The sequence below is a fragment of the Euphorbia lathyris genome, chromosome 10 (assembly GCF_963576675.1).
Source record: "Euphorbia lathyris chromosome 10, ddEupLath1.1, whole genome shotgun sequence".
Taxonomy (NCBI): Eukaryota; Viridiplantae; Streptophyta; class Magnoliopsida; order Malpighiales; family Euphorbiaceae; genus Euphorbia; species Euphorbia lathyris.
Genome location: NC_088919.1, coordinates 16,183,391 through 16,255,479, shown reverse-complemented (window position 1 = coordinate 16,255,479; position 72,089 = coordinate 16,183,391). Strand labels below are relative to the sequence as shown.

Sequence of the window (72,089 nt, the reverse complement as noted above, 5' to 3'; positions counted from 1 at the left end):
GCATCAATGGGAGTCAGTGTAGAAGACTTCTGCTTCTTTTGAGGTTGCTCATCAGCATTTGTTCTTTCCTCACTTTCAGGCTCTTCTTGCCGGCTCCTTTTCTCAGCTAACTTAGGTCTTTCCTGACCTGGTTCAGCAGCTGACTTTGGCTTCTTGGTCTGAGGCTCGGCCTTCTTTGAACAGGTCACAACAGCTTTCCTCTTGCGGGCAGCTGGAGCCTTTGTCCTTTTGCTTTGCTTTGGAGTTGTTTCCTCAGCTTGTTGTTCAGCAGCAGCTTTTCCTTTCTTTAGTGGCTGATTGAACTTCAAAGCCCTCAGCGAAGCAGCTGTTATTTCAGATCCTCTAGCTTTAACTTCATCAGTTAGGTCTATTTGATGATCAATGAGGATCCTGGTGATGAGCGATCCCAGCCTGAGAGTTCCAGTGCTCCTTATGAACCCAACAATCAAGAATACTGGTATGTTGATAGGCGTGTATGTCAGCATATGCCATATAAAGCATTGCTCGAAATTTGTCGCTGAGCTGGTGCAGTTTATCTTTGGGGAAATAAAGTAGGTCAGCAGGTAATGAGCCATCTTTTGGTGCTGACCCATGGATGAACTTGAGATTTCTCTAGAATGACCAGGGGGCTTGCAAAAGTTGACTTCGTAGTTAGTGTCATCCTGATCTCCAGTTCTTCTCAGTTTTGCTCCCTCATTTTTCAACTTTAGCAAATTTGCCAAATAGGTGGGATTGATGAAAATCGTTTTCCCCTTTACCACTGTTGTTAAGTAGTCCTGGTTATCGTTAGCGACTAGGAGATTGTGGTAGAACTCCCTTACAAGGTCAGGATAGGTGTGATCCCTAATGGAGAACAGCTCGGTCCAGCCATTTTGCGATATCCATTCGCAGAAGGGTTGCTCGGATGTCACGAAGGTCTTAGAAACCCATCGTGAGAAGTCTACTTTCCATTCGCTAATGTTATCAAATACCTTGGTATAGGTTCTGATTTTGGTCGGTTTTCCTTTGGAGGAGGTAGCTTGCCCAGTTTTGCCTTTGCTCGGCGTAGTGACCTTGGTGGTTTCAGGCACAGTAGTTTGCCTGGAGGGTTCATCGGAGCTGGTCTTAGGGTGACCGGCACCGGAGATGTTGATGGAAACTCTAGTCATTGTTTCAGAAAGAGGATTGGGAAGCTTTGAGAGTCTTAGAGAGAGAGAGAGAGAATGCTTTGCCAAAGAATTCGGTAAGTGTAAAGAAAATAAAGAATGGGGTTTTACCCATTATTTATAGCGATGAAGTGTGGATCTTATCGAATCCATGTGTCAGTTTTGCCTTGGGATTGTCAACCGACAAAGATCCTGGCTTTTATGACACATTCGGCACATACGTCATCCTAGGTGGCTATTCGCGTGCTTTTGCATTTAATGCAATGGATCTAACACTCAGCGTTTAGAATACTAAGCGTTTTATATTCTGAGTGGTCAGTAGTATATGAAAGAATGATTTCTCAGTTTGAGATTACTACTCGGTGTGCATATTTACTCAGTATTGATATGTTAAGTACTTAGCATAACAATCACTCAGCATGCATTTGCATGACTCATTCAGCATAGTAATTCACTCAGCATAAATTTACATTTTAGAATAGGAATTTACTGAAGAGGATTAAACATACCAATGGCTTCTCTCAGTATGCTGAACTGTTCATAAGCCAGTGGCTTTGTGAATATATCGGCAAGCTGCTCATCCGTTGGGACATAGGTCAACTTTATCTCACCCTTGAGTACATGGTCTCTAATGAAGTGATGTCTTATGCTGACATGCTTCATCCTGCTGTGTTGAATTGGGTTCTTTGATAGATCAATTGCACTTTTGTTGTCGCATTTGACCTCAATTGTCTTTGTTTGAACACCATAGTCTTCAAGCTGTTGCTTAATCCATAGGACTTGAGCAACACAGTGACCAGCAGCAATGTACTCAGCTTCAGTGGTAGACAAGGCTACTGACGCCTGCTTCTTGCTGAACCAGGATACAAGACAGCTTCCTAAGAAATGACATCCTCTAGAGGTGCTTTTCTGTTCTAGCTTGTCTCGACCATAGTCAGCGTCAGTGTATCCAACGAGTGTAAATCCATGAGTGTTGGGATACCATAAACCTGCGTTCACTGAGCTTTGCAAATATCTAAGGATTCTTTTTACAGCTATGTAATGAGATTCCTTAGGGTTAGATTGATATCTAGCACAGTAGCATAGTGAGAACTGAATGTCCTGTCTACTTGCTGTTAAGTAAAGTAGAGAGCCTATCATACCTCGATACAATTTGCTGTCTACCGACTTACCATTCTCGTCAGCGCAGAGGACAGTATCAGTGCCCATAGGAGTGGATATTGGCTTGCAATTTTCAAGATCATATTTCTTCAATATCTCCTTGGCATATTTAGCTTGACTGATGAAGATGCCATTTTTCCCTTGTTTGATTTGAAGTCCAAGGAAGAAGTTGAGTTCTCCCATCATCGACATTTCAAACTCACTCTGCATTTGCTTGCTAAATTCCTTGCACATTGACTCATTAGTAGCACCGAAAATAATATCATCAACATATATTTGAGCCAGCAGGGTATCTTTACCCTTTCTCTTAATGAATAAGGTTGTATCAGCTTTGCCCCTGACATAGTTTCTAGTCAGCAGGAAACTGGTCAACCTCTCATACCAAGCACGTGGTGCTTGCTTGAGGTCGTACAGAGCCTTTTTGAGTTTATAAACGTGGTTTGGGAATTTAGGATCCTCAAACCCTGGAGGTTGATTAACATAAACTACCTCGTTTATAACTCCATTAAGAAATGCACTCTTAACATCCATTTGAAACAGTTTAAAGTTCATGTAAGATGCATATGCACATAAAATCCTAATAGCCTCTAGCCTTGCCACTGGGGCAAAGGTCTCACTGTAGTCAATACCTTCTTGCTGACTGTAGCCTTGAGCTACAAGCATTGGTTTGTTCCTGACTACGTTTCCTTGCTCATCCAGCTTGTTGCGGAAGACCCATCTTGTTCCAATGGTCTTCTGACTCCTTGGATGTGGCACTAGCTCCCATACATCGTTTCTTCTGAATTGGTCAAGTTCCTCTTGCATTGCGCTCATCCAGAATTCATCTTCCTCAGCTTCAGAGAAGTTCTTAAGTTCCTGAACTGAGACGAAGGCTACATTGCTGAGGTACCTCCTGAGTTGGTTTCTTGTCATCAGGGTATTCTCAGCGGCATCAAGGATTGCACTCTCTGAGTGCCCTCTTGGAATTCTTATCTCTTTGGGTAGATTGATGTCTTGTGTTGTCTATGTTTCAACAATCTTTGCAGGTGAAGACTGGTCAGTGAAAACAATATTTGGTTCACTTTTACCTTTGGTCAGCCCTTGAGGGAATGACTCAGTGGCTGTATCTTGATCAGCGGGTGCTGAGTGTGGATCATCCTCGGTCAGCGACAGATATCTTCCTGCAGGGTTAGTTTCGTCGAACTCAACATGTACTGACTCTTCTAAAACTTGAGTTCGTTTATTGAAAACTCTATATGCTTTGCTGTTTATTGAGTAGCCTAAAAAGATAGCTTCATCAGCTTTTGAGTCAAATTTAGCTAGGCTATCTTTAGTGTTTAAAATAAAACATTTATAGCCAAAGGCACGAAAGCATCCAATGTTGGGCTTTCGTCCTTTCCAAAGCTCGTAGGGGGTTTTCTTTAGTATAGGTCTAACAAGAGCCCTATTAAGAATATAGCACGCTGTGTTAACAGCTTCTCCCCAAAAATACTTTGGAAGCCTATGCTCACTCAGCATTGTCCTGGCTATTTCAACCAGTGTTCTGTTCTTCCTTTCAATAACCCTATTTTGTTGAGGCGTTCTAGGAGCAGAAAAGTTATGGTCAATGCCGCTGGCTTCACAGAATTCAACAAACTGTTGGTTTTTGAATTCTCCACCATTATCACTTCGGATGTGAGCTAGTTTTAGGTCTTTATCATTTTCAAGTTTTCTAACCAAATTTGAAAATGTCTCAAAGGTCTCATCCTTGCTACTCAGCAAGATGACCCAAGTGTACCGAGAGAAGTCATCTACAATGACCAAGGAAAATCTTCTTCCACCCAAACTCAGCGGCTGGACTGGACCGAAGAGATCCAAGTATAGTAATTCTAACGGACGCTTAGTTGAGACAATGTTTTTGCTATGAAAAGATTGTTTGGTTTGTTTTCCAGCTTGGCAAGCGTGGCATAATTGATCTTTTTCAAATCTAAGTTCAGGCAGTCCCTCAACCAATTGCTTTCTTGCTAATTTGGCCAGGAGGTCCATGCTTACATGACCAAGTCTCCTGTGCCATAGCCAGGAATTTTCTTCCTTTGAGACTAAGCATACAGTTTTTGAAAACTTTTTCTCTAAGTCTAGCATAAAGACATTATCAATCCGAGGGGCAGTTAAAATTAACTCATTTGTTTTTCCCTCGTATATTTTACATCCAGTAGCATCAAATATAACTTTTCTCCCATTGTCATATAGCTGAGCTACGCTGAGTAAGTTATATTTGAGTCCGCTGACTAGGGAGACTGACTCAATAGTAGAATTACCTCCGATGGTTCCTGACCCTACTATCTTACCCTTTTTGTTGTCTCCAAAACTTACGCTTCCTCCTCGTTTACGCTCAAATGTGATGAACTGAGTTTCATCACCAGTCATGTGCCTCGAGCATGCGCTGTCAATATACCATATCTTTGACTTCTCAGCACACCTCAGGCTTACCTGCATTGTAACTAGTTACTTTTAGGTACCCAATTCTTTTTGGGTCCTTGCTTATTAGGTTCAACAGGTAAACCATCATATTTTATTTTATGACGGCATACTTGGACAGTATGGCCATTCTTTCCACAGAAGTCACAGCTGACCTTCTGTTTAGGATTTTTTACTGACTGGTCAGCACCCCAGTGCTGAGCATGCCAGCACACCTTTATGGTGTGTCCTTTCTTCCCACAGAAGTCACACTGGACATTCCGCTGGGGATTCCATCTCTGCTGACCAGTACTTCGGTACTGAGCATTCAGAGGAATATTTCTTTTGTTTTGAACCTTTAATTGGTTCTGGATATTTGTGACGTCCTTTCTCAGTTTCTTTGAATCTGATTGGACTTCAGAGACAGACTTATGTATGATCTCCATGTTATCATGCAAAGTTGAGTTGTCCTGAAGAAGAAATCTGAGGTCACTTAGCTTGACCTATTCAACCTCGTCACAGCGCCTGTTGAGTGCTCTAATTTTCTTATTACACTTTTTGACAAGTGTATAGAGGTCACTCAGGGCATTATCCATTTCGTTTCTGAGCTGGGAAAGTGATATTACCTCATTTGATTGCTCCTCATCATCAGATGCAATGGAGGGGTCAGCATGCTCAGAGACGCATGGCTCAGCAAGTTCGTCAGCCATGAAGCATATCTTCGCTGACTCGGTGGCCTCAGCTTCTGTTGATGAAGACTCATCACTGTCGCTCCATGTAGCCACCATTGCCTTTTTGCCGTTCTTCTTGTCTTTCCTCAGCGTGGAGCAGCTTGATTTGATATGGCCAGTTTGATGACATTCAAAGCATGTAATGGGCTTTGAGTTGTCTTTCATGTATTTGCTGTCGATGGACTCAGCTTTATACTTATCAAACTTTCTGTAAGGCTTCTTAGAATATTTTTCATTCTTCCTGAACAGCCTTTTCATCTTCCTTGTGAACATAGCCATCTCTTCATCATCTGTTGAGCTCCCATCAGTGGAGTCAGCTTTCATGACAAGAGACTTCTACTTCTTGTCTTCAGACTTTTCCTTCACCTCGAAATTCTTCATCGAGATTTCATGAGTCAGCAGCGAGCCGATGAGCTCATCATATTTGTAGGTGGTTAAGTCCTGAGCTTCCTCAACAGCGGTCTTCTTTGCTTGCCAGTCTTTAGGAAGACTCCTGAGTATCTTTTTGACTTGTTCTTCCTCAGTGAAGATCTTCCCAAGTCTCTTGAGCTCATTGATGATGTTGGTAAACCTTGCATTCATGTCAGATATACCCTCATCATTGTTCATTTCGAACAGCTCGTACAGTCTCATCCGCTGGTTCACCTTGGACTCCTTTACTTTATTGGTTCCTTCGTAGGTGACCTCCAGCTTCTTCCAGATCTCTTGCGCCGACTCACAACCTGAGATTTTATTATATTCTGCAGCATCGAGCGCACAGTGAAGCATATTTATAGCCGAAGCATGATTTTGTAGCTTCTTGAGATCATCCTCTGTCCATTTGGCCTCAGCTTTAACAACTGTTTGGCCAGCCACAACTTCGACAGGTACAAATGGACCTTGGACTATGGATAGCCAGGCACTCATATTTGTAGCCTGAATGAAATTTTTCATCCTATTCTTCCAGAAGGTGTAGTTAGACCCAAAGAATAGGGGAGGCCGAGTAATGGACAGCCCCTCAGGTAAGATCTGAGTTGTTTGGTTTCCTGGGAGAAACCGAGTGCTGTTTTCGCCCATAGTGGGGATCAGATCAAGGTGGTTAAACCTTTTACAGTGAGCTTTTAAGCTCTGATACCACTTGTTGGTCCCTTATAACGTTACAAGTATAATTCCAAGGGGGGGGGGTTAGGAACTATTTAAAAATTTTAAGTTAGGGCAGACTTCTTTTTCGTGAGAAAAAGGTTTGGACAGCGGCGCTGAGTAAATAGTAAGATACTGGCTTAGTCAACTAGTGACTAGGTCAGTTTTCTTTACTTGAGTCAGGAGATAGCACTTAGAGTCTATTCCTGAGCTCAGATATTCAATGCGCACAACTCAGCTTGACCTCTTTACTTGGTCAGTTTTAAGCAAGCAATAAATATATGAAGGAGTTAAAGGTTAGAAATATGTTACTCAGCAGATTTATCCAGGTTCGGCCTTCAAGCCTACGTCCTGTCCCCGGAACACGTTCCGAGATTTCAAATTCTCTACTGAGCTCTTTAACGGTAGAGCATCAAACCTTTTACATTCTTAGCAACTGAGTATAACAAGAGTACCTTCCTCTATACCTCTACTCAATCCTAATCTCTCGTTGAGTACTATAACCGAGTACTCAACCTCTCCTTTCTAATCTCTAGAAATGATAAGTGTTTGTCCTAAACAATGATTGCTAAGACACCTTAGATGATTGAATAATCACTCTAGACTTTTACACAAAAGATATGAAATTTAGTGTAAGATTGCTTTGCTTTTGCTTGGAGAACTTTGCGTAGAAATTTGGTCAGCGTAATGGCTTGATCAAGTTCTCTGTTGAATGAAGCAACTGAAAGGCTCTATTTATAGAGACGTTTGAGGTGTCCGTCATTTCGAATTTCGAAATAACCGTTGGAGGGAAACGGCTTCCTGTCGTTGTCATCCTGACTTGCTCAGAGCTCTCGGTCAATCAGATTTGAGTATCTTCTGTCCTCGGTCAGCTTTTGGTCAGCTCGGCAGAGTGTCTCTCCATTTATGGTAATGTCAACTAGACAGCATACTGTGTCTTCTGAACTTTACCCAAAGTGGAAATACTTTGTCTGGAAGTTGTTCTTAGCCAACTGCTGTCTTGTACTGTTTATCGAATCAACTCAGCAGCTTCGTCCCGAAGTTGTTCCTCGAAGGTCTTCTAGATCCTTCTTCCGTTGAGCTGCGTTTTGTACATAACGACAGCGTTTTGACATACGCGGGCCGAGTTGCTTTAAACTGTTTGACTTGGGCTTTGACTTCCAAATTAGGCTTTGGGCGTTTATCTTTTTGTCTTATAAACAATTTAACTCAACATTGAACAAACACATTAGTAGAATAAATCAAAGCATTTAAACTTAGTGTGTTTTAGAATACGTTTTTAATTATACTTAAACAATTTTGTCAAATCAAAATTATGTGGAAAGGTGTTTCAACAGCTTTTTCTACCCCTCATTCTTTTGCTTATATGGCTGAATTGAGAGCCACTATTTTCGCAATTGAACTTGTTTGGGAGAAAAATTGGCATGCTTTGGATTGAGTCAGACTCAATGTACGTAGTTAATCTTAGGGGTGGGCAAAAAAACCGGTCAAACCGATAACCGAATCGAAAACCGGTAATCCGAACCGGAAAAAGCGGTTAACCGAACCGGTGGTTTTCTTAATGGTTAAAAAATATATAGGTACCGGTTTCGGTTTCGGTTTCGGGTTAGAGTTTCAAAAACCGCGGTTAACGGTTAACCGAACCGTTTAATAAATATAATTTTTTTTAAAAATTAATATATAATTATATAACGTATATTATATAACATAGATTATAAGATTAAAAAAAAAGTCTTTAACATAGATTATAACTTATATTAATATAAATATATAACATAAATTATACTTGAATGTAAACTTGATGGATTAATGTTGTAATAAGTACTTTGACGATATATTATTTACATTTCTTTATGTTTAAAATGTAAATTTGATGAATTATTTTTTAGTTCGGTACTTATATATGAATTCTGAACTTTTATATGAATTCATTTCGTTTGAATTTTGAAATTATGTGCATTTTAATATTGTTTAAAAATTTAGGTTTGGGTAAAAATTATGGTTAACCGTTGATTTTTTTGTTAACCGGTGAGAATTGGTTAAAAATCGTTAACCGAAAAACCTAACCGAAATTAATGGTTAACCGGTTGTATGGTTAACCGATTGATATGGACCGGTTTCGGTTTGGATGGTTAAAAACCGTTGATAACGGTTCGGTTAATTTTTTTACCTAATGGACCGGTTAACCGAACCGTGCCCACCCCTAGTTAATCTGCTTAGACATCGTTCCATGGATGTTCCTTAGAGTATTCGACAAGAGTGGTTGCATTGTCTCAGCATTTGCTCTAGGATGAACATTATCTTTTCACACATCTTTAGAGAAGGAAATAGAGTTGCTGATGCATTGGCAAAGTTTGTAGTCTCTTCCTCCGTGATCAATTGGTAGCCTTCAGCTCATGCTTTTTGCCACAGGTTTATCAATGATGACATTTGTAGTATTTCACAATTGCGTTTTTCTTGACTTTTCCTATCTTTTCTCCTCCCCCTTCTTTTGTTTGTTCTCCTTCCTCTTTTCTTGTTCAAACACTCACTTTTTATTTATTTATATATTGCGGGTTTATCAGTTCTTGGGCCATGGGTGCTCACCCCATCCAAGTTCTGTCTCGTCCCAATTTCTATCAAAAGAATTAGTTTTTATTATAGATTATTGATGATAATAATCTATGTAAAAAAATAAAATATTAATAAAAGCGTTATATAGAATGGAATATAATAAAGAAAGTTCTTTTTCATGTAATAAATTGTATAGTGGGTTGGAGGAAAAATAAAATTTGATGTATAGAAAATAGAAAATAGAGATAAAAATAGCGTAATGAGTTGAAAATTGCTGACAATTTGATGTGTAGTTTTTAAATTGCAGATCACATCAATGAAAATAATATTATATTAAGAAATAAGAAATTGAGGAGAAAGGGTTCAACTTTGCTAACAATACAAAAGGAATGGGTCTTATTCATTCTCAATTTTCATTTGTTTAATTTTATCAATCTTATATCAGCATGCTAGAAATTAAGAAATATATAAAATTCAAGTTTATTATAAGCCATGTTAATATGATATTATTTGACTATAAAAGGAAAATAAATTATTAATAGAAATAGGCTTTCTGGCATGTTGCAATAATTGAATTTGATATTTGTCCATACATATTTTATACCTTTGCCTTATTATATGTTGGTGACTCGATCAATCTTAACTATTATGAGATATACATTGTTTCTAAAATATGTAATCACTAACACAATTATTTCACTAAAAAAATGTTGATTTACCTACCAAAATTGAAGGTGATATATACATATATACACTTCTAGTCATGGGTCCGTGTGAGCGACGTGGTTTAAAAAGATTCGGGTGATCCCTTAGAGATCAAAACTCAGATAATAATAAACACGAGCAGTGAACTCGTTTACCTTGGGTTGATTTTAAATGAAACAGAATATCTTTTTAATATTTGGGTATACAGAATGCTAACAGTAATATCCTTATCGGGTCCCCTCAAGTTAAAGGTGGGTGAATCCTTAACTTGTCATGAAGAAGTTGAAAGCGATACTTGGATAGTGGTTTAGTGAAAATATCGGCTATCTGATTCAATCTTGAAAGATAGAACACTCGTAGTTCTTTTTTGGCAACGTTATCACAAACAAATGGTAACTTTATCACGAACAAAGTGAAAGTCGAGCTCCAAGTGTTTCGAATGTTAATGAAAGATTAGTCGGTGGTGAGATAAGTAACACCAAGGTTGTCATACCAAATGATAGGTGGTAGTGAAATGGGGTATCCAAGGCACGATATTCCGCTTCAGTGAAAGATCTGGAGATAATGCGTTGCTTACAAGAATCCTAAGAAATCGAGTTAAGACCGACATAAGTCACATAACCTGAAGTTGATTTTTGACCATCAACGTCACTTCCCCAATCTGTTTTTTTCCACTAGCGCCACTGCAGTATAGGGGTGGCAACCGGGTGGTGTGGGGTTGCACCCCCCATTTCGCCCCAATATTTGTAGGGGAGGTTTCGGAGAATCTCAAAAAAAGTGTTCAGAGATTTTTTAAGCACCCACACACCCCCGCACCGTTGCCTTCAGATGATGGAAAATCACCCAAACCCCAAATAAAATTTAAAATTTAAAATTTTGAAAAGTTATTTGTAATTTAGTGCTGATTTATACTAACACTGGTATAAATCAGTAGTTTGATGAGTTTCTGCAGTATAAACTATCAAGAATTCAAGTTTCTCTATGTCAGCTTAAAACTCTAATTCATTCTGAAAATTGTTTTGGATATTTATGAGTTGATTTTGCATCAACGAAGTTCAAGTTTTTCATTTAAGTTTCAGACACATTTGATGCCATTAATTACCTCTTTTTACATCTATATATGTGATTTGTTGTTATTAATTTTTGGTATTTATATCTGATCTTTCTGCAGTGGTTTACATCTTAGTTCATCAGTGTTTAAAACATGGTTCAAATGCTACATTTGAACATTCACAATTCGTGGAATGTGCTTGGCAAATATACAATATATTATTTTATTTTTCCGTTATTTTTACGGACGGTTTTTTGGGACGAGGCGGGGATCCCCACGGTTTGGGGATAGTAACACCCACCTCGCCCAAATTTAATCTTCAAGGCTAAAATTTCTCCCGCTCCCAAAAATTTTGATTTTTTCCGGCCCCATCAATCCGGATCCCCACGATTTTCGGTTTTCTCCCACCCCTGCGACAGCGAGGCGGGGATCCCCACGGTTTGGAGATAGTTACACCCACCTCGTCCAAATTTAATCTTCGGGGCTAAAATTTCCTCCACTCCCAAAAATTTCAATTTTTCTCCGGCTCCGTCGGCTCGGATCCCCACGATTTTGGGTTTTTCTCCCACCCCTACTACAGTAGGAACAATATTACTACAATTTCAAATCTTTGGTGGAACTTTCAAATGCCACAACCTGTTCCAAGAACTTCTTGTCAATCCAATAATACTAAACAATGCATAGGAGATAACATGAATCAGTTAATTATTAGGAACAAATCTGACAGCAACCCATGTTGGGATTTTCTGACTCATGAGGAGCCCAAAATGTTAGGCCCATATGTTAAGCCTAATAGCATATAAGGGTAAGTTTTAGAGAGCTTTTTGTAACCTAAGTGCAACCATAAACATAAAACAGAAAAGAGAAAAATCTGCATCTTCTTTCCATCCGTCCAGCCTTAAAGAATTGCTACTATACACCTTGTTCCTTGTTCTGACCGGATGGATCTTCGTTTGGAGGAACAGAAGATCTGTTCGTGTAGGGGGGAGATTGTTGGCAGATTGTGTCTCTTAGGATATTTCTCATATTTTGTGTTTTCTCTTTGATTCCATACTTGTTGAATAAGATTTCAAAGAGTGTGATGTTAATTGTGTATGCCTCTAGTATTGTCTAGGGAAGAACTATTGTGTTGCCCATTTTATATATATAATTAAAATATAGAATTAATAATTAAAAACACTTTATCATCAAATAAAATATATCAAATCACAATAAAATATATAAAACAATTAAATTATACCGTTAAAAAAATCAAATACTAGTAAACTCGTCTAAAATTACTTTATCAGTATTGAAAACATGCTTCCAAAAACATAGATATAAGCAATTAACTATGTTTTAAGCATTTTTTTTAATAATAATTAATTTATCAAAAGTTAAAACTTCCAATACCTCTAACACATTACAAGAAATTAAGGGCATGTTTGGTTTACTTGCTTGCTATTAAAAAAACTGCTTATCCAAAAAGCAGAAAAAACTATTTTTTCATGTATAAAAAAACAAATAATAGTTTCTAACAAAACACTTCAAATTCTCATTTTTTTTAATATGAAAGGAAAACAGAATGAGAAAATGGAAAGGGAACAAAAAGTCAATCCATATGATTGTTTCGATTCCAAAAAAAAAAAGAAAATTATAGTCAACCCATATGATTATGTCTTTATCATGATTAAAACGATGTCATGTTAGCTTTAAAAATGGGGACAAAAAAATCGTAAACCCATATTACTTGTTTTTTTTTTTGTTACAACCAACCCATATTATTCAACAACTTGCAAATGAATATGGAGAGAGGTGGTAAGGGAGATTTGTGACAACGGAAGATGTAACGATACTGGTATTTATTTTTTATTTTTATCTCCGAGTCACGAACTATATAAAAACCTTATTTTATGACTAATCTTAGTTGAAATTAAAATTGCTTAATATATCATTTTTTAAGCCGGAAATTATTCCAAATTGAAAACGTTGAGAATAAAATTTTGTAATTACTTATAACAGAGTGAAAAAAAGTTAGAAATTAAAATTGCTTAATATATCATTTTATAAATATGGCATCCTCGAAATAATATGGCTTCACTTAGTTGGCTCTCCTAAAGTTGTTTAAAGTTAAACCCATCCAATTGTTTATCCATTAATTGCCTATTAATTCATTCATCATTATAAGCATAATATGAGTATATTTTACGGGGTAAGTAGGGCGCGCGGCAATTAAATTTTCCTAAAATACAATGATATATTAGGAAGTATTAGTGCCTTTGACTAAATTTTAGTTAGGGAGGTAAACGAGATAGGTGGGGCTGGTTGTAATTAAATTTTCCATTCCCACTCCTCGACTTATCATGAATTTTCTATCTCTGTTATCGAATTCTAAATGGATTTTTTATTATTTCCGTCCCAGTAGGGATTCTCATTTTCCATTTCATTTTTTTATTTATATATAATTTTTATTCTATGTTTTGTCAATTTTCTTAACATTTCTCATAGTATAACGACAAAGAGCAATATTAAGTTTGAGTTGAGTGACAGAAAGAAAAAATAAAATTGACATAATCTAATGACTTAAAAAGGATCACAAAAATAAATAAATAAAATATTTAACAGAAAATTAATTGGAGAATCTCCATGAGAGTATATCAGAGACCGGTACAGTGATATCACGAAGGGAGAATACCTATTTCCATCCCTATTTATTGATGACAAAACAATCTGCATCTCCGTCGCAAGGATTTCCATTCCCATGTGCAACCTAATTTTGGTATTTACAAAAATATTTAATTGGACTTAATTATATTTTTATCACCAGAAGAAAATCCATATGAATTGACATTTATAAACGATAAAATATTATTATTATTATAAGCTTATTTATTTTAATTATTGCTATTTTTAAAGTCTAATATTATCATTTCAGTTCAATTCAGTTGCATTCAATTCACTTTAGTTCAGTTTACTTAATTTCAGTCAAAAAGAACAGAGCTTAAGTATAGAGAGTTTATCATTATAAGTGACTAAAATTTGATGAAATCCAACCAAACCAATCAATATATATATATTAAAGTGACTGAAATGAGGTGAAAGTTATTGAAATCGGATGCAATTGACTGAAATTGGGCCAAATAGACTGAAATTGGCCGGGGAAAAAGGGCAATTTGATATAAAGTGATCGAAATGGATGAAATTTATTAAAATTGGAAAAAATAGATAAATAAATAAATAAATAAAAGAGAAATAGGTAACGTATGAGCAATTTGATATAAAGTGGTCGCAATGGGTGAAATTGACTAAAATTTGTAGAAATTGACTGAAATTAGTATAAATAAATAAAGAAAGAAAAGAAAAGAACAATAGGCAATCTATGAGTAATTTTATATAAAGTGACCGAAATTGAATGAAACCGAAAGAAATTAGCTAAAAAAACTAACTAAATAAAAGAAAATGGACAATGGATGAGCAATTTGATATAAAGTGATTGAAATTCGATGATATTGATTGAGATTGTGAGAAATTATTCTAAAATATTAACTCAAAGGTTTCATATATTTAAACATATTTCAATCCAATTTCATAACAATAGGGTGAAATTGGATAAATATTGTTTAGATAAAGTAATTTGACATATTCAATTGAGCTAACTTATCTTATCTACTTGGTTTCATTTCTTTTGATGTTTTGTTTTATCATTTTTACTTTTTAACATTCCACACACTTACTTTCTCTCTCTATTTTCTTTTTTCTCAACATCTCTACATAACGAGTTATTTGATACTTGAAGGAATAAAAATAAGGATAAAAGATTAGAACAAAGATAAAAAAAATAGTTGAGGATTATTATTTTATGTTTGGTATGTCAGATGACGTGAATAAAATAATATATTTTGCAACATTATGCCTACTTAAATTACAACATATTAATAACCACAGATAAGATAGATTTTTTCATCATATTAAAATTATAGAAATTTATCCTACCATCCCCTTGGATATAAAATTTAACTCCTTACCTAACTCTAAAACAAACATAAAACAAAGAAACCGTACATTGCTAAAAAAAGAAAAAAAAAACGTACATCATTTATCTCTATTTCACCCTATTGATCACTTCTAACAAGCGCCTTTTCTCCTAAACTCAGTTCATTCCAATTAAAATGTCTATTGTCTAGTCAACAAGTATTCGATAACTTATTCTAGTATGTCGAGTCATTTAAAAATCAGTTTCAACCGAATATAAAAAATCAATTAAAAAAATATAGCCCAAAAATTAATTGCCCAAAAATTTAAAGCTAGAGTTAAATTGAAATTTTTGTTGTTGTCTACTTTTATTTAACTTCTAAAAATGGAAAACTAATTTAGAAATTGAATCGATGAGCTCAGCCTGAGGCGACTTGACTTCCAACTGAATCATTAAACGGACCTTCAACCTTAACCGATTTCCTTTTGCCATTCACATCACAAGACAACCTGTATTTATAAAATAAAAATAAATGTAATTATTAAATTTAATTAAAAATATTAAAAAGGAAAACAATTAATATTGTATTAATTAAAATTAACTTACCCTAAATGCAAAGAAGTTTCTGAAAAATCACTAGCATTAATATAATGATCATCTTCTGCCACTCTTTTACGTTCATTATTGAAAAATCCCCTTTCCACAACATTAAATTCTATAGATTTTGATTTTGACCTCGAATTTTTCTGCAGCTCCTCAATCTAATTTTCATTAATAATAATATTAATAAATTAATAAATAATCAAAGTTTACATATATGGATGAAATTTCACACTAACGGAAAAAAACCAAAGTTCTTCAAAAAAAAAAAAAAAAAAAAATCAAAGAAAAATCTTTCAATGCTAAAAAAAATCAGTTACAAAATATAATATAAATAAATAATAATAATATTAATAAATAATCAAAGTTTACATATATGGATGTAATTTTGGCTGTTAAAAAAAGATGCGTTTTACCTGAGTTCGCAATATTTCATTTTCTTGAATGAATTTTTGTTCCTAATGATGAAGATAATTATATTAATTTTTATCAATTAAAATAAACTACCGAAGAAAGGGTAGAATAAAGATTTCGATTAATAATTACCTGAAATCTAGAAGTTTTAAGTTGCTCCAACAATACTTGTTCCTGCAATACGTAATTTATTTAATAAAATTTATGGAATTGTTGCAAAATTAAAAAGTATGCTACTAGAGTTTCACATTTAATATAATTCAAAACCATATTTTAATCCATACTATAATATGGATCTTTCTTAATTTCTACCTCCGAGCAGTATGCACTTTTTTTTATTGCTTTTAGTATATTTTTTGAATAACTAATTTGTCTTTATGTTGATGGGAAAATTTTGTTTTCATTGTTTCCAATTAGGAGTGTTAGTGAATTTTGATACTTCGTAAACTATTCAAACTCAATTTGATTTAAACTTATTTCGAGTTTGAGATCTGCTCGATCACTCACGAGCCTCAATCTGAGCTTTCTTGAATTCAGTTCGAGAGTCTACAAATAAACTCGATTATTTTTTAATTACTATATTATTTTATTAAATTTTTGTTATATATATATATATATTTTTTAGTAGGAAAGGAAAAGAAATTATTATATATATATATAATATATTATTTCATTGTTTAAAAGTTTTTCTTCATTAATTATTATTAGTTTTTCATCATAAGAGTAACCCATTAAAAAAAAAAACTTTTGACTTTGGGCCTTTAATTACAAAATTAGGTTTTGATAAAAAAAACACATTTCAAACTTTAATATAAATTTTATTATTTTAAAAAAAATCTATGAGTTTGTATTCTCCGACTATGAGTAGCATCTAGTATTCCTGAATCTCAACCATAACATATGATTGTTTTTTAAAATATTTTAAACTCATGTGTAGTATGTTATAAGTTTTTTTGTCTCGTACGCTACTTATTATATACATGTACCATGAATTTGGTTAAAGCTCGTTAAAAACTCTATCATATTTGGTCAAAACTTGGTTAAAGAGAGCTCAGCTAGAGATATTAACAAAAGTTCGGTTTAGCTCGTTTACAACCCTATTTCAAACAAAGTGTAATTTTGGATTCAACCAATGATAAAGTCCACTTTAATTGTTTCGATTGCAAAAAACAATATAGTCAACCCATATAATTCTATCTTTATCCTAATTAAAACGATGTCATTTTAGCTTTTAAAAATGGGGACAAAAAAATAGTCAACCCATATTATTGAACAACTAGCAAATGAAAATAGAAAAACGTGGTAAGGGAGGTTCCTGACAACTGAAGGTATAACGACACTAGTATTTTGTTTTTTTTTTTTTTTTTTGTTTCCGAGTCACGAACTATATAAAAGTCTTATTTTATAACTAATGTTAGTTGAAGTTAAAATTTAAAATAAAATTTTATAACTACTTACAAGAGAGTGAAAAAAAAAAAAAGAGTACCTTGGCATCCTTGACAGATAATATGGCTTCACTTAGTTGGTTCTCCAACTGCTGAAGTTGTTTAAAGTTAAACTCATCCAATTGTTTACCCATCAATTGCCTATTAATTCATTCATCATTTTAATTAATTTCTATATAACTTTAATTCATTTTTATATAATTTAATTATGTTACACTTACAAGCATGTCAATCTTAGTTTTGATACTTCATCTTTCAATTTGTTTATATCTTCCGGTTCCGATTTTGATTCCGACTCCGAATTCTGTTTCACAAACGACATTTATTATACTCATTTCATTCATTATATATATAAAATAAATGGAGAAAATAAAGCTTACATATTTTTTTATAAAAATACTGATACTAATTATTAGTTAAGTCAAAATTATACCTGTGCTATCCGGGGATTTGCTCCGGGAGTTTGAGGACTTTTCATATCCAAGCTTTTGTTGTATCTTGAGATAGTGTGCTCCATGCTTCACAATAATATTTAAAATTAATAATTGAAATTTAATTGATAAAATTTATAAATTATTTACTTATTTATTGTTGAATGATCAATATATTTGATTTTATAATTACTAGTTAAAATGTATAAATATGACTTCTAAAATTGTATTCTAATTTAAGTATTGCAAATTTGGATTAAAATTAAATATCAAGTAAATATATTAAGTATCTATTATAGGTTCTCTTATATACATATCAATTATTAAAAAAACATACAAAAAGTAGACGGTAAATTATGTTTAATCAGTATTTAGAGTCAAAATTAACAACCATCTCAAACTCAAATTTCGCCCCAACTCATTTCAACTAGTAAAAATAGCCTAAATACCAATAAATCAAACATCAAACTAAATTTATAATTCGATTATGAATCACTTGTTTATATATATATAACAAAATAATTAATTAAAAAGACATTATCACTAAATAGAAATTATCAAATCACAATAAAATATATAAAACAATTAAATTATTCCGTTAACAAAAATCAAATAATAGTAAACTCATCTAAATTACTTTATCAGTATTGTAAACATGGTTCCAGAAGCTTATAGCGTTGAACTATTTTTAAAGCATTTTTATTAGTAATTAATTTATCAAAAATCTAACTCCCAATACCATTAAGACATTGAAATAAAAAACTAAATGTAATTAATTTATTTTACATAGAGAAAACAAGATTTTTTTTTAACTCTTTTTATCTTTTTTTTTTGTAATTAATTTAAAAATAATTAGAAAAATCCAAGTCATTCTGAGTCTTGATCGGACTATTGGATCCCTTTTTTACCTCAGTTTTTACTAAGTCATTGAACATTAAAAAATCTTGTCTGACCCAGATTGAAAACTTAGTCGGTTTCCAATCTGACATGTAAGACCAATCTCCGTGACAATATTACTAAATACAAAACAGGTAAAGGTTAAACAAGATTCTTAATATTCTATTATAAGCATTCCATAAGAACATAAACTTCAACAAAAAAAAAAAAAATTTCTTAACATTCTAAAGTTGTATCCTAATTTAAATATTTCAAATTTGAATTAAAAATTATATTAAGTATCGGTTTGGTTCACCTTAAAAAAATCAACTAATATAAATATCAACAACAACAAAATAACAAATAAGTGAACGGTAAATTATGTTTAATCAACACTTAGGGCCAAAATTGACAACCAACATCTCAAACTCAACTCAAGTAGTAAAGACCATTAGCTTAGATACCAATATTGTTAGGATTAGATCAGACATCAAACTAAATTTATAGTTCCATTATGAATCACCAGGTATATATATATATATATATAGGGGAGGGATCAAGTGAGAACCCTCCCTTAGATGAGAACACTTTCTTAGGTGGGAACCACTAAAACTACGTAGTTTTAAGGCTAAAAATTAAAAAAAAAAATGATGCTGCCATCATGAGGGTTCGAACCTTGGACCCTTAATTTACAACTCATCTTACTTACCACTGAGATAACTACTTTTCTTATGTAATATGTGCCGCGCTGATTAATATACCATCGCACTATAGCTTTCATTGTTAATATTTGACGCATGCATTAAATATGCATAATAATGAATTATTAATAGAAAAAAAAAGAAATGTGCATAATAATGAATTATTAAAAAAAAAATTCAAAAACATGCTCCAATTTCTTATTTATTTAATTCCTTTATATTTTGTAATTTATGTTATATAAATTCATTATATTTTTTTATACATACGTTATAACATATAATTTAATTTTTTTTTGAAACAACATATATTTTAACTTTTAAAACACGAACTATGAAGTTTAGAACGTACGACATATTTTTTAGAACATACGTTATGTTTTTTAGAACATGTGTTATGTTTTTTCGAACATGAGTTATAAATTATATTTTTGGAACAAATGAAAAAACGATCCAAATATCTACTGATTTTTTTAGAACATTATACTTAATTTTTGGAATACAAACTACAAACTTTAGAACATACGTTATGTTTTTTCATGTGTTATGTTTTTTCGAACATGAGTTATAAATTATATTTTTTGAACAAATGAAAAAACAATCCAGATATCTACTGATTTTTTTAGAACATTATACTTAATTTTTGGAACACAAACTACAAACTTTAGAACATACGTTATGTTTTTTAGAACATACGTTATGTTTTTTAGAACATGTGTTATGCTTTTTCGAACATGAGTTATAAATTATATTTTTGGAACAAATGAAAAAACAATCCAGATATCTACTGATTTTTTAGAACATTATACTTAATTTTTGGACCACAAACTATAAACTTTAGAACATACGTTATGTTTTTTAGAACATACGTTATGTTATTTAGAATATGAGTTATAAATTATATTATAGAACAAATGCAAAAATGGTCCATATATTTACTGTTTTTTTAAACATTATACTTAATTTTTAGAACACAAATTATAAAGTTAAGAACACATGTAACAATATTTAGAACATCGTCCTTAACATTTTAAAACATAAATTACAAAAATATGGAGGAATTAAATAAATAAAAAATTAGAGCATGTTTTTTAATTTTTTTCTATTAATAATTCATTATTATGCACATTTCTTTTTTTTCTATTAATAATTCATTATTATGCATATTTAATCAATATTAATAAGTGCATGCGTAAAATATTAAACAATGAAAGCTACAGTGTGGTATATTAATCCGCGCGGCACACATTACACAAGTAAAATAATTAGCTTGTTATTTTTAGACTCAAAACTACGTAGTTTTAGTGGTTCTCACCTAAGAAAGTGTTCTCATCTAAGAAATGGTTCTCACAAGAGCCCTCCTCTATATATATATATATATAATTATAAACAAAACAATTAATTAAAAAAATAGAATTAATAACTAAAAAGCATTATCACTACCACTTTGTCTACCAAAAAAAGCATTATCACCAAATAGAAAATATCAAATCACAATAAAATATATAAAACAATAAAATTATACCGTTAACAAAATGAAATACTAATAAACTCGTCTAAAATTACTTTATCAAACAACCAAGTGGACAGTAAATTATGTTTAATCAATACTTAAGACCGAAATTAACCACAATCTTAAACTCAAATTTGGCCCAAACTTAACTCAACTATTAAAGATAGTTGGTCTAAATACCAATATTGGGTACACGAGATCGGACATCAAACTAAATTAATAGTTCAATTACCAATCACTTGCTTATATATATATATATAAACAAAACAATTAATTAAAAAAAGAATTAATAATTAAAAAGTCATTATCACTAAATAGAAAATATCAAATCTTAATAAAAAATATATAAAACAATTAAAGTATACTGTTAATAGAAATCAAATACTAGTCTTCTAAAATTACTAGTCATTTCATGTTTCTATGTTTTAAACATTTTTATTAGTAATTAATTTATCAAAAATCTAACTCCCAATTCCATTAAGACATTGCAAAACAAAAAAAAAAAAAAACTAAACGTAATTTATTTATTTAACAAGGTTTTTTTTTAACTCTTTTTATAAAAATAATTAAAAAAAATCCAGGTCATCCCAAGTTCTAATTGAACTATCGGGTCCCTTATTAACGGAAAATTATTAGAAGCACCGTTTTTGCTGAGTCATTGAACTAGGTCGAAAACTTAGTCGGTTTCCAATCCGACCGGTAAAACCAATCCGTAACAATATTACTAAATACAAAACAGGTAAAACTTAAAACAAAATTCTTAATATTCTATTATAAGAATTCCATAACAACAAAAACCTCAAAAAAAAAAAAAAAAAAAGATTTAAGCATAACAATAAACCCTCGTTATTATCCAAATGAGAAAAAATAGACTAATTAATTTTCTGCAAATCTGTAATTTCTTTCTCATCGCAAAATCTAAATGAAATTAAAGTAACAGAAAAAGAAACGTACCTAGAGCTGGAGAATTCATAAAGCCTGCCGGTGCCGGAGAAGACAAGAACGGCAACCTCGGCGTCGCAAAGAACGGATAATTCTTTAGCTTTTTTCAGCAATCCGTTACGGCGTTTAGAGAAAGTGACTTGTCTGCTGTTTAAATTCTCAATCTTCTTCATCTCAATTTTACCTCTCCCCATTTTTTTATTTGCAATGGTCTCTGATTCCTTCATTAAAACGCAGTGTTTTGAAGGAGACAGGAAGGAAGATAAATAAATAAAAGAAGAAAATTAGGAGTAGATGAAGATGAAAAAAGGTAGGTGTATATAAATAAAATAAATAACAAAAAATATCCAAAATTGAAAAGGAATTAATGGGTTATAGAAGGAAAGTATAACCAAAATTAGTATAAGATATATAAAGCTGACAGATTGGATACTATATCTAGCATTTATCCTATTTCGGCAGTTCAATTTTACTTGACCTCTACTATTTCCCTCTTTTGGAATTTTAGTAATACCATTCTTTCCTAATTATTCAAAAAAATTAACCAACTGGTGCGGGTTGGGTCGCACCCCGTAAAAAAATGGATATTTGAACCCTTTGATCAAGTGTTCGATCCATCAAGTTGCAGACCATTGACCTTAATTATACCCTGGTTGGAATTGCGAGAAAAATGATTCTCACAATTTTTGTAAAAAAAGGGAACTAATTTTTATTAGGGGTGTAAATGGGGTCGGTGGGGTGGGCCGGAATTAAAATTTTCATTCTCACTTCCTGACCTATCGGGAATTTTTTGTCTCTATTCTCGGATCTTAAATGGGGAAAATTTTATCTCCGTCCCATGTCATTTTGTTTTTTTATTTTACATAATTTTTATTCTATTATTTTTGTCAATTTTATTAGCATTTGATATAATATAATGGTAAATAATAATATTAAGTTTGAGTTGAGTGACTGAAAGAAAGAATAAAATTGACCTAACCTAATAACTTTAAAATGAATCACAAAAATAAATATTAAACAAGAAATTAAATCGTGGAAAAAGTATATTGGAGACCGGCACGGTGATCTCACGAGGCGGGACTATCTATTTTGTCTCTGTTTGTGGAGGACAATTATATTTTATGTTTATATTTTAGGAGTAAAAATGTGTTTCAAAAGAGATGTAGCAATAAGTTAATTAAAAAGGCTCTCAAAACTAGCTTTCTGGACACATTAAGCTCTTTTAAACCTTTCCTCAACAAATATTAGTATTAGAGTTTTGACTAGTCTAGACTTCTAAAGTGGTTCAAATCTTTAATTTTACTTCAAAAAGCTATTTACCAAACAGAGGAACTTTGCGTTTTTAGGCTTTAGATTAATGGTTAATGATGATCCTTGGGGAGATTACTGCAATCTTGCTGGGAAGCATGAAGGAGATAGCTCAGTCATATTTGGGTAGAAAAATTAGAAAATGTTATGATGAGTGTTATAGGCTATGCTATGTTATATGGACTCAGGAACTCGTATCCTATATTGGTACAGATCCGAGTATCCAGTACGACAAACTTGGAAATTTTGGATATGGGGATACTGTCCTAAATTTGGACACGGGGATACTGGATTTTTGATTCTTGGTGAAAGTTTTATACTGCAGGAGCAATTAGGGTTTAGGAGCGGAGAGAAAGAGTTAGAGATTCAAACTGCTCTCCAAAATCAATAACTGCTCTTAAACAAACGTATCATATATTATTCAACCGTTGCTTATAGTGCTGTAGTTCAAGGTGGAGTAGAAACTAAAGGCATCTGTACTCGTATGCAAATATGCTTTCATGTATCTGTTTCTGTATTGGTGTACTTTGTCATATTTCACAATTTGGTGTATAACCTTCAATTTTGCATATAAAATTGTTCAATTTTTTCGTGACCTTTAATGTACAGCCGGTAATTATAACCGGTCAACGTGAAGTCAAAGGGCCACATCAGCAAGTTGACCTCCCTAAAAGTCAAAGGTTGATCGATTTTGACTTTTAGGGAGGTCAACTTGTTGACGTAGCGTGTTGACTTCGTGTTGTCCGATCACAATTACTGGCTATACACTTTAGTGGGAAGTCACTAAAAGGTTGTACAATTTTATGTGCAAAATAGAAGGTTGTACACCAAAGTATGAAAAATGACAAAGGTTGTACACCACATATGTAATTATACACAAATTGTCACACTTTGGTGTACAATCTTCAATTTTGCACATAAAACTGTACAATCTTTTGGTGACCTCTTACTAAAGTGTACAATCGGTTATTGTAACCTGCCAACGTGAAGTCAACGTGCCATATCAGCAAGTTGACCTCTTCAAAAGTCAAAATTGCAAACGTGACGTGTTGACCAATCAATTTTGGCGTACAATCTTCAATTTTGCACATAAAACTGTACAATCTTTTGATGACCTCTTACTAAAGTGTACAATCGGTTATTATAACCTGTCAACGTGAAGTCAACGTGCCATATCAGCAAGTTGACCTCTTCAAAAGTCAAAATTGCAAACGTAACGTGTTGACCGGTCACAATTACTGATTGTACACTTTAGTGAAAGGTTACTAAAAAAATTATACAATTTTATTTATAAAATTGAAGGTTGTACAAAATGTAAAATAAGATAAATATTATACACCACCACTTATGTAATTTACTACTCTATTAGAGTATGCAATATGTTTAATTTCATGTTTGTTTCTTTTGAACTTAGGCCTTGATGTTTCTGGAATCAAGCTAAGAAAGCGAGGACCAGCTCCACTGTATGAATTGAAAGGTATTGAATTTTTTGAGCATTTCATATCAAATATTTATTGAAGTTGACTACTTTGAAGTTTGGATGCACGTAGAATCCTACGTGTAAAAGCTAACGAAAAGCAAAAACAGATGATAAAAAAGTTAAAAGATTGCGAAAAATATGTTATATTATTATTTTTTCATACTATAATTTTGGCCTAATACATAAATAACCCTCTGAATTTATCTAAATATTGCAACTGTCCCTCTCAATTTTAAATTAATAACTTACCCCTTAAACTTGTCCAATTGTAAAACATAATCCCAAATTGGGAATTTTTTTACCCTGTATTTGAAGCAACCGTAAAAAAGTTTTTCCGGATTCGTATCACGCCAAAGATCTGATTATCATACTCCACGAGCGTTGCAGATTTTATATTTCACGTGTTTCTTCAATTGCAGTCCATGTCAGCAATTTAGGGTTGTGTTTTACAATTGGACAAGTTTAAGGGGTAAGTTGTTACAATTGGACAAGTTTGAGGGGTAAATTGTTACAATTGAAACTTGGATGGGGTAGTTGCAACATTTGGACAAGTTCAGGGGGTTATTTGTGTATTAGGTCTATAATTTATATATTAATTGTATTTATATAATACTTTATTTAATAAAAAAAAATATAAATACGATTAATCCCAAGGGTCCAGTCCTTCTGATTAGCGCTTAGCGTCTTTTACAACATTGTATGGTGTACAACCGTTGTCCTTTTTCACATTTTGGTGTACAACCTTCAAAACATTTTAATGATCTCCTACTAAAATGTACAACCAGTAATTATGACTAGCCAACGTGCTATATCAGCAAGTTGACCTTCCTAAAATTCAAAATTGCTGAGGTGTGAACTTTTGACTTGTAGGGGGTTAACTTGCTGACGTAGCGTATTGACCGGTCATAATTACCGGATGTACACTTTAATGGAAGGTCGCCAAAAGGTTGTACAGTTTTATATGCAAAATTAAAGGTGGTACCTTTATCTAGTTACAGTTTATATCTGTCTAAATTTGAGGAAACAAATTATGAAGGCGGAAAGTGAAGCATGGTATGAATTGGAGAGTTACATTTTTTATGTCAGGATCGTTATCGATGATATGGCTGATACAATAAAGGTTCTACATAAAGAATTAGCGGAGACCACACTGAAGACAACTTTGGATTGGTTACGTGATAATCAAAAGGCGCTAAAGGATGACATTCAAAACAAACGAAAACAAGTGGAAGCTGTTTACAATCACATCATTCATCATATAAATGATGATGAATTATAGATTGTATACTGAATATTTTATATCAGGAGTAATTTTATTCTTTAACGTTTAAAATTGTACAATTTTACCCGTAACATTAGAAACAAAGATCAATTTTATCCCTTACGTTGTCTTCTCGATCAAATTGTCTTCTCGATCATGAATCTTGTCATCTACACCTTACACGTGCGTTATTTTATCAATAACAAATCACTAACATATGTTGGGATGTGAAAATTTTTGTTCTAAACTGTCTTTTTGTACGAATTTGATAAAAAAATTCATCAAATTTATAAATATTAATTTGGTCAACATCAACCGTAATTTATTATCAATCAAATTTCATGAGGTTCCAAAATTTTGAAACTTTTGCCCTGTTCTTATCATCTAAGAGATGTTTGAATTCGACACTAATGCTGACACCTGATCAATGGTGAACTGGTTAATAACTAATTTTTAAATATCAATATAAAACTTTTCAAAATTAAGTTATATTGTGTTTAAAATTCTTAACATGTAAAAAAATTGTATCTAATAGAAAAAATCGGATTTAGGGATGGCCTAATATGCTAAACAAATTTGAAATTTGGATTTTTCTTTTTTTTTTTTTTTTTTTTTTTTTTTTTTTATTTGAAATTTGGATTTTTTTTTTTTTTTGGTAAGAAGGGAAGAAAAAAAAACAAACAAACAAAAACCTAACCCGAGATCAGTCTAGGAAGACTGACCCCAATCCTATCCTCAAGAAGAGAAGGTAACAGAAAAGAAGGAGGAACGGAAAGGGTAGAAACACCTAACATCCCCCCATGCCCAGCAGCTGCCAAGCGATCCGCCACGCGGTTTTGCTCCCTATAAATATGGGAGAAGGTAAGAGAATCGAAGGCAGGACGAAGCCTCAAGATGGCTTTAATGAGATTCTGACTCTTAAGACAAACAGCCTGTCTATCCGAAATCCTGTTGATAGCCTCCAAATTGTCAGACTCCACCGAAAGTCTTTTAACACCCATGCAAATGGCGAGTTTAATGCCAGACAAGATCCCCCAGAGCTCTGCAGTAAAGGAGGAGCCCGTACCTAAGTTATGGGTAAACCCAGCCAGCCAGGCGCCACCAGCATCCCGAAGAACTCCACCAGCAGCAATTCTGCCATTACTAAGGCAGGAGCCATCCGTATTCAACTTGACAACCCCTTCCCTGGGCTTCCTCCAACCAACTAACTGGACCTCTTTAACCGGGGAGGGGTGAACCAGGGGCTCTCCTTCAAAACTCTTTGTAATAACAGAGAGTTTTTTCGAGAAGTAAAACTGGAGGTCAGGAATAAAGACAGTCTTCTCAGCAAATAACTCTTCATTCCTCCATTTCCACATTTGGTGACAAATAATAGCGAAGAGAATAGCCCCGTGCTCCATACTGGCCAACAAATTCCCATTAACGCCTTCAGAGAACCAGTCAATATCAGAGAACCCCATAAAGGAAGGAAGGATGTGGTGAGGAAGGACCCCTTCCCAAACCTTTCTACTATTCGGGCAATCCCTCAAAGCATGGCACAATGTTTCCACATGGCCGCTGCATCTGCTACAGGCACCAGATACAGCCAAGTGCCTTCTGTGTCTATCTGCATTCGTGAGGAGCCTGTCTTTGACTCCCAGCCATAGGAAACTCCTAATGCGGTAGGGGACTTTGAGGGCCCAAATGGACTTCCAAATTTCCAAAGGAGGATCAGCCCTATTTGAAATTTGGATTTAAGAAGTGCTTAACATGCAAAAAAAAAAAAAAAAAAAAAAAGAAGAAGAAATTTGGATTCAACGAGAGCCTAATAAGCCAAAAATTTAAAATTTGGGCCCCGGGCCCCTCCCTGTCTCTACCCTTGCACCTAAATTATGAAGCACCGATACGAGACATTTCTAAAAAATATGAGATATGAGTACGGTGGGGATACATCAAATTTTATATATAATTAATAATATATATATCATCTATAATGAAAAATTTAAAAGATACTGTTAGGGGTAATTTAATTTTTATATTTTTAGCATAGGTTATAATTTTACTCTATAATTATTTTTATTTAATTAAATTCATCTCTCAACAAAATAAAAATATGATAAAAAAACTAAGAAATAATATCAAAGTTTATTATCAAAAAAAGAAAACAGAAACAAAAAAGAAAAAGGAATAATAAAAATCAGGGGCAAATTTGCACCATTTTTCATAAACCCGTCTAGCAATTTTCAATGATGAAAACGGACCCCTAAACAGTGAGATATTGGACGACCAGTATTTTTCTCAGAAAGTTCAGGATGTTAGCTTTCTGGAAGGTAGAAATTTTCAAAGACCACTAGTGCTGAAAAACGGGTTTGAACTTTTCTACAGCTTTCAAGAACGTATTTCATAGCATCAACTCCACATTTCTAGCTCCTAACTCACCCATGTTCTTCCTTTAACTGATGGGAAGGTAGTGGGCATCATGGATGAGAATTTTTAAAGATCACTTGTTGCTCAAAAATCTATAAATTGAACTCAATTCCTTCGTTCCAAACCCCACTCAAAATCAATCAAACACACAACAAATCAATTTGTCTATTAAATTTCTTGCCAAAATCGGTCAATTTATCAATCCTTAGGTTCCTAGAAATCATTCTTTAGCATCTAATTAATTTAAGGGTAAAGTTCAAATAAAACCCATGTGGTTTCACTAATTTTCAGATAAAGGATTGTGGTTTACTTTTTGTCAAAACTAGGATTGAGGTTTCGCACTTTTAATAATGCTATTAAAACTATCTTTAACGACCTAAAAATGAAAATTTTCAAGAATTAAAATAATTCAATGTCATATTTTCTATGGAACTACATTTTCAATTTTAGAAAATCATCTTTTTTGGAACTTTCTCTCTCTAAACATTAACTTTCTCTCTCTTTACCAAACACCATCTAAATAATCTCGAAATAAAAAAGTTGAAGAATTAAAGTTGCTTAGAATATTAGTAGTTCTTAAAATATGTCATTTTTGAAGTCGTCAAGGGTGATTTTAATAGTATCAATCGAAAAAGTAAACCACAGTCCTTTATCTGAAAATTAGTGAAACCACATAGGTTTTATTTGAACTTTACCCTTAATTTAAGCAAGCTCTCAATTTCCAGAATTCGTTATTCAATCTCAGGTTCTTCAACAAAACCTCAAATTTTTAGAAACTTCAAATCCGAAATTTTCTTAGTTTACTAGATCAATTCCCAAATCGTTTTTTGCAATCTCTTAGTTAAGTCAGTAAGATTATTACCCAATCCTCAATTCAGGCTCTCATAGTCTAGAACGAATTTTACCATTATCATCTTCTTCAAAGCTTTAAACATTTTTCGTGAAACCGAGATCACCGAAACCATTTTCGAGTCGTTCTTAGTTTACACACCTGTTCTAAATCATGTTTAAAAACTTTTTATTGATCTCAATCAATTAAAAAGACCCAGAAACAAACTTTTGAATTTTTTATACTTGAAAAACTCATCAAACAACTTTTCTGGAGAGCTATTTTCCAAAACTTACTCTGCGTTCGTTACTTCACCATTTCTTCCCAAATTGATTTTAATCTCTTTAGTTGCATCAGATCTGAAACTCTCATTTTTTATTTCGTAAAAAACGACCTCTTACAACCTTCAAAATCGCCCTTAAAGTACCGTCCACGAAACAGTATCAAGCTTTTGGTTTTTCAACCATCAAATAATCATTCTGTCAGTCCCATTTTCAATAATTTATCCCAACTCTGTTATTCGACGTTTTTCTGAAATTCAAGTTCCAGACCCCTCCCTTGCAAACGAAATTTAAATATCAGCTTTTGTTTCGCTCCAATCCGACCTCTACAGCTCCCGAAAGTCCCACGAAAGCATCATTTTAGTTCGAGGATTGTTGCTGATCTGGTGGTAAATTACTGGTCGAGTCCCTGAACTCTCTGAATTGCTCCGAATTCGTCCATAATTACCTGGACATCGCTACAACCCCCGAGACGAGTTCCCAAAGTTTCAAGCCTTATTTTCACTCATCCCAACAACGTCAACGAGATCGGGTAATTTTATTTAACCTCGTACATATTATTTTTTTACAACTTATTATATTTCTAGCTTTAAAGTTATTGTTTTTAAGTTGTAATTTTCATGCTTTATGCTTATTTGTAATACAAAAAAAACATTGAAAAATCTATTAAATCAATAAAAATATAAAAGAAAATTAAAAATTATATTTTTGTGTTATTTTTATTGCTTTTATTTTTTTGGTACCTTAGCTTAAAAAATTATTTTCCGACCGACTTGTCAAGTAACGTCAGGATCCAGGACCGTTGTTTTTATTTTCAATCCTTGTAACGGTTGTCAATCGCTTTTCATTTAGAAGTCAAGTCATTTAGGCGCATTTATTTATTTTATTTATCTAATTACCATTTTACACTTTGAGAACTAGCTTCTCTCGCACGCCCGGATTATTTTATACCATTTCTAATCGCCGCAAACGCGTATCAATGTTGAAATTGGGATATTTTGAAAATATCACCAACAATTTTTGGCACGCTTAGTGGGATCCGAAATAATTTTTTTAAGCTACCAAATATTGAATCTAGACTCATTTTTTATGTCCATAATTTTTTCCGCACTCATTTTTTCGCCCCACATCACTATCGCCAAAATTTGTTAGCTAACGCCAACAATTTTTGGCACGTCCTGTGGGACCTAAAAACATTTTTTAGAACCAATTCTTCACAAGTTATATTTTTTGTTTTTGTTCCAATTTTTACCATTGCTAAATTTTTAACCAAAGTTAATTATTTTGGCAATATTTTGTTTTGGTATTTTATTTTCAAACTTTTCTAATACCATTTGTTGTTTAAGATGCCTCCCGAAAAGAATACAGGTCGAGAAATACCCATTTTGGAGCCTGATGAAAACCAGAATAGGAATCAAGACGGAAACGTTGACACAAATGTACACGAAGGCTATGTCGCCGAGACCGTGAGCCACTTGGAAGATGTTCATTGTACATCAACGCCACAACCAGACTTCAATGTATTTTTTGCGCGACAAGAGGCTCATATGCGCAATGTAGAAAGGCTTGTAGCCGAGATGTCGCAAGACGTTAAAGTACAAACCGAGATGATGCAAGCTTGGAGACAACCCAATTTGGAAAATAGGATTAATAATCTCACTGACGAGGTGAATAGAATCCCAGACAGTTGTGCTAAAATTTATACTAAAAATTTGAATTCTCATAATGTTTCAGATAACACGAGGGAAGGCACTCCCCAAGGCGACCGATATAGGCCACCGCCTAGTCGTGAAGAAAACATGAGATTCAATGAGAATGAGCGAGGAGATCGAAGAACCTCGGAGCAATTTTCAATACCCCAAATGTGCCTCATTTCAGGTCTAACACCGGACCAAATACCCACTCGGAGCACTATGACAATAACACTCATGGTTTGGGGGGCACGTGGAGAAATCAAGACCGTGATCATACCCACGAATATACTCATGAGAATTCCCGTGATAATAATAATAACGTATCTCGTGTTTCAGGTGTGAGAAGCGAAATATGTAATGAAGCGGAGGATAGACAACGTATTCGAAACATTATGCAAGAAATTTATGGACCTACGATCCGTGAAGTGTATCGCCCGGAGTTTCAGAAAGCCTACCCTAGGGAATACGACCAACGATACCCATTTCCTCACAATTTTAAAATTCTCAATTTTTCTTTATTTTCAAGTGAAAGTGGACAATCTACCAGCGAGCACGTTGCTCGATTTTCATTCCAATGTAGCGGGGTTAGCACGGAGCAAGACTTTGATATGCTTCGTTTGCGTTTATTTTCGGGATCACTAACTGGACCAACTTTCACATGGTATACAATATTACAACCTGAATCTATCAAAAGCCAGGGTCGCATGGAACAACTATTTCATGCTCAGTTCTATCGAACTGAGCCCGAGGTATGTGTCGCCGAACTATCTCGTATGGTTCAACACCCAGGTGAGTCTATTGAAATTTTTATTAATCGTTTCAAGAAAATGAGGCATAGGTGTCGAGTTAATATTCCTGAAATCGAGTTTATTAAAATTGCTCAACGTGGCTTAGAGTTTGAAAATAGGAAGAAATTCCAAGGCATTGATTTTTGTGATTATTTTGAACTTGTTGCTAAGGTGTCAGAATACGAAGAATTAATGCGTGAGGATAATCGTTGGAAGAAAAATTCTGTAGGTAGTTACCATCAGGATATAGAAACCAATGAATCACATGAGGTAGCTGTTAGACGAGGTGCCGCGGCCTAATCTCCCGGGCGGACCGGGGGGTGGACAACCTCATGGCGACGTAAGCGGTGATTGGCGCCGAAAGCAACCAATCGTGGAATCAAGCTGCTTGGCAGGACCGGAGCTCGGAGATATGGAAGAGTCGCCATCCACGAATGGGAAAATGAACACCGATCCCTTGTGGGAGACCGATGTGGGTTCGGGAAACTTAGGTACGAGCCGAGAAGGCTAGCTCCTTTCCGGAGAAAGGCTACTAGGCACCCCGACATCGCCCGGTTATGAACCACCGGCCTCCTACTCAGCATGTTAGGCGATAACGGACTAATCGTATACTTCTTTAAGTTTAAAATTCATTTGAAACCCTTTTCTTTCTCTTTTTAGAAACCGTTTTGAGCATATGATATTGAAAAGCCACATCAGTAAAGAATCACCCATTTATGTTTATACATACACAGAGAGGGGGAAGAAAGAAGTGATTTATTTGCAACCATATTAAATATTATGTCGTGTGTTTATTCTACACTAACTTATTTCCCAAAAACGAATTTATTTACATGGTTCGCACCTTAATCGCCGTTGGAACGATTCAGGTGCGTTTTAAAACCCCGTTTGATGAAGTTTACCCGAATCGCCGTTGGAACGACTCGAGTATTTGAAAACGTTTGAGATAAAAAAACCTTTTAATGAGAAAACATGGTTAAACATACAAGTCAATTTTATTTTGTACAAATTCTTTAAGAAAATGGTTTAAAACTCTATTATTCGCAAAGAAAACGATTTTAATTACAATGATCCCTTAATCCCCCTTTGGAACGGATTAGGGTTTTAAAACTTGGTATTTTGAAGACGATTTGAAATATTAACAAGAATGACTCCATTTATTTACATTACAAATCTAAAAAAACATTAGTTTAAATAATTCAATTGAAAACTCTCTTTTTGGTGATTTATTTTCCCCACTTACTTAATGGACTCTTTAACTATTATAATTACAATAAACTAACATTTACACTCAAATGAAGCCCTTTTAGAACATGGACCCATGAATGGGCCAAAAGAATAAAGAAAATGGTTTTAGACCATATATATATATGTATACATTTAAATCAAAAAGGAAGATAAGAAAATAAGATTTAACCAAAAATCACTATATGTATATGAAGATAATAGACACAATATATCTTATACTTTGAAATGTAAAAATAATAAGTGAATCCTATAACTAAGAAAGTAATACTTATCTAAAAATAATTTAACTCAATAATCACTAAAATAACCCAAATATTCTAAAAAAAACTATACATATATATACATAATTAATATAGTTTAAATATCAAAAATACCATATGCTAATGTCTATTCATTATTTCTCAAAATATCAAGTAACTAATATTTAAATATAACCTAAGTTAATAAAAAAGGGAAATACATATATATATATATATATTTATACTTATATTACAAAATAGAATAAAAAGAGATATACAAATATTCTAAAATAGATATATATACTAAAGTTCTAAAATAAGTTGAAAAACATGTATTACATAATCATATATATATATACTAAGGATTAAAAGTCTAAAAGTTAAGAAAAAGGGACTGAAATGGCATTTTTTACATTTTGGCAGATTTACCGACGGAAAATCCGTCCGTAAACAGCCTTTAGTGACAGAATTGGCAAATTACAGCATCACTCCACTATTTTCCAGATTTATTCAAAAGCCTTAAATTGAATCTAATTCAATCGTTTTGGACTTCCGAACTACCAAAAATGGATCATAGTCGAAAACGGAAGTTCCTAAAACGATGTTTTTATTTTAAAACATTATTTGGAAATTTCTTTTAAATTAAAAAACTTATAATTACAACGTTTTCGACACCCGAACTACCTTTTTATCGGATCACGGTTCGTATTTGGATGTCAAAACGAGGTTTTTATTTTAAAACAAAACCGAATTTTATTTAACACGAAACGAAAATTAAATAAATATGCTAACTAAATAAAACGTGACAAAATAAATAAATGACTAAAGGAATAAAAAAATAAATAGAAGGAGAGTAAATTAAATAAAATAAAGAGTCTAGTCCTCGGATAATACCTTTAATTCGGTATCTGACAGTCGAAGCCGATTGATTCCACGAACCGCGAGCTTCCGTTTTTTAATGAAAATTTAGTAAAAATTGAACTTAGGAAATTTGGAATTTTTGAGAAAAAAAAATATTTTTCTCAAAAAAATCCACTCTCTCTCTCTAAAATTGTTTAGAGTGAGAAAGTTTTCCTCCTAAAAAAAATCCTCCCCACTTTCACCTTGGGATCTGTGCCCTTATATAGGGAAACGGATCCCGGAACAATGGGCGACGCCCAAAAAAAATTGGGCGTCGCCCATTGTGGTTGGGCGGCCGCCCAACATGAGTTGGGCGGCCGCCCAACAATGTTGGGCGATCGCCCAACGGCGTTGGGCGAGCGCCCAACGCGAGGTTGGGCGCCCGCGCCCAATCCTCGTCGGGCGTTCGCCCGACGTGGTTGGGTGCCCGCCCGGCGACCCTCGGGGCGTGCCCCGCGCCGTCGGACGCGTGCACTCCGTGGCCGCCGAGCGCGCGTTCCGCTCAGCCAGACGCTCGCACGTCGCGACCGACGAACGTGCGCCTCACGCTGCCAGGCACGTGCGCTCAACGGCCCACGAGGGCGCGCACCGCCAGTGGTCCCAGGCATTGCTCGGACATCGAGAGCGTGCCACTCGCGGTGCGTCCGACGGACGCCGCGCGCACGTCTCGAGCCGTCAAGCGGGCGTTCGACCATCGTCGTCCGCGTGCGGGATGCCGTCGCGTGCCCGTGCCGTGCCATTAATTTTCCTCCGCTTATTATTCTTTATATATTTTCAAAACTTCCGGAATCAATCGCTTCAACCGTCTTGTTTTCAGGTTTTCGTCACAGGTCCTCCGACTCGGTGTCTACAGTAGCTATAGCCGAACTAACTAGAATAGGATCCCGTGTTTGTCCAATGTTAGCAAAAAGTCCAAGAGCTTTAGAAGTGGTTAAACGAAATACGAATGTGCAATATACATTTGATGTTTCTAAAACCGAGGAACTTTTTGATTATTTGCTAAAGGAAGGTTTTATCACCTTACCTTATGGACATATTATTCCGTCTAGAGATGACACTCGTGGAAAGACTTATCGTAAATATCATGATAGTTGGAGCCACAATATGCAATCTTGTGTTGTTTTTAAGAATGAAGTGTAGGATAAAATAAACAAAGGCGTGCTTAAATTTCCTGAAAAGAAATAGAGCCTGTTGATTGATGAGGATCCATTTCCAGCCGCTACAATGATAAATGCAACTTCCATCGAGATGCCACCTCCTAAGCGTAATGTCCATAGCAACACCTCGAGTCAGAGAAAAGAGCACCTCGACCACCCACAAACAAAGCGAATTTGGGTACCAAAAGGCACTTTTCAACCCATCAATGAGAAGGAAGAAAAACCGCAGAGAAAACAAAAGGCGAAGAATAAAAATGACGTAAACCAAGGTCACCCGCGTTTCGTCACTCCATCGACGCAAGTTCCTACCGATAAATGGTTTGTCAATCGACATAAGAAATTTCCACAACCTCTCTCAAAAAATGCAAAAAGAAGAATAAGAAAGAGAGAGGCAGAAAAAAGAAGGAAAGATGAAATAGATTTGTCTAGCGTTGCCTCTAGCATAGTTTCGAAAGGAAAGATGAAAGAAAAGAAAAAAGTGAAAATTCGTGTCGGAGACTTTGTGATCCAAGCCGAATGCGCTGCTACTTCTTTGATTTTACCAATAAATTTTGAAAGTAAAGATCCAAACAAGGAGATACACGAGAATCAAGAAGACCGATGAAGTGGCATCACAATCGAAACTTCATCGGAAGATCGGATGAAGCAGGTTTATTTTGATAAACCCACTCCGAAGATGGCACGCCACATTAAGCCATTATACGTCAAAGCACACGTTGATGGAAAATCTTTATCGAGAGCCCTAGTTGATAACAGTTCAACGGTTAATATAATGTCGATGAAGATGGCTCTTGCTTTCGGGAAATCTGAAGACGACATAATTTCGTTAGAAATTTCTGTCTCAGCTTTCACCGGCGAAATTGCCAAAATCTATGGGGTTTTACCTATGCAACTTACCGTCGGTACTCAAACCACAACTTCGACATTCTTTGGGGTCAATTCAACGGCGAGTTACCAAGCTTTGCTTGGACGAGATTGGATCCACTCCAACTATGGTGAAGTCGTGATACGCATACGCCCTCACCATATGAAGGGCGTAATAGCATCATGGCCTCACCTGTGTGAGGGCGTGATGTTCATACGCCTCACCTTGTGGTGAGCCGTGATACTCATACGCCCGAAGCCCCAATACCGAAATTTAAAAACCAGCAATTTCAATCACAAAAACGTAAAAAAAAGCAACCGTTCGAGTCGAAATTACGTACCCTTAATCCATTTCCTTTGCCGCCCCTCCCCCGATCCATACTTTTTGTCTGGATTTGAGTTTAGAATTTTAGAGGATTTGAGATTTTGACTAAAGGGTATTTCTATTTTTGTTAGAGGCTAAATGTGGGAAATTAGGGTTATGAATAGTAGTCCACTAAACCAAACACCAACAAAAGGAATAAAACCTCATTATTCTTTTACCTTTTCCTGAAACCTCAAAACAAACGCCCCTAAATAACTCTCTATTCATTTGATTGGAAATTGTTGGTTTGGTTGAGTGATTAGAAAATTGCTAGTTTGAATAATTTGGTATCTTGTTACTTTTTAATTCTAATTATTGATTGATTGGAAACATGTATATTATTCTTTCATTCTAATTATTTGTTTATTGAAAAATTGTTAGTAAATTGGAAAATTATTCATTTTGGTATTTTAATTTATGACTTTATATTAGTAATTTTTTCATTTAAAATTTATTATTGTAATGATTTAGTCGTAAAATTAGGTAAAATACAAAGTTCAATCCACACACTATAAATTTCATAACTTTTTTGGAAACTTTTGTAGTTTTCCATTAATAAATTAAGGGAAAATTACAAAACTAGGTCAAATGGGAGGCCCATTTACATATTAAACCCATTTACTCAACCTACTACATATCTAGACTGATTTTGTGTGACTTTCCCATAATACCCTCAATATTTACGCGCGTCCCCTCCCCTCCCGTCTGACTTCGCAAATTCCATATTATGCGAAGCCTGCGAAGCTAATGTTCATAATAATTGATGAATTTAGTTCGCATATGCGAAGTCTGCGAAGTTAGAATTTGATTTATTTGATGAATTTAATTCGCATATGCGAAGCCTGTATATGTTTTGTAGCTAATTCGCGAAGTGGTATATAACAAAAAATGGCAAACAACAAAGGATTCTAACATTAAAATCATAACATTATCAAAATTTACAATAAGATTGCCACAATAAACTCTTAACAAATCATCTCATAATACATAGGCTACTATTCACTAAGATTGGCACAATAAACTCCTAACAAATCACTTCATTATACATAGGCTATTATTAACCTCAGAGGGATGGACGTGTCCCACGGTGTAGACTCTTATTCACAACTGACGGTTGGAAGTCCAGGCGTTTTCGAATGGATGTCTCTCATGGCACCCTAACACACCGGCTTCCAGGAATGAATATTACGTATTCAACCACCTTCAGAAAAATTTAATCGTGTTAGTCAGAAAAAAAGAAGATTTGGCTTCGCAAAACGACGATGCGCTAAGTATGCGAACATAAATGTGCAAGGAATGTGACGCTCTGACTTCGCGAAACAATGATTTCGCGGAGTCTGCGAGGAGAAATGTGACGCTCTGGCTTCGCGAAACGCTGAATTCGCGGAGTCTGCGAGAGAAATTTATCGAATTACCTCGCAAACTTCGTGTAATCAGCGTTTCGCGAAGTGAAATCGATAAATTTCTCCCCGAAGACATCGCGATAACCGCATATGCTAAGTGGATTTATGGGGGAAAACGCAGAAAAAACAGAATATACTTACTTTTTTTGATGAACCCAATATGATAAACTTGGAAAAACGATGAAAATAACGTAGAATCACCATTTTTTCGAACGAGCATGAAATGGAAGATGAAGAACCATGACTTCGTTTTCTAGGATTAGGAAGTTGCAGAATCAAGAGATGAAGAGAGGAAGAAGAGAAATTCATTGTGATTTGGAGAAATGAACCAGATTTCGTGGAATTTAAAGGAAGATAGGAAGATCAAAACTCTTGAAATCATTAATGGAGGAGCTGCCACCGTTTCGCGCAACCAAGGAGAAGAGGGGAGAGAACGTTCGCGTAAGGGAGGAAGTGAGAAGGCTAGGGGTATTATGGGAAAGTCACACAAAATCAGTCTAGATATGTAGTAGGTTGAGTAAATGGGTTTAATATGTAAATGGGCATTCCATTTGACATAGTTTTGTAATTTTCCCATAAATTAAAAAAAGGGTTAAGGTGCAAAAATACCCCTAACGTTTTGGGTCTGGAGCAATTTTACCCCTAACGTCTAAAATGGTGCAATTTTACCCTTAACGTTTGTAGCCAAGAGCAATTTTACCCCTAACGTTGATAAATTGGATCAATTTCAGAAATAATTCATCAAACTGTCTTCTCGATCATGAATCTTATCATCTACACTTCATATATGCGTCATTTTATCAGTAACAAATCATAAACATATGCTGGGATGTGAAAAAAATAAAAAAATATATTGTCTTTTGTATGAATTAGATAAAAAGAAATTCAAAAAATTCACCGAATTTGTAAATATTAATCTCCAATTCTATTATTAAATTACAAAAAAACATGAAATTCTTTTTTTAGGATGAATTGATATGAAATTGGTGCAAAATAATGAATAAAAATATATGTGTTTTATAATAATATCTGAAATTGACCCAAATTACCAACGTTAGGGGTAAAATTGCTCTTGACTACAAACGTTAGGGGCAAAATTGCACCATTTTAGACGTTAGGGGTAAAATTGCTCCTGACCCAAAACGTTAGGGGTATTTTTGCACCTTAACCTTTAAAAAAATTAATTTTGCATATGCAAATTTCATTAATTAGCAATTTAGGGTGCGCGTTTATGATAACCGTCCGATTATGATGCCAACTTGGAACATTTGACAGTCCAGATTATACTTAATTGACCCTATACATTTGAATTCAAAAAATCCTAGTTAACGTTAGAAAGTATCCGAACCTAAAGTTTAAAAACAAAAAAGGTTCTCTGCTTCATTCATTTTCAGTTCTCTGCTTCATCCATCAAATAACAACTCTCACTTGGTTTCTTGGTTTCTGATTCTTTCAATTTTTAGGGTTTTAGGTTACTGATTTTCGGAACAGAGAGAATCTATAGAATCTACAGACTTCAGAGTACGTTCTCTTTGAATCTATTTCTCTCTTCTTTTATTGGTGCGTTCTGTGAAGAAATTGAAGATGAGTTTCTTCTGGGGTTTTTGTTTCGAAGTTTGATTCTCAGTATTTTGTTTGACTTTCAGTGTTGGATTTGATGGAGAATAACGCAAGAACTGGGTTCCATGACAAATTGGCTTCAAGAAAAGCCGAAGAAGCAGGTTTGAGATCGTTCCAAGATTATGTAAAATCTGTACACTGTGTACCGTATTCTATTAAATCGTATATAGTGAAATTTGATTTTTGTTTTTTTTTCAATTTCAAAGTTTCATGCGATTGTCGATCATTAACATTGATCGGAAAAATCTTTGCTGGTTATTGCGCAGCTTGGAGACGATTCCAAGCGGCTGAGTGGCTGGAAAGCCTTGTGGGTCCATTAAACTTATCTAGCAACCCATCAGAGAAAGAATTCGTTTCTCGCTTGAGAAACGGTTTGATTTTGTGCAATGCAATCAACAAGGTTCACCCGGGGGCTGTGCCTAAGGTATACTGATTTTGTTCCTAACATGTAATTGATTTTGCTTCTTGTATAAGGTTTTAGAGATGAATGGTCACTAAACCAAATATTTATGGAAATTCAATCGTAATTAATTATACTTGTTGTACTTCTGATGTTCTAAATAGTCTTCTTTCTGAATTTGTTAAGGTTGTGGAGGATTATATACCATTACAATATTTAAACAGAGAATCTCAGCCATTACCAGCTTACCAATACTTTGAGAATGTAAAGAACTTTCTCGTGGCTATTGAAGAGTTGAAATTGCCTGCCTTTGAAGCGTCTGATCTTGAAAGGGTAATTAAATACTCTTCTCTATATAGAGAATGCTTGAAACATATTTGCCAAATTATGTAATTAATTACTAATTCATGTATGACTTAGTGAGATGTTAACTTTGTTATTTAAAGGACACATTGGAGGCAGGGTCAGCGGTCAAGATGGTCGATTGCATCTTAGCTCTTAAATCCTACCATGAATCTAAGCAGATAAATGGTGGAAATGGGTTTTATAAGCATGTCAGATCTCCTATGATTATGCATCCTGCTGGTGGGAACAAATCCCATTCCATTTCATCAGACGCTTGTAGAAGCCTGGACATCTCTGCAGCATCTGAGAAACTTCCACCTGCAGATATTGACATTCAGAAACTTGCTGGTATATCATGTCTGCTCATTCATATCATGAATATTTTGAATAGTTAGTATATGGCTGATAACTGGATGAAATGAAGCTTGGTTATCAATGATGATGTCATGTAGTTTAACTTGATAGATGAACCACAACTAAAATAAATGATGTCATGTTGTTTAATATCAGTTGAGAATTAATTTGCATCGAAATGATGTTCCTCTCCTGAAACCAGAACATTTTTCGGGTGCATGAGATGTATCGGGCTAGAGTATGACTACTTTCTTTTACTTATTGGGGAATGTTTCCTCTTAATCTAAAATGAATATTTGGATTTTGTAGATTTTATTGCCAAGCAACTTGGCAAAGATATGGCTGATACAAAAGAAAATATTGATGGCAACCTTCTCAAGGTAACGCCCAGCTCTTATATTTGCTTTCATACCATGGATGATTACAATAGGAAAGAGTTGGAACTGAATGAAACCTATTATATACATTTACAACCAGCATTTAGCTTGAATATACAAAAAAAAAAATTATCAGCTTTTCTCATCATCAATTCTCTCTTTGGAAAAAAAAAAGGGAGAACAATAACCTATTCCTATGTGCTTGCCTGCAATCTTCATATCTAGTTGTTACAGTTGTTCGCTACCAAATTGCAGAAGTTTACTCAAATGCTCATGGTTTATTCTGCAGAATCACCCTATCTAAGTTGCCAGAATAAGCAATTAGCAATTGCTATTATAAGTAACTCTTTTTTTTAATACTTATATCGCATGGAGTTTTTATTCTTATATCATAATTACTGTTCAGAAACACTTGGTGGCAATGGTGAATGATATAATCCAAAGTAATAGCGCACCAGATCATTCAGCTCCAATGCCTGTTCAGTTTTCATCTAAAACTGTAGATCCTGGGGTATGATTCTGTCATTTTCTGATGTCAATCTTCTGAAAAGAATTGAAATCTATTATAAATGTTTTGTCTTAATGTAATTAAGATTTGTAATGCTCATTGTTTTCCTCTATTTCAATGCTAAAATTACATGCTCATTTCTTGTTGATTAACTGATCCCAACATTTAAATCATATCTTCCACTTGAATATTTTTAATAAGATAGATAGAAGTTATGAATGAGAGATGTTGATTTCCTTATAGATAACATAACATAGACTTCGGTTCTTCATCAGTCATAAGTTTGTGTCATTATTCCGTATCAATTTTTTATTTGTTTAGTTCCCCCTTTTAATCCCATGGTATATGCATAATGGCTTCAGATATGTATTCTTTTGGATGTTGCATCCTTAACCTCTAGAGAATTATTCAGATGTGTACATGTTTTTGCAGAGTTGTCGGGCTTGCTTGAAAAAAGGAAAATGCAAACATAGACGTTTATTTCAAATTCAACAACAAGAACTTGTAGTAAGTGTTTCTTCAAATTCTAGTTTTCTGTTGATAAAAGGGTTAGAGTCTAGAAAAACTGGAAAGAGATGGGCAACATTGGTATTGGTTTGTGCATATTCTTGCTATTATGATATGGTTGTTTTGATCAGTTGTTTGGTTTATTTATTCATTTTTTCAGGAGCTGAAGACCATATTAAAAGATACAAGGAGAGAATTTCGAGAGTTGCAATCCCAGCTCGAGACAGATTTGCAAGAACTTGGTAATTTGCTCTACAATATAATTACCACTGTATATTTCTCTCATTTATCTTGCGGAGTATACACTCACCAAGGCAGATAATGAAATATTGGATGTTCAATATCAGCCTTGTTTATATTTCTTCTTGCAATATTTTTATGAGAATATCTTTTAGCCATGTTCTTGTCTGCTTCATAATTTCCTATATTATTCTATGCATTCATCAGCAGGAGTTTCATTTTACAATATATATTATTAAAAGCTTAATATGCCTGCTTTGTTTTGACACGGATTCAGGATATCAGGTAGAGGAGATGTCTTCTTCTGCTCTTGGATATCACAGAGTGTTGAAAGAAAATAGGACTTTGTACAACATGGTCCAGGATTTGAAAGGTTGGCATAATCTTAATGTTAATAGCCCTTAGTTAGTTATGAACATTATTATCTTATATCTCCCTTTAAAGGTCTGCTTAATGTTAAGCCATTAAAGTTAACTTAAAGCCATTCTGATTAATACTGTTCTCAGGAAACATTAGAGTTTACTGTAGAATTAGGCCTGCCATTTCTGGTGAAAAAGCCAATATGACACACTATGTTGGAGAAGATGGCTCGCTGGTGATACTGGATCCATTAAAACCCAAGAAAGATGGGAGAAAAGTTTTTCAGTTCAACCAAGTCTTTGGTCCTACTGCCACACAAGGTACTATGACCTCATAATTTACAAAATCATAAAGAGAAGTGGTGAATGTTTTGTTTAACTATGACTCGTTGCTTACTTTCTTATTCAAACCAAATTCTTGTCTGTTTGATCCCAGATCAAGTGTACCAGGACACTCATCCATTAATTAGATCAGTGTTGGATGGTTACAATGTTTGCATCTTTGCTTACGGTCAAACTGGATCCGGGAAAACATATACTATGGTATATTCTTTTGAAACCTCTTTAGATTGCTTTTCAACCTGTCTTCCAGCCATCCTAATATAGCCTTTGATCCGTTTGAAATTGAATCTTGACAGAGTGGTCCATCAGGTGGCTCAACTAAAGATATGGGGATTAATTATCTTGCTCTGAATGATCTCTTTCAAATGTCTAGGAAGAGGAAGGACATTATAGATTATGATATTCAAGTTCAAATGGTGGAAATATACAACGAACAAGTACGAGACCTGCTTGCTGAGGATTCATCAGCCACTAAATATCCTTTCATATGTTTTGTTTACAAATCATAGAAACCTATTTAACTTATCAAATCACTCACACAGAAAATTGTTTAGTTTCCTGTGTCTTAATTATTATTCTTAACTATGCAAAAGTTAGAGATTCGAAGTTGCAATGGTGAGAATGGCTTGAGCCTTCCAGATGCCAAAATGCATCCTGTGAATTCCACTGCTGATGTTCTTAATTTGATGAAAATTGGTGAGGTGAATCGCGTTGTCAGTTCCACTGCAATGAACAACCGAAGTAGTCGATCTCATAGGTCAGTTTTCTAAATGACTGTAGTTGCTACTTCGTCTGAGAACATCAATATATGAATAAGAAAAAGAATATCTAAACCTCATTTGGTGAAATACAATACATTTGCAGTGTCCTGACTGTTCATGTACATGGTAAAGATGCATCTACATCAGGAAGCACCCTTCGTAGTTGTCTGCATTTGGTAGACCTTGCAGGAAGTGAAAGAGTAGATAAATCAGAAGTTACAGGAGATAGGCTCAAAGAGGCACAGTATATCAATAAATCACTGTCCTGTCTGGGAGATGTGGTTGCAGCCTTGGCTCAAAAGAATTCTCACATTCCTTACAGAAACAGCAAACTCACACTTCTGCTGCAGGACTCCTTAGGTCACAGCTTATACTATTTCCACAGGCAACATATTTCTTTTAATATCCCATTACTCTGTGCTGAAATCTGTATTTCTTGAATCTTGTGCTTCAGGTGGACATGCAAAAACGTTGATGTTTGCTCATGTTAGTCCAGAAGCAGACTCTTTCGGGGAAACAATCAGTACTTTAAAGTTTGCACAGAGGGTATCCACAGTTGAACTCGGGGCTGCTCGTGCAAACAAAGAGAGCAGTGAGATTATGCAGCTCAAGGAACAGGTATAGCAGATTCACTAGAAACTCGTATATTAGCTAGCTGTCTGCTTTCCAACTAGAATCTGATAAGAGAAATGTAGTTTTCATGCTAGATAGGATTGGATTTCACTTGGATACATTTATATGCAGGTTGAAAGCCTTAAGAAGGAATTGGCAAGAAAGGAGGCTCAAGACATGGAGTTTCACAAGGTAACTGATCTAACTCCTCCACCTACGCGGAGATTGAGCATCGAGAACAGCAGCAACATGAAGTCTCAAACAGTTCAAGCACTGGGACTAAAAGAAGCACATTTCAACAAAATTAAGGAACCAAAAGCTGCTGACAAAACTCCTCCACGTCTGAACAACCAGTTCAACAGAATTAAGGAGCCAAGATCTCCAGCTGAGAAACCAAATGCAATGACTGATCTAACTCCTCCACGTAAGCGGAGATTGAGCATCGAGAACAGCAGCAACATGAAGTCTCAAACAGTTATAGCACTGGGATTAAAAGAAGCACAGTTCAACAAAATTAAGGAACCAAAAGCTGCTGAAAAAACTCCTCCACGTCTGAACAACCAGTTCGATAGAATTAAGGAACCAAGGCCTCCAGCGGAGAAACCAAATGCAATGACTGAAAAAACTCCTCCACGTGTTCGGAAATTGAACGTTGAGAATGGAAGCAACATGAAGTCTTATACAGCAAATCCCATAGACAGAAAGGGAACACCTTCTATACCAACAACTCGTTCTCGAAGACTAAGTTTAGAAGGTCCAAGCTACAGTAAGAAAAACAACTTACAGTCAGATGTAGCAATAGATGGCACGAGAAACCCCCTACTTTTTGAAGCAGCAACAAGGCAAAAATGTGATCAGTCCCATGATCCAGAGGCAGCTTCAAAGATGTATGGGCGTTCTGGTGTTCGAAGTTCAATGATGGAAGTGTATCATCTTAATGCTCCTAAAAGCCCTACTAGTTTTCCCCATCAAAACAGATTGATACAAATGGACAGTAGGACGACGCAAATTCCAGTTCTTCTGCAGCTACCAGTGACATCCATGGGCCATAAAGTTGTGCAAAATGAACTTCCTCATCTTACAGATTCTCAGGCAAATGGAAAAGGGTCTCAGATAAAGAAATCCTTGCGAACCATTGGAAAACTGATTAACGGTTCAGACAAAATCTTAGGAAGGTAAAATTGCTGTTTGAACACAGCACCTGCATTTGATATTAATTATTGATAACTCAAAGTGGTTGAAATTACAGGAATCAACAGCATTCAAAGGAAGAAGATACTCCTATAAACTCCAGTTCCAGATGCAATGACAGGGATGTAAAGTCACCAGTTACAGCAAAAGCAAGGGCAGGAAGAAGACAATCACTTACTGGTGTACAAGGGTCTGACAGGTCACGCCGGTCTTCTCTTGGAGGGAAGCCGGACTCGGGCAAGTATAACTAACTGGTTGATCCATTCTACTTCTTCATTCATGCTTTCTGATTATTTGAATTTTGGTAATGCAGATGATCTTAGAAGGAATGCCAGGACACCCCCTCCATTTTATAGCTCAACAAAGACAACTAAGCGATGATTCTAACTAAAATGGTGCTTCTGCTCAAAGCACAAGGCATGCTAACATTTTGAGAGCATCATGGCATTCCTGTACAGAGGAGGAGAGAATGTCATCATTTAACTAAAATCTTATAGGTTTTTTTCCCATAATAATTCATGCTGTTTCTACCTGTGAAATTGTAACAGATATCCCCTTAATAATTTTAATGGGAAGGTGGTTCATTTTACTTTAGGATTATAACAAAGCTCTTGGTTAGTCATGATTTGACAATATAATAAAAAATATATAATATATAAGAAGTTATTTATAGTCTAAGAAATCTCAATATTAGTAGAGATATACTAAAGAAACCAATTGAACCTCCGCTCATTGGGTTTGGAACGTGTATAATGTTGAAAAAATTAACTATTAATTTAAAACAATTAAGGAATTGTTGTGAAGTCCCGATTAATGAAGGGTTATTTTGTAATTTATATTAATTAGGAACTAATTATGTAATTTGTAAAAAAAAAAAAAAAAAAAGAAAGTTGGACCACCGAAATTGGTGGTCCAAGTAAAAGGAGTTGACCACCGAAATTTCGATGGTCAACATAATGGGCAGCAACAATTGTTGCTGGCCTAATTAATTGCCAGCAACAATTGTTGCTGGCCTGGCCATCCTTCCTCCTTGGCTTTATTAGCCAAGGAGGGACAAAGGGTGCAACTCGCCTGCATGAAGCCGGAATCGCTAGTAATCGCCGGTCAGCCATACGGCGGTGAATTCGTTCCCGGGCCTTGTACACACCGCTCGTCACACTATGGGAGCTGGCCATGCCCGAAGTCGTTACCTTAACCGCAAGGAGGGGGATGCCGAAGGCAGGGCTAGTGACTGGAGTGATGTACTATATATATAATATAGTGAGAGTTTTATAATTTGGATTTGAGGGATTAGAAATTCAGGTGGTGAGGAGAGAATTGTGAGTATTGAAAGATGGTAATTTATATATCCAGTATTGTGTATTTGCTAAGAGAGGGTAGTTCAATTATTTTGGGGAGAGACAAAATAGTAAAGATAATTAATTCGGGTATTTTTGGGAAACACATGAGTGTACTATTTTTGTTTTTATCTCATTGTAGTAACTCTAGGAAGTTTCTAGAGAACACCCTCTTGTAAGCCTCATAAATTCAATAAAATTGTATTATTGCTTCCGCTAAATTGTCCCAATCCAGAAAAATTCCCAACAGTTGTATCAGAGCCATGGTTTAATATTGGCGTTCACGCTGATATTAGCGTCACGCACCAAAGAATTGGGCATGAGAAAATGAGCAAGCAGTTGAGAGAGCTTTCCTTGCTCAAGGTTCAAAAAAAAAATGAAATTCTTCAATGTGTTCATTGCAAAAAGCATGGTCATGATGAGAAAGACTGCTGGCACAAGGGGAAGCCTAAATGTTTCAAGTATAAGAAGTTTAGACACGTGCAACGGAATTGCAAAAACAAGAGAAAAGAAAGTGTCAATGTGACAGACCATGTTGGCGAAGAAGAATTTGCTTAATTTGGAGACAAGTGCTCCAATAATTGAAGGTTGATGAGAAGTGCATCAACAAATTAATTCGGTGAGAAGTGCACCGAGAAGTTGTTTGCGGAGAGAAGTGCTCCGGTGATGATGGGAAAGTGAGAAATGCACCGAGAAGTTGTTTGCGGAGAGAAGTGCTCCGTTTACAAGGTGATGATGGGAAAGTACATCATATATATCAAAAAAAAAATAATGAAAGTTTTAAATTAATAATTAAGGGGAAGATTGTTGAGAAAATTAACTATTAATTTAAAACAATTAAGGAATTGTTGTGAAGTCCCGATTAATGAAGGGTTATTTTGTAATTTATATTAATTAGGAACTGATTATGTAATTTGTAAAAAAAAATATGAAAGTTAGACCCCCGAAATTGATGGTCCAAGTAAAAGGAGTTTACCACCGAAATTTCGGTGGTCAACATAGTGGTCAACATAATGGGCAGCAACAATTTGTTGCTGGCCTAATTAATTGCCAGCAACAATTGTTGCTGGCCTGGCCATCCTTCCTCATTCGCTTTATTAGCCAATGAGATGTACTATATAATAGGGAAAAGTACAAAAATAAACCTTGTGGTTTGACCCATTTTCGAAGTGTCCCCTGTAGTTTAAAAGTTTGCAAGTCGGTGTCTTGAACTTCATTCCGTTAGTAAAGAGGGATAAAATTGACTAACGGTGTTAAAAGTCAAAGGAAAAAATAGTTAATTTGGTCCTTATATTTAATAATTTTATAAATTAAACATCTTTATTATCTAACTATCACAAACAAACCCCAAAATAAAAAATAAAAATTCAATTATACCATCTTCTCCGTTACTCTTTAATTTTTTTCTTTCTCTCTTATCTTTTTTTATTTTTATCTCTCTAAAATCAAGTTTCTCTCTAAAATTGAAGGACTTAATTTTGTAATTCAGATATGTCTACCCGGAAAAGAGTTTCCCAGTCTCCTTCGCCGCTCAACGTCCAAGCGTCCGGGCAGATTCCAGACAGAAACTGGAATTTTCTATCCCTTCCCGCCGACGGCCATTCTCTCGTTGCATACAGTAAGCTTCAATAATTCATAAGCCCTCTTCCATTTGAACCAGTATACATTCTAAGTCAAAACTCACATTGACTTCTTCTTCTTCTTCTTGATGCCTTCAATCCAAAATGAAACCACAAACCAGTAAACTACTCTTACTTCGATTTCTTTTCATCATCTTGTTGATGGATTATTTCTCCATTGTCGATTCAGATCTAGCATCAGATAGAACTGCTCTTTTAGCTCTACGGTTAGCACTCGGCGGTCGATTCCTCCGATGGAACATTTCCGATGAAACCCCTTGCAATTGGAGCGGTGTTATTTGTCAAGCAAACAGAGTTGTTCAATTACGCCTTCCCGGTATGGCTCTCTCCGGGGAGCTTCCGGTAGCTATTGGAAATCTGATAGAGCTGCGAAGTTTGTCTCTCCAGTTCAACGCCTTCTCTGGTTCTATCCCTGATGAAATTGGTAATCTAGCTTCTTTACGCAATTTATACTTGCAGGGGAACTTATTTTCTGGGGAAATTCCTGAATTTTTGTTCAATTTGCAGAATCTGGTTAGGCTTAATCTGGGTAGTAATAATTTCAGTGGTGTCATTTCACCCAATTTTAACAAATTGAGGAGATTAGCAAGTCTACGTTTAAATCGAAATCAGCTCAATGGTTCCATTCCTGATCTCAATTTGGGATCTCTTCATCAATTCAATGTTTCATTTTATAGCCTGTTTGAATTACAAAATTAAGTCCTTCAATTTTAGAGAGAGAAACTTGATTTTAGAGAGAGAAAAATAAAAAAAGATGAGAGAGAAAGAAAAAAATTAAAGAATAATGGAGAAGATGGTATAATTGATTTTTTATTTTTTATTTTGGGGTTTGTTTGTGATCGTTAGATAATAAGGATGCTTAATTTATAAAATTATTAAATATAAGGATCAAATTAATTATTTTTCCTTTGACTTTTAACACCGTTAGTCAATTTTACCCCTTTTTGCTAACGGAATGAAGTTCAAGGCACCGACTTGCAAACTTTTAAACCACAGGGGTGCACTTCGAAAATGAGCCAAACCATAAGGTTTATTTTTATACTTTTTCCTATATAATATAGTGAGAGTTTTATAATTTGGATTTGAGGGATTAGAACAGGTGGTGAGGAGAGAATTGTGAGTATTGAAAGAGGGTAATTTATATATCCAGTATTATGTATTTGCTAAAAAAGGGTAATTCAATTATTTTGAAGAGAGACAAAATAGTAAAGATAATTAATTCGAATATTTTTAGGAAACACCTGAGTGTACTATTTTTGTTTTTATCTCATTGTAACTCTAGAAAGTTTCTAGAGAACACCCTCTTGTAAACCTCATAATTCAATAAAATTATTTTATCGTTTCCGCTAAATTGTCGCAATCCTGAAAAATTCCCAACATATAATACATGTACATGTATTATGTGTTTAGTATTTGATGGAAAAAACAGACCAACAACGGTAACAATAATAATGCGGAATTAACCTTCGTTATTAATCATTTCCCGACTTGAATGAATCTATGAGGAAACTAATTAGTAGAGCAACAACCAAACACAGCGAAGCAACACCGGTAGTAAAATGGCAGCCACACAAACACAATGAACAAGCACGATTTTTACGTGGAAAACCCCCTCAATGCAAGGAGTAAAAACCACGGGGACCGTAGTCCGCTTAAACCTTCCACTATATCAAATAATAATGGACAATACACAAGTTCATCCCTAGATAACACTAGAGGCATACACAATCAACATACAATCTTGGAATTTTCCCTCAAGAAGTATGGAATCAATCGCAACACAAAAGAAAAGAAGAACCTCAAAGAAGTCACAAATCTGTCTACAATCTGCCCCTGATACGAACTGGTCTTCCAAACCTTCGAACGACGATCGCTCCGGTGAAAACAAGCGAACAGGTGTTAGGAAGCTCCTGTCCAAATTTCACGACGATCCAACGGTTCAATCTCCGGCTATGGACAATTTCATGTGGCTGGCTGAAATGGAAGAAGAATGGATTTTCACTTTCTCCTTTCTTTTGTGGTGGCCGAAAATTAGGTTCCAAAAACTATCTTAAACTTACCTTTATATACTCCTAATGTTAAAGCATGGACCTAATCCTAATTGCACTCCTCATGGGCCAGAAAAGCCCAACAGTATTATATCGGACCTAGATTAGAAATATTAGACGATAGACATGAAAGACTGTTTGACCCATTTGGTATCTTTTTGGGTAACATTTGCCCTTAAACTTCCTCTATTATCAGTCATTTTACGTTAAAAGCTCTGACAAAGGCAAGAAGCCTATGGCGTCAGCTTCCTGGATCATCTCCTGCTAGCCCTGCTCCCCCGATGCCTTCTCCAGAGAATGAGATTGGAGAGGGAGTATTCCTAATGACATAATTTCTAACACATGATATATGTACACATAACACTTGTTTTAATTGTTTTCTTTTCATATAAACTTAATACGTGGATAAGCAAGAAAAAATTACTTCCTTATTTTTAAGCAAGTTCGGGAACAGTGATCACTTTAAGAAAATTTAGGGTGCTAATATTTAGATTTGGAAGAGTTAATAGGTCAGCAAGTCAAAAAGTAAATAAAAAAATTTCAAAGTTGACTGCCTGTTAATTTAGAAGGCTAATAAGTACTATTGACTAAAGAGTCAATAGGTCACAAATCAATTAGTTTTTAAATAGGTTTAATGACACTTGATATTCATTTCCAATAGGCTTAATAGGCACCCGGCCCCCTAAACTTGTAACTTTTTTCACCTGGCCCCCTCAACTTAGGGGACAACCTCTCAATCCCATTAACTCTCTAAAAACATCACATACAGCCCCTTACACCCCTATGTTCGGTCAAAATATTGACCCGTGTAGAAAACGTGCTTGACTGTTGACCACACCAATGTCACGTGTCATTTTTTTTTATTAAAGTTTTCCATTGAGACCCTTGCTCGGCGAGCAAGCCCATTTGTTCTCGGCGAGCAACTACCAGAGATGGATTTCGATCAGAATTCTTATGCCAGAATCCTGTCACACCCGACCCCAAACGGCATCGGGTATGAACGGAAAATATGATATCCAGCGCCTATCAACTTTCAAGCCGAACCAATTTTCTAATAGATAAAAATTCATTTGGACTACCTAAAATTTTATTAATTATTTGGCTTGGACTCGATAATTCTATCGAGCTTCCTATGTATCTCGAACATCTTTTAATCTTTTAAATCGGGAATCAAAGCCACGTAGTTCTACCTATTTTAGGTAGTTCTCTTAATTAGGTAGTTCTCTTAACTTATGAACTCATTTTAACTTATTGACACGTTGATTGATTCGATAATAACTTAATTGTATATTTCACTTTATTACTATATAATTTAATATATAAATCACTTTATCAAAACGAATCAGATCGAATAACGTTTTATCAAAACGAATCAAATCAAACAACATTTTATCAAATCGAATAAACCGCTTTAACAAACCAACTCATAATCAAATAAATCGCTTACAAACCAACTCGTAATCAAATAAATCACTTTAACAAATCAACTCGTAATCAAACAAACGTAAAACATTATAATTCAAATCATCAAACATTATCAAAACGTACGATAAAATTTGTATATGTGTCCATCCTCGAATTCCACCCGTGTAGCTTATCATAACATCAATCATATCAATAATCGAGATATCTCATTCATATCTCGTCTTGCCTAACGTTAGGACTACCAGCTGTGCATTCTGGCCATACCGCCCTTAGGTATGGTCTTATAATTACAACTCCTACCCCCGGACAATCCTAGATGGACAAAACCATTTTTCTATCTTTCAAAATATCGCACATAAAAATCGTATTTGGACTTTAATCCAAATCACACAAATAATAATAACGATAATCGCAACAGCTTTCTCAAACCAACAATAATTCGCATTAAACCATCAAATTCATTTCCCCGGCCAAATTTCCAAAATACCACGATATTAAATAATTGTTCTTCAAATAATCAAAATCAAAAGCATATAAATATTTTAAACAATTTAATAAAACGTATCAAAGCGTCACTTAAATAATTTAAACTGAAACTTATTTTTATCTGTTACCGGAATAACTGTTTTAAACCGAACATAGGTAACAATAACTGTTTTAAACCGAACATATCGTTAGACTCGTTATATTATCATAAATCTATTTGAACTAATTTTATACTCAAATTATTGTACAAATTTTATATTCGACTCTATACCGACTCTACATGGAAAAAATCCATATTAGTCCTTCTATTTTCAAGATATTTTAATTCTAACTATTAAAGTTGCTTAAGATATTTTATTGATATAATTTAAAATAATCGAAATATTCTTATCGGATTATTTTCGGTCACTAAGATAGTAATTTTGAACCGACGTAGTTGATTTAGACCAGTTATATCTTTAAACTGGTAATGCTGTTAAAAGACTAGAAATACCGAAATTTGACTTTAACAAATCTAAAGGACAACTAGTCTAAAATTTATATTTTTATTAGTAATCCACATGCGATAAATTATTAATCATAAATCTAAAACTGTTAAAATTGACGAAACTACCAGAACCGAAATTATATAAAATCATACCTAGACCATTTTAAAAATAATTTAAATATAAAATGCAGTTACCGAAATATCGATCATCGAACATCGAAAATTATATTGAGAACTGATCCGAAAGGTCATCGTCGATCACTAAAAATAAATCGGTATGATCCGTTGACAGCAATTCCCATCTCTCTCTTTTTTCACCTTTCCTATATATATCTATATATATATCACACCATATTTTATATTCATTTTTCTTTTTTTTCTTTTTACCAATATTGAAATATACATCCTTAAGTAATTATACCACCCCTCCTTTTTATATGTGTAACACGTAGAACTTAGGATATACACATAGCACTCTTCATTTTATTCAATATAATACATGTATATTACATACTTAAAAATTTGACACTTGTAATTTAGATTCATTACCTAGTGACATGTATTTCAAACTTATCCACTGCATATCTAATATAATTTATTATTATTAATAATAATGATAATCCTAATTAAATTATATTTAATTGTATTTTAATACATTGAATGGACATTGATCTATAATATTAATTGTTAAAAAGATCCTTCTTAATTATAAACTTTTATAAAACTGACTTAAACCTTTTAATTTATGCATAAAAACATTAAATTGCACTCAATAATATATTTAAATTTATAATTAATTCACATTATATATTGTAATCTAATTCGTAAAAATAAAGATTTAGAAATTTAGACACGGACGTGACAAATTCCAACTCGAATCAACTCGTACACTCCAATTCGACCAGAAGACCCAATCTGACTATGAGGCGATATTAAGCACTATAAATAGGAGTTAAAACTATATTGAAGTGTAATTTTTAAACAAGTGTTGTTTTGAATATACATGTTATGTATCCAAGTGATTTTGTATATTCACTTGGAACAAAATCACTTGGATACAAAATCACTTGGAACAGCGACAACACCTCGCATACAATAATCACTTGAAACAAAATTACTCGAAATCCATCTCTGATAGTTGCTCGCCGAGCAAAAATGGGCTTGCTCGCCGAGCAAGGGTCTCAATGGAAAATTTTAATAAAAAAAATGACACGTGACATTGGTGTGGTCAACAGTCAAGCGCGTTTTCTACACATGTTAATATTTTGACCGAACATATGGATATAAGGGGCTGTATGTGATGTTTTTGGAGAGTTGAGGGGGTTGAGAGGTTGTCCCCTAAATTGAAGGGGCCAGATGAAAAAAGTTACAAGTTTAAGAGACTGAATGCCTATTAAGCCTTTCCAATATGAAGCTACATGTTAGACTCAATTTTGCCCATCGTCCTTGAAGTATTAGTAAAGAAACGTAGATCCCACAAAACTTAATATTTTATATATAGATTAAAAAAAATAAAATATATATGTTACCTAATGCAATCTAGTCAATTTAATCTATCATCTCCTTTTTAATTTCTCACATCAGTAGAACCTAGTAAAATCAAACTCGGTATTCTTTTATTATTTGTTAAACAACGGTGTAAGAATTTAGTTTACATGTCAGTTACGTGTCCTTTTCGATGATTGTTATTGTTCAGAATCTGGATAAAACGACTATATGAGAAATTAAATGTAAAATTAGATGATTTTGATATTACGAAATTAAAAGTTGCCATTAATGTTTTATTTTTAACCATTCAACCTATCTTCACAAGAGTTGACCTTAATCATATGAGTTTTTATTTATATTGTACGCAAATTCTTTTTTTATTAGCGTTTTCATATTTTGTATCTTTTTCTTTTTAAATAAATTTTCTTAGAAATAATATTTTCTTATTTCTGTTTCAATTTTGCATTTCTATTTTTGTGCAACAAAGTTTTTTTATCCAGTTTGTGAGTTTGTTTTCCTTCTTTCCGGTTCCTATAAAATCCAAACAAAGCGCATATGAAAGAGAATATCTCACGTCTCTCTCCCACTTTATTTCTCTTAAATTTTATTGAAAATCATTGTCTCTATTCCCTTACATAATTGTTGAATCTTGTGCTAAAAAACCTTAAATGCGTACATTTAGGATTAAGGGTGTGCATCGGTTCGGTTTAAACCGCGTATCGAACAAATTGAATTTGATTTTTCGATTCGGTATCAGTTTTAATTTTAAGTATATTTTGATATTTGGTTCGGTTAGACAAAATATGTAAAAGAATCGAACCGCACCGAATTATTCATATTCTACATTATTATTATTATATATTAAATGTTACAAAATTTAGTTTTTTTTAGGATTAAGGTCCAATTTGCACTCTAAACATTATCCAAGAAGTCAATTAAATCTCAAAGTGGCAACCAGTAGAGCAAACATTAATACTTTAGAAGAATTAGTCATTCTATAGTTAGAGAAGAAGTCATAAGGAATTCAAATTTGTTAATAAATTAATAATATTTAAAGATGTTGAATATGGTAACAAATTAATAATAAAGCTTCCTACATAAATATCATAATTAATTAAAAAAATTATAATTAAATAGATTATTAAACTTAATTATAAATATAACATTATTTTCTATATATAATAAATAAAGTATATTTTTACATTTTAATTTAAAAAAATTAAACTTTAATTTATAAATTTTGAACCTAAATAATATATTTTAGATTTTTAATTTATAAACTTTAATTCTTAAAATAGATTAAAAAATAATAATTTTATTAATTTAAAATTATGTTTAAATTATTATGGTTTGATATTGTTGTAAATACTTTTCTTTTTAAGCGAACACTACAAAATATTGAATTATATAGGACAAAATATCAGCGACAATTTAAATATATAGTCTTCAAATATATTTTTGTAATTAATAACGGGGACAAATATATTGATGGTCTCCTTTTCTTTTCAAAAATACAATAGGGGACAAATATCTATGAATAAACATTAAATTTTTTTTGAGAAAAATATATATTGAATAATCAGAAAATATCATTTCCATATTTTCGTCATGCGTATAACGTATTCCTCTTTACCTTCTTTTCTCTCTCCTTCAGGCCTTCCTCCTTCGCTTTCTTTACTTTTTTTACTCCGGCATCGAATCTCCTACTATCACCTCCCTCTCGTTCTTTGTCTCCTTACTTCCTGCTCCTTTCTCCAGTCACTTCTCTCTGAGCTTCCCTTTCGAAAGTGTTGATATTTTTTCTTATGTAAACCGACGGTAGAATTGTTTCCAAGGGTTGTGTTAAGGTTTCTTTTTGCGATTCTTGGTTGTGTTGCGGCTGCCCAGTCCATCAAACTCTATACTTGGTAGGTTAATGGTTCATTAAATTTTCTTATCTCAATTATTATATCTTAGGGTTTTGCATATTAATTATTATTATTAATTTCAGGATTGTATTTTCTATGTTTTCTTCAGGCAGAACCAAAGGTTCACTTGGGCACAATGGAGATGACAACCAACAGAATATGCCAAACTGAAGCAGAAGTATTGGTCATCAAACTGGGTTGAAAGGTAGTTCTTTACTTTTTAATGGTAAAAAAGAGGATCAAGGCACTAGAAATTCAGGTTTTTCTTTGCTTTCTCCAACTTTGTACAGGAATATTGAGTTCTTGTTTTTCTTCATTGGGGCATTTCATAAAAAGAATTAACAGACTTCTCTGCTGCAGACAGTAAACCAGCTTTCTCAGATTTGCACGGAAGTTTCAATTGCTCCACCCTTGTTAGCAGCTTTATTGGAGGTGAGTTCTGCAATAAAGTTTTGTTCTTTAGAAAAAGAAAGAAAAAAAATTCCATGTCTCTTGCATATAGAAATTAGAAATTAGGGAGAGTAAAAATGGACCTTTTCGGAGCTAGTTGTTTTGGCAGCAGATGATAATGGCCTCTAGGTAGCCACAGATTTGTTGAGAAGAGGTGCATAATTGGAAGAGTTATTATGTTGAAATGCAGGTTTTATTTTATGAGATGATACAAAGAAGGATGGCTATGCTACTATAAATTGATGTGCTTTCCACTTTTTTACACTATCAAAAAATGAAGGAATGAATGAATGATTGAGAAATGAAGGTGTCTGACTGATTGATTGGCATTGGGTGCATTGGGTTATCCACCTGTTGTATTATGTGAAATCTGCTATTCAGTTTGCTCTCTGCATGATAAATTTAGGCTGGTAGATTACTCCCTTACATTTTCAAAAAGACATAGTGATTTTATAAGTGAAGTAAGACCACCTTCGGGGTGAAAGAGAGCCAAAGTAATATGTTAAAAGTGTTATGTGAGCTAGTACTTTGTTATTTTTCTAGTTCATTGAACACATCTGCTGAGATAGGGACTAGTTCATTGCTGATATATTTTTATAACAGATGCATGCCTCTGTAGCAGACCATTGTGACATCTAATATGCTCCATTGATGTGGATGAAGCAAAGAATTGGGATGTTGGCAACAACCATTTGGTGGGTACTATAAGAGAATTGATATGTTTTGAAGGTTGCTTCCATGCACTTCGCAACCTGTAAGTTCCATTCATTCTGCGTATTTTACAATTGATTCATTAATGTCAACCACCTAATTGAACACACTCTATGTGACCATGTTATGTAGTTAACTAAACAATAATTATCTCACTGGAGGAGTTCCTTCACTACAAACTTGACCAATTTAGAAATACTGTAAGTTCCCTTATCTATCAATTTTTACTGTTACTGCTATTTTTAACTGTCAATGCATTATCATCTACAAACTTGGGCATTTCTTAATATTTGTGAATTTGATTGTTTGATTGACTACATACACTTATCTATCTTATTATCTTATAATAAGATGTCAGGAATTATACCTTTGTTTCTTTTATAATTTTTTTTTGCTTCAATACATGTCTTCTCATAACCACAACTATATATATATATATATATATATATATATATGCATAAAAATAGAGACAGAAGCAACCATTGGGTGGTTACACACATTAAGGATCAAAATTCAGTTTTATAGGTCTTTTCTATGTGTGTTTCTCATATGCTTTTATATTTTGGGTTTTAATTTCTTCTTCTATTGAGGTTCTATTTTTGGAATTTCATTTTCTTAATCTTTGATTATGTGTTTGTTATATATGTTGAAGTTTCTACCAGTTTGGAGGATACTAATGTGTTTGGAATTTCATTTTCGTTTGTGTATGATGCAGGTTAAGAGAAAGGGAAAATGGCTAATCATTTTCATGTCTTTCTATTTATTTAAATGTCAGTTGCACCAATCTACCAATGATGGGGTTGTTTCTTCTTCTTCTTCTTCCAATTCCAGTCCTTTTATGGGTAATTCAGTGGCTGAAATTTCAATGAATGGAATTTAAGATGAAAAATGGGTGAAACTACTTGGAATTGCTAAAAACAAATTGTATGGTTCAAACGGTTGTTGGCAAAATGCATACCAAGAGTTGTTTGCTGGTTGTTCTGAGATTCTAGTTGTTGAAGAAAAACGTTCTAGATTAGCTTGGCATCTTAGTGATTGCTTCCGAAAGGACACCGAGCACCAACTTATACATGGACAATCAACTGCATTAAGGGCATTCAACTCCTAACCGAATTCCAATTGAAAGCACTTGAAGAAAGCAAATAATTTCCAACACTCTGTGTGTTTGTGCTGCTGTGTAAAAATTAGAGATTCCATCACTTATTGATTTTGGTGTTTTAAGATGCTTGATGGAAATGTTTGTTTTTGAGATAGAATGTGGTGTTAAAGCATGTCTTTCTTTTCTTCTGTGTATCCCATTCTTGAATTTACCAAATATAGCCATTGAAAGATAAACACATGAGTTTGAAGAACCAAACTTAACAATTCCCATATTGGACATTATTTTGAAGCCTAATCACAATTTGAGTTTTAACTAAATGATTAATTAATGGACGAGGAATGTTCATGTGATGAGAAGCAACCTTGGATCAAGAACTTCAGTTTACAGAATACATGGTTTATATTCTTTATTTTGCTGTGATATTTTGGAATGATGTTTAAATAACAAGTCTATAATATGGAGATGAAGTGGAATTAGAGTAGATTAAATTTAAAGTAATATGGAGATCAATCCCTGATTAATCTTCAAGACCCATGTCTGCCCGACTAGCGCCTAGCGCTTTTTACAACCTTTAGCTTCTGTCTTCACACTAAGTTTAATTAGTTAATTTTGCTGTTGTGGAAATCTAAAAGTTGTTTCCCTCGCTATCTGAGGTTGAATTATCTCTATTGCATTTGGACATCAGGAAACTACATCTATGGAATAAATAAAGTACAATTCGTTTTATGGTATAGGCTCTTGAACATTTTACTGCTATCTCTTATATAACGACATAAGATATATTACTTGTTGAAAAATTAATGTGCTTGTTAATAATTTTTATAGTGAGTTTATGTTTTTATGGTACATTGCAGGCAAGAGGCTTGAAAAAAAAAAACGTAAAAGAGGTTCAAATCAATGTTCCAAAACTATTGGATGCTTAAATTGTGGTGTTTTGTTTGCTTTGTATGCTAGCAACAATGTATAACTTTGTTTTTCTTACAAGCGTCTTTTCGTAAAGAATTATTTCTTTACATTTTGGTAATATTTTTCTGTAATTATGTATCATATGATTATTTTTTATAAATATATGTATTTTTTTGTTAAATTAATATTATTGCACTGCTTGAATAATAACAATAAATTTAGCTTAATTTAAAATTATTATTAATAATAAGAACAATAACAAATTATTAAATTATATTGAAAATTTTGAGTAAATTACAAAATAAATTATCGGTAATCCAATTTTGGAGCTAAAATTTGGTCCTCATAGAAGTTAGTGATCAAATTTTTGGTCACAATTATCATGTTTTGTCACCTTAACATATTTGACAAAATAGTAATTGTCAGTTCAGTTTTTATATTTCATGACGAAATTAAATCTGATCTAACAAAAATATAATGGTTCAGGTGTCACGTTAGCTTTATAATTTCAATCTTGTATTGATATTCATCACTTTAGCTCTATTTTTAGATGACGAAATTTGAATGATGTCATTTAACTCTTAGAATTCATGACAATAATGAAACATTACATGACACAATATTTGCAATAATAGTGACAAACGAAAAGTCACTATAGAAAAATAGTATAGTGACACATGTTATTATTTATCGTATAAAAGTGTTTGCACCATAGATATTTTTTTTTGCTTTATATGATTTTTAAATGCATTAAATGACCTAAATTATGTTTAAGTCGATTTTTCAAAAGTGAATATAAAGGGAAAGCTACTCTTTAGGGTGAACATCAAGGGGAACCTATGGTAAATCAAAGGGACATCAGAAGGCCATTTAAGATTTTTAACGTCCATTTTGTGAGCCAATTAAAATGCAGAAAAGTTAGAAAGCATCATAAGTAATCCATCGTGAAAGTCAAAGTGGAACAGTTATTCAAGACGTGGTTTGAATGTGGAGAACGTGATTTAATGGAAGCAAGCAGGAAGTTACCTCCAATATCTATAAAAGGAAGGAATCACGATGAGAATACCCCAACTCAATAACTCAACACACCCAAGCAACACTCTAACAAATTATCTCTAGACTTCAGTATTTTTATAATTATCAGTTTCCCTTAGTTTCAATTTTCAGATCCAAAGTTCATTCATTTCCCAGTACATTTTTTATTATTATTTGTTGTTCAATCGCTTTTGTAAGGTCGGTATCGTTTCGATAATCGAATCTTTGGAATTTTACGGTCTCTTTATTCCATACAATCGTTTGATAATTAGAAGTTAGTTAGGCGCAATTTTATTCCATAGTTCGAGAATACTATAATTCTCTGGCACGCCCATATTTTTCCCACGAAAGAACCAAACAAAAAGTAAATTATTTATGATAAAAAAAGTTCGTCATATATACATAATACCATGCTCCTGCCGTTACGATCGTTGTAAAGATAAAATTTTAACACCTATTATGTATTATGATAAAAAAAATCACGTTTTCATGACAATTTGTGTGCGTCACAAATGACCAAATTTCTTGTAATGTATATGCTATTTCAGTAGTTGTACTTGCTTAATTTTGTAATTGGTAATCGATTTTAGTAGTTTTCGTGGCGTCTAATTTTTAACACTTTGCGCTCAATATGTTGACAAAGATGAATGGAGATCTATTGCAAAAACTTATTGGTTTTGTTTCTCATTCTCTTTGTTCGAGGTAATTGAAATCTGGAACTTAAATTTGTCCTTTCTTTGAAGAATTAGTGCTAGACGATTCTGCATACCATAAAACTCTGATTGGAATTGATCTGGGAACTAGTTACTCTTCTACGGGGGTTTATCAGAATGGTCACGTGGAGGTAATAGCCAATGAGGAAGGCAATAAATTAACTCCATCATGGGTTTCATTTACTTATACAAGGCGTCTCATAGGAAACGCTGTAAAGAATCGAGCAGCTTTAGATCCTGAAAACACCATCTTTAATGTTAGATATTTTATGGGAAGATGGTAAACCATTACCTTTCATTATTTCTTTGTATTGATATTTTATAACTCCATTTCACGTTTTAGACCCTAGATTAATCAAGGGTCTGGTTGTTCTTGGCTTGTGATTAGGTTTAATGATCCGAAGGTTAAGAGATATATCGAATTCATGCCTTATAAGGTTGTGAATAAGGATGAAAAACCTTATATAGAAGTAAGGGAAAGAGGGAGGATTAAAATGTTTAGCCCTGCGGAAATTACTGTCATGGCGTTGGGGAAGATGAAGGAGATAGCTGAGACATTTTTGGGCAAGAAGGTTAATGATATCGTAATTACTGTTTCAGGTACAATATATTATCCTTTCGTACAAGTTTACTAGTATCTTTTTAAACAAATGTCAAAGTAAATTATAAATTAGAAAAATAACATGGTGAATAAATTAGAAAAATAAGGTCTATATAACGCTTGGTTTCTTTAAATGCATATACATTTCAATTTGTCTAAAACTAATCTTGTTTTTTCATTTGGATTTAAAGAGTTAATCATGTCACTTTAAACAAATTTAGGAGGCTAACGAAACACATTGTAAATTCGGAAGACAATCAATTATTTTAACCTAATTCAGGAGGCTCATAATGTATTAATTAAACCCAAATTTTAAATGTGGGGTTTATGGGTCTATTACGTTCCTTAGGTGGTTGTTGAGTAATTCCCTCCTTTTTATATGGTTCCCTTTTTTTTTTATCAAAATCAATAAAATATTAATTAAACTTTTAAAATAACTAATTTATTTTTAATATTTTTTCTTAAAACTCTATTCTCTATGTATTTTTTTTTCTTTCTTCCTAATTGTTATAGCTTAATTTGAATTATTTGTATTAATTACTGCACATCTCTCTTATTAGAAATAAAGGTAAGTTTGATAAAAAAAAAATTCTTTCTTGTTAGCAATCCTTTATTATAATTTCAAAAAAGGGTAGATTTGTTTATGGTTCATTGACTCACTTTTATGAATTGTGTTGAACATGTTTTTGTTATAGTCCATACATAAAATGGAGTTTGTGATTTGTGTTAAAAACTCCAATTCCGCACTTAATTTTTTTGTTTTGCCTACATTTAAGTTTTTATTATTTTGTTAGTTTTTCATCAAATTAATTAATTCAATTTTATTTGTTTTTTCATACTTATATAGTTTAATCTACTTTTTTAATATTAATATATTAATCACTTGGACTAAACTTTGAATTAATTTCTTTAGCTCTTAGTATGAGCTGAGCTGAGTGGCCCAACCCATGAACAAGTGTAGTGACAGTATACAGGTCCATTACTGTGTAGCTTTTTGCATAAACTTTTGGGTTACCTTTTAAACATTTTCATTTCACATTATCATATTTTGGATGAGTCCGATTTTATGCTTTTGATTTCAAAAAGAAAATGTTGTATATTTTATTAGAATACTCGTTAAAATGATTGGATGTCCATAGAAAAATTATGAAATGATTGCTAATTAGATGAAAATAGAACAGTGTTAGAAGTATCGTCACATATAAACTCTCTAACTTCATCCATAGACTAGCAGCAGTCTCTTCGTCTGAGATATCAGTGATGGCGTCATCTGCGAGGCACAACATAATTATCGAATGTGCATTTTCTTCCAGAATCGCCATTTCAACAGTGGCATCCCCCATTGCCTTCTTCAACGACGTCTAGAGACCTTGTTGTTTCAACAAAACCCACATCTTGATCTGCCATAGACTAAAACTATTTTTTCCAGTAAACTTTTCAATTTTTACGTTCATAGCAGACATTTTTCTCTCCAGAAAACAGAACACCGATTTAAAATCGAAAGCTCTGATACCAATTTGTTGTGCGGAATTTAACGAAAGATAAATAAAAGAACAAATAAACAATCGAAACACAGATTTACGTGGTTTACCAATGTTGTGTTGGCTACTCCACGGGCAGAATGAGAATAGTATTTTATTAGGAGACAGAAGAATGTTGTGTTGGCTACTCCACGGGTAGAATGAGAATAGTATTTTATTAGGTGACAGAAGAACTGAATACAAATTAGGTTTACATAATGGTGTATTTATAGTACTCAAAATAACCTATGAATATTATGACTATTTAATAATGTATTAAAGAGTCTTTGAATGCGCAAGTGAGAATTACGTTACTTAATGCCTTCTTAATACCATGTTTAATTGTGTTAAAGTTAAGAAGTTACAAGGAGGACTTTAATTGCATTAAAGCGAAATCCTTTTATGTTTTACCGATTGAAGGCACTATGACATGTTATATAATAATATCTATAATTAACTTAATTTTACCTTTCTCTCAGGATCTGTAACCTAACTCGAGACCCCCCATTCTCTTTCTCTCTCGATCAGTCACCACTCCCTCACCCCTTTCGCTCTCTCCATTCCTATCCTTTCTATTACACAGACGGATTACTCAAAGTCATCTGACAATTATCCGGAAAGATTGTGTCACTCGGACGGAAGAGCTTTAGGTAAGTTAGCCTTTTCGATTTACTAATTTTCAGAATGGGTATGGGGTTTTTTAATTTTGAGTGGGACTGCTTCACCTTGTTAGCTGTTGATTTTTTGAATCCTGTGTATATTTGTGCATTCACGCATATGTTTTGCGATGTTGGTGTATCTGATTTAGTAGCTGCAACTGGATTTTAGTTCTCTGCTATTCACTTTACCATGTATGCCTTATAACAAATTCTATCAATATTTACTTGGTATTTTTCATTTCCACTCACTTTATCCATTCTCTATTATAATTGCAGAAATCCAGCAAGTTTTAATTATCTCCTCATCGCGCAGTATTTACATGACTTCTCAGATTATGGTAATGTTTTCAGTTAAGAATATTATGAATTTGCACTTGTTAATTATAATTCGTCCATAAAAAAAATTGATTCTATATGTAATTACTAATTGACCCAGTTTGTTCCAAGTTAATTGGTGTCAAGAGCATGCTAAATTGGGCATCATGTTTCTAAATAAACGCTACTTTCATGATGATTAATAGTTTTTTCATGCCTTCACATCATTGTTGGACTATATGTCCTGGATTGCTATATATCACTTAAGCAAGGAGAATTTCATGATCAATTGGTACTTCTCCTTCCTTAAGTGATATATAGCAATCCAGGACATATAGTCCAACAATGATGTGAAGGCATGAAAAAACGAGCTGCTGGCGAGCAAACTGATGAACAAGCTTGTGAGCAGCTCATGAACAGAATATTGAGTTTGCACTATCAATTTTTTGACGACTTGAGCAGGAGCAGATCAAATCTCGGTTTGGCTCGATTACAGCTCTACATATTACCTGCTCGATGAAATGCTCAATTGAAACAATTCTATGCATATTGCCTGTTTGATGAAATGCTGAATCGAATCAATTCTCTGCATATTACCTGTTCGATGAAATGCTCAATCGAAGCAATTTTAAGGAACTGTAGCTCAAGGGAAGGAAGAAGCTAAAACCATGCATATTACATGTTCTATGAAATGCTAAATCGAAGCAATTCTATGCATATTACGTGTTCGATTGAAGCAATTCACAATTAATTAACTTGTTGAAGTGCTTAATTTCTATCAGGATATAGCTAAATGGCCCCAAGATGGAAAGGAAAGAGTGCAGAAGCTAAAGCACTTGAAGATCCAATGTCGAAGATTATTTCGCAGCTTTCTTCTTCTCTAACTGAATCAAATCCTCATGGATTACTTACCGGATGCAGTGTACTAATCGCAGTAGAACCCGAGCAAACTGAACTTCTTTCGGCCGGCCAATCATAAATGCTTCCAAAGATAAACAATGGTTTCAATTAGGTATGGAGGAAGCATTTTACTTACAATATTACTTAAAATGCCTGAAAATTGTTGACAATGATGATTGTGAGATGAATTCTGATGAGCTATGGAAGTATATGAAATCAAAGATGAAAACTTTCCCTGATTTATTCAAGGTTTATTCGCATCTCCGGAAGAAAAACTGGGTTGTGAGGCCGGGATCACAGTATGGCGTAGACTTTTTTGCGTATCATCATCATGTCTTTTGTTCATTTTGAATATGCTGTCATTGTTTCATCATCAGAAGAAGGAGATAGTAATGGGAGATTGAGTGTTTGTCCTGATTTTTATTGCACAATTCGACTTTGCGGAAGTGTTGCGAAAACATTGTTAGTTGTTAATATCAGTAAACATGGAAATGGTGATTCTTCTCCATTGTATTTGGATGGATACTCTGTTCAAGAGCACATAATCACTAGATGGAGTTCAGAACAAAGTCATGAGGATCAGAACAGCTCTGAAAACAAAACCAGGTAAGAAATTCTCAAAGTTTGGATTTTGGTTGATTTTTTTTGGAATTATAGGGTAGTTCTTGAACAACTTTATCAAAGTTGTATTTATTGATTTGTTTTTTTTTATGGGATAACGTCAAAATTTACCCCTATGTTTTCACGTTTTTAGGAAAGTGCATATTTACCCCAAATATACGAAATGGTGCAATTTTACCCCTTACGTTGCTAAGCGAAATTAGTTTTACCCTTACCTTTAACTAACAGAAAATTTGAATCTGTATTTATTTATTGATTTTTTTATTTTATTTTTATGGGATAAGGTCGAATATTTACCAGTATCCTTTTTGGAAAGTGCAGATTTAAATGTGATTTTATCCTCTAATCTTGCTAAGCAATATCAATTTTACCCTTGTCTAACAGACTTTTTTGACAGTTTTTCGACCGCCACATTGAATCTTCAAATAAGTTTTTCGATAAACTGATGTAGTTTCATGTATTTTTACAAGTTGTTTATACTAATTGTTTTAGTACCATAGTAAACGTGTTAGCTAGTTTTTTTTGTGTGATTAACTTGTTTATAATTGTATTAATAACATAATAAATATTTTATACATAATTGATTTTTGAAAGCTATAACGTGGCAATGAAATAGCGAGTCAAATAACAACAATCCACTCTGATTAAATTTTCTATTAGGTAGGGATAAAATTGATTTTGTTTGAAAACATTAAGGATAAATTGTATTAATAGCATAAAAAGGATCCTTTTTTTCCTTTTTGTGCAATGTGGATGGAGAATTGTCAAGACTTATAAGAATGAATAACCCTTCCAGTCTTAGGGTCAACCACGAACACAGCAGTCATCCTCGATCCAAGTATGACAGATCCATCTGATACGTATGGCGCGCCTGAGCTGAATTCTTCAATAGTAATTGGAAGTTTCTGTAAAGCAATCATGGAAAAAAAGGTAAATGTCATAAAGTAACAGAAACCAGAACGCATAATCTTTATTTGAAAGAACAAAATAAACTCGTCCACAGAGCTTCGAAGCCATACCATTCGAACCAAAATGCGGTCATGTACATATAGCTGCCAGCTTCGTACTTCAGAGAGAATCCAATACTTGATTCAACGATGTTTTTATCACCATTGTCTTCATTAATGGGAGCTTGGTATGATGAGTGTATTGGTTCTCCGGTTGAAAAAGACCACAACACTCTACGAGATGTACAATCTTCAAGATAAAATGTTTCATCTTTTAGAGCAACTAATTCTGCAGAATCCTTTTTCGGAGCTACTTTTAATCTCCGGAAAAGGATTCTGCAGAATTATTTGCTCTAAAAGATGAACATTTTATCTTGAAGATTGTACATCTCGTAGAATGTTGTGGTCTTTTTCAACCGGAGAACCAATACACTCATCATACGAAGCTCCCATTAATGAAGACAATGGTGATAAAAACATCGTTGATTCAAGTACTGGATTCTCTCTGAAGTACGAAGCTGACTGACAGATGTATGTGCATTTTGGGTCTAATGGTATGGCTTCAAAGCTCTGTGGACGAGTTTATTTTGTTCTTTCAAATAAAGATTATGCGTTCTGGTTTCTGTTACTTTATGACATTTACCTTTTTTTCCATGATTGCTTTACAGAAACTTCCAATGACTATTGAAGAATTCATCCGAGGCGCGCTATACGTATCAGATGGAACTGTCATACTTGGATCGAGGATGACTGCTGTGTTCGTGGTTGACCCTAAGACTGGAAGGGTTATTCATTCTTATAAGTCTGACAATTCTCCATCCACATTGCAGAAAAAGGATCCTTTTTATGTTGGAACTTCTCAATTTATATACATCACAAGGACAGATTACACTTTGCAACCATTTTTTCCGTATACAGACAAAGTGTCTTGGAATATGACAGTCTCCATGATTGAGGCTACATTTCATTGTAGAGACGTCAAGTCCTGTCAATATAGAAGCATCAGTGTTCGAAGGGAATACGGGGATCAGAAGAGTCCTCAATGTGCTTCCTCTGTCAAGAGTTCTCCCTCAACGCGCTTCTGTGCTTCCTCTGTCAAGAGTTCTCTTTTAGGGTTTGTTAGACATTCCCTTCAAGAGTTCAATAACATTATCGTTGATATTGTTTGCGGTTATCGTTCAGTTGGGTTTGATCTTCTATCCGAATGATCTAGTTGGTAAAGAAAAAACTGCTTCATCTTCGAAAAGAAAAAAATCAGGAAACAGAAGTGAAACTGTTGAGACAACGGATGCACTTGCAGACATGTCACCTATGTTATTGGACCTTAATAAACTCGTAGAAGGCGGTATCGACGGCTGTACAATTGGTAAGTTATTTGTATCAAATGTAGAAATTGCTAAGGGAAGCAATGGCACCATCATACTCGAAGGTACATATGGAGGTCGACCTGTTGCTGTAAAACGCCTTGTTCGAGCTCATAATCCTGTAGCTTTCAAAGAAATTCAGAATCTTATTGCATCTGATTGGCATCAGAATATCGTTCGGTGGTACGGGGTGGAGTATGATAAAGATTTCGTCTACCTTTCTTTAGAGCGTTGCATTTGCAGTTTAGATGATTTGATTATGATATCTTCTGATTCATCTATAAACCAAATGGGTCAATTTACGAGCGTTGGGACCGAGTATAATCTTCAATTCGATAAGGCCAAAGGTATAATGCAGGGCCTCAATTTATGGAAAGCAAATCAACATCCATCGCCTCTACTATCAGCATTGATGAGGTAAAGCTCAAAATTTTTTTTAGTATGCTTTTAATTCTCATATCTTGATCATGCTACCTTTGCAGCATACTGTCACTACCATGTGTTAAAAAGCAAAACTCTGCACAAAACTTCAGATGTTTGAGATTATTAACATGACCTCTCAAGTCGGTTTTCAACTTGAGAGGAACCTAATCCGTTTATCTTCATATGTTGTTACGCCAAAAGCATCTGAAGTACTGCACCACCCGATGTTATGGAGTTGTGAGACGAGATTGTCGTTTCTTCGGGACACCAGTGACCGAGTTGAATTGGAAAATAGAACATCAAATTCTGCTCTATTGAAAGCATTAGAAAATGTTGCTCTTGGTGGAAAATGGAATGATAAGATGGAAGCTGCATTTATAAACAACATTGGTCATTACAGAAGTTACAGATTTGTTGAGAGTCTTCAGAAACAAATTGAATCATTATGGAGAACTTCCTAAAGAAGTTCAGGTTTGTTTCTCTTACCAAATCTATAGCTCATAACACGTTAAATACGAGAAAATGTAATAATAATTTTTAATATCTGTATCATTTTCAGGAGCAGTTCCAGAAGGATATGAAAATTATTTTTCAAGTAGATTTACTAAATTGTTAATTGAAGTATACAAAGTTGTCCGTCAATTCGAAGATTGCTTTCACAAGTATTTTAGGGAAAGCTTTGTTCGGTAAATTGTAATCTACTATACTAAGAAGATTATGACAAATTTAATTTGTATAATCAAACTGTACGACAACATTTGTAATCTCAATGTGTAATTATTGATAACTATGTGCATAAAAATTTGTTTCAATTCATTTTATTATTGCAATCTAATTTTAATTATTTAAATTCACTTTTTTGTTCTCAATTTGACATGAAACCTTTGTGGATACTACCTAACATTAATACTATAACTTTGTGTTAAATATAACACAATACTGAGGAGATGACCGAATAATTGCTTCGGTCCATGCATGTACCATACCTAAAGGTTCCTCATTCTTCTTTACGTTGCACCGAAGTTCACCTGAGCTTCATAATTCATAGTGGGCCCACTCGTTATGAGCCCAAACGAATTGATACTATAACAACGTTTAACCAAAAGTTTTGCACGAAAAAACAACAAAGAATTATTAAATTGATGTAAATTATTGATAAAAATAGTGATGAAGTCCAAATTTTTCCTATCTAGAAATGTGGTAAAGTACAAAACGATATAAATTTATCCTTAATGTTTTCAAACAAAATCAATTTTATCCTTACCTAATAGAAAATTTAATCAGAGTGGATTGTTGTTATTTGACTCGCTATTTCATTGTCACGTTATAGCTTTCAAAAATCAATTATGTATAAAATATTTATTATATTATTAATACAATTATAAACAAGTTAATCACAAAAAAAAAACTAGCTAACACGTTTACTATGGTACTAAAACAATTAGTATAAACAACTTGTAAAAATACATGAAACTACATCAGTTTATCGAAAAACTTATTTGAAGATTCAATGTGGCGGTCGAAAAACTGTCAAAAAAGTCTGTTAGACAAGGGTAAAATTGATATTGCTTAGCAAGATTAGAGGATAAAATCACATTTAAATCTGCACTTTCCAAAAAGGATACTGGTAAATATTCGACCTTATCCCATAAAAATAAAATAAAAAAATCAATAAATAAATACAGATTCAAATTTTCTGTTAGTTAAAGGTAAGGGTAAAACTAATTTCGCTTAGCAACGTAAGAGATACAATTGCACCATTTCGTATTTTGGGGTAAATATACACTTTCCAAAAAACGTGAAAACTATAGGGGTAAATTTTGACGTTATCCCATAAAAATAACAAATCAATAAATACAACTTTGATAAAGTTGTTCAAGAACTACCCTATAATTCCAAAAAAAATCAACCAAAACCCAAACTTTTCTCTGGAGAATTTCTTACCTGGTTTTGTTTTCAGAGTTGTTCTGATCCTCACGACTTTGTTCTGAACTCCATCTAGTGATTATGTGCTCTTGAACAGAGTATCCATCCAAATACAATAGAGAAGAATCACCATTTCCATGTGTTGGTGATATTTTCGAAATATCATAATTTTCAAACTTGATACGCGTTTGCGAGGATTAAAAATGGTAAAAATAATACGGACGTGCCAGAGAAGCTAATTCTCAAAGGGTAAAATGGTAATTGAATAAAATAAATAAATACAGTGCGCCTAAATTACTCGAATTCTAAACGAAAAGCAATTAACGACCGTTACAATGGTTGAAAATAAAAACAACGGTTTTGGGCTTCTTGACAGGTCGGAAAAACAATTTTTTAAAGATAAGTACAAAAAATAAAGCAATAAATGTAACAAATGTAATTGTTGCTTGATTTGTTATTGATGTCTCAGGAAGTATAAATACAGATTACAGTTTGTGTATAATTGAAAGACTGTAACTAGGGTTTAGCCTAGAATATAGGAACTAACTATTTTATACAAATCAGGGAGTAAATAACATATATATCTCTAATACACCCCCGTAGTCGAAAGGTTCGGAGGCCGGACATTGAGACTATTTCTGAAGTCTTCAAAGAGAGGCGTGGGCAGCCCCTTTGTAAAGATGTCGGCGATCTGATATCTGGACGGGACATGAAGAACACGAATGTTGCCTTTAGCAACACGTTCCCGGACAAAGTGAATGTCCATCTCAACGTGTTTCGTGCGATGATGGTGTATCGGATTCCCTGTGAGATAGATGGCACTAACATTGTATCAGAGACCTAAACTAATTCTATCTTCTCCTATCCCTATCTCCTTCCTATTTCGAAACACATTCCTCTCCCTCCTTCCGCCGCCGCCGCCGTCTCCGGCGTCCTCCATTGTTTCCAATAACACCACTTCTTAATTCAGCAAAACTCCCTCTCCTTCCGAAACTATGAGCACCAACACCGCAAATTCAACCACCGGCACCCCTCCTAACACCGATTCCAACATCAATAACACAGACAAAAACACCAATCACCATCCCTCCCTCACTGTCTCAAACATCTCCACCTTTATCAAAATCACTCTCGATATGGAAAAAGGGCATTATTCGACCTGGGCCGCCCTGTTCAAACTTCATGCAACTGCCTACCAAGTCCTAGACCATATCCTTCCCCCACCCGGAAACAACTCTTACAATTCTCTTAAAACAACAAACCCGGATCTTTGGACCCGTATTGATGTCGTAGTTCTTCAATGGATCTACAGCACCATCTCCCTTGACCTGCTTCACACCATTATCAAAACTGATTCTTCTGCTGCCTATGCCTGGAGCCGTCTCCAAGACATATTCTCTGATAACAAAAATTCTCGTGCCCTATTCCTTCAACAAGAGTTCTCTAAAACTAAACTTGATGATTTCTCTGATATTTCATCCTATTGCCA

General features: G+C 34.0%; 4 protein-coding genes, 2 long non-coding RNA genes, 1 other non-coding gene and 1 pseudogene across 10 annotated transcripts; 6 read left to right on the top strand and 2 right to left on the bottom strand.

The window, feature by feature from the left end:
* Positions 1–14,864: 14,864 nt before the first annotated feature.
* On the bottom strand, positions 14,865–22,022 carry LOC136209215 (MADS-box transcription factor 23-like). Its single transcript, XM_066000623.1, has 8 exons — positions 21,764–22,022; positions 17,725–17,809; positions 17,513–17,595; positions 17,333–17,432; positions 15,979–16,020; positions 15,849–15,890; positions 15,439–15,593; positions 14,865–15,341 (listed from the first exon to the last, which is right to left on the bottom strand). The coding sequence occupies exons 1-8, from the start codon at positions 21,976–21,978 to the stop codon at positions 15,251–15,253; spliced, it is 813 nt and encodes a 270-aa protein (XP_065856695.1). The 5' UTR covers positions 21,979–22,022; the 3' UTR covers positions 14,865–15,250.
* Positions 22,023–39,352: 17,330 nt separating this feature from the next.
* Positions 39,353–46,043, top strand: LOC136209116 (kinesin-like protein KIN-14L). Its single transcript, XM_066000496.1, has 19 exons — positions 39,353–39,494; positions 39,620–39,694; positions 39,860–40,017; positions 40,180–40,326; positions 40,440–40,686; positions 41,002–41,072; positions 41,476–41,580; positions 42,010–42,084; positions 42,245–42,326; positions 42,602–42,697; positions 42,831–43,004; positions 43,120–43,226; positions 43,322–43,519; positions 43,619–43,782; positions 43,890–44,146; positions 44,241–44,404; positions 44,531–45,573; positions 45,648–45,826; positions 45,903–46,043. Coding segments are annotated over exons 1-19 (3,411 nt in total). The 5' UTR covers positions 39,353–39,493; the 3' UTR covers positions 45,971–46,043.
* On the bottom strand, positions 45,460–53,384 carry LOC136209117 (uncharacterized). The gene is made up of 3 exons (XR_010677400.1): positions 53,208–53,384; positions 45,768–46,039; positions 45,460–45,599 (listed from the first exon to the last, which is right to left on the bottom strand). It is a non-coding gene; the product is annotated as an uncharacterized lncRNA (long non-coding RNA).
* On the top strand, positions 48,378–49,917 carry LOC136209206 (probable inactive receptor kinase At1g48480). The gene is made up of 3 exons (XM_066000612.1): positions 48,378–48,544; positions 48,736–48,990; positions 49,074–49,917. Exons 1-3 carry the CDS (start codon positions 48,418–48,420, stop codon positions 49,082–49,084), a joined length of 393 nt encoding a protein of 130 aa, XP_065856684.1. The 5' UTR covers positions 48,378–48,417; the 3' UTR covers positions 49,085–49,917.
* Positions 53,385–56,127: 2,743 nt separating the features above from the next.
* Positions 56,128–58,721, top strand: LOC136209407 (uncharacterized). 4 transcript variants are annotated; one of them, XR_010677523.1, is made up of 6 exons: positions 56,128–56,407; positions 56,517–56,612; positions 56,768–56,839; positions 57,461–57,611; positions 57,701–57,768; positions 58,284–58,721. It is a non-coding gene; the product is annotated as an uncharacterized lncRNA (long non-coding RNA). The 4 variants fall into 4 exon arrangements; XR_010677524.1 differs by having other exon boundaries at positions 56,698–56,839; XR_010677522.1 differs by having other exon boundaries at positions 56,517–56,666.
* Positions 58,722–59,229: 508 nt separating this feature from the next.
* Positions 59,230–59,367, top strand: LOC136210249 (small nucleolar RNA snoR136). The gene has a single exon (XR_010677957.1). It is a non-coding gene; the product is annotated as a small nucleolar RNA snoR136 (small nucleolar RNA).
* A 4,535-nt stretch (positions 59,368–63,902) lies between these two features.
* Positions 63,903–68,160, top strand: LOC136208617 (tRNA-splicing endonuclease subunit Sen2-1-like; annotated as a pseudogene).
* LOC136208618 (serine/threonine-protein kinase/endoribonuclease IRE1a-like) lies at positions 68,057–69,495 on the top strand. The gene is made up of 3 exons (XM_065999676.1): positions 68,057–68,668; positions 68,876–69,145; positions 69,234–69,495. The coding sequence occupies exons 1-2, from the start codon at positions 68,190–68,192 to the stop codon at positions 68,880–68,882; spliced, it is 486 nt and encodes a 161-aa protein (XP_065855748.1). The 5' UTR covers positions 68,057–68,189; the 3' UTR covers positions 68,883–69,145; positions 69,234–69,495.
* Positions 69,496–72,089: the final 2,594 nt, after the last annotated feature.

Coding starts and splice junctions, on each gene's coding strand:
- LOC136209215 (XM_066000623.1), bottom strand. CDS start 21,978: ATGAAGGAATCAGAGACCATTGCAAATAAAAAAATGGGGAGAGGTAAA. Junction 17,810..21,763: donor TATGAATTCTCCAGCTCTAG/GTACGTTTCTTT, acceptor ATTATTGTGAAG/CATGGAGCACACTATCTCAA. Junction 17,596..17,724: donor CAAATCCCCGGATAGCACAG/GTATAATTTTGA, acceptor TTTGTGAAACAG/AATTCGGAGTCGGAATCAAA.
- LOC136209116 (XM_066000496.1), top strand. Junction 41,581..42,009: donor CTAAAACTGTAGATCCTGGG/GTATGATTCTGT, acceptor ATGTTTTTGCAG/AGTTGTCGGGCTTGCTTGAA. Junction 42,085..42,244: donor TTCAACAACAAGAACTTGTA/GTAAGTGTTTCT, acceptor TCATTTTTTCAG/GAGCTGAAGACCATATTAAA.
- LOC136209206 (XM_066000612.1), top strand. CDS start 48,418: ATGTCTACCCGGAAAAGAGTTTCCCAGTCTCCTTCGCCGCTCAACGTC. Junction 48,545..48,735: donor CCATTCTCTCGTTGCATACA/GTAAGCTTCAAT, acceptor TTGTCGATTCAG/ATCTAGCATCAGATAGAACT.
- LOC136208618 (XM_065999676.1), top strand. CDS start 68,190: ATGTCACCTATGTTATTGGACCTTAATAAACTCGTAGAAGGCGGTATC.